We start from the raw sequence: 72,089 nt of genomic DNA, 5'->3' as shown, positions 1-72,089 counted from the left end.
CCCACGGTCGTGTGGTGGTTGGCGGTGCATGGGTGTGCTGATCTGTCTGATCGCCTCCTGAGAATGACCTCCGCTGCTGCGCTGCTCTAGTGAGGAGTGGTGCTGCATTCACCTGCTGCAGGAGTCCCCTGGGGGGGCCTGCCACACCTGGTGCAAGGCCTGACTGTCGCCTTCACCGCTCACTTGGCTCATTCCTCCGCTTCCCTTGGGCCTGCAGGGGCCCTGTTTGTGAAAGCGGGAGCTACGTCCCTGTGGCTCACTTACACAGTGTGCATTATCGGCTGCATGGCAGAGGATGAGAGGGTCTGCTTGTACCAGCCAGGTGCGGGTGCCAGAGCACAGGGGCTGAGAAAGCAAAAAACACACACATGATGGAGGAATGAAGAACAAATCAAACATTCACCACCAGTCAAAAGATCTGTGTTAAATCCATCGTTTTTCTGCTCACCATGCCACCTCAGTTTAAACCCAGCCATATGGAAATCAGTCTTGACCATGCTCTTCATGGGAACAGTCGATCCGAACTACCATGCCAGGTCCTCCCTGGACCAGAAACAAACATTCAGGGACTAGTTTCAAGTTATTACCTCTCATCAGCCAGGCTAGCTTGAATCCAGTTACACAGTGAGCTGGGAGCCACGTCTCGGCATACCTGGCACTCTTAGGGCAAGAAAGCAAAAACCACACAAATGATGCATGGAAAGAAGAAAGAATCAAACATTCACCCTCAGTCAGGAGATCTGGGTTAAATCCATTATTCTTTTGCTTACCTTGCCACCCCAGTTTAAACCCAGCCATATGCAAATCACTCTTGACCCTGCTCCTCATGGGAATAGTTCAGCCCGAACTGCCAAGCCAGGTCAAGCTAGCCTGGCTGATGAGGATTGAAACCCCGAACCTGGTCCCAGGATACTTTTTTCTGGTCCAGGGAGAATCTGACCTGTCTGGACTGCTCCCATGGGGAGCATTCAAGACTGATTTGTATGTGACTTGGTTTAAACTGGAATGGTATGGGGAGCAAAAAACGATGTATTTAGGCCCATATCTATGTACTGGGGTGAATGTTTGACATTGTTCAGCATTCTGTCAATCAATTGTTCTATTTAGATTTGTCCTCCCGAGTGGGATGGGTGTGCCCAAATGTGGGTCCTGTGCTCTCCATGCCTCTGGAGTCAAGCTACCCTGGCTGATGAGGGGTGAAAACCCGAAACCGTTCCCAGGATGCTTGTTTCAGGTCCATGGAGGACCTGGCCTGGCAGTTCAGGCTGGACTGCTCCAATGGGGAGTAGGTTCAAGACTGATTTGCATATGGCTGGGTTTAAACTGGAATAGCATGAGTAGCAAAAAAACAATGGATTTAGGCCCAGATCTCTGTACTGAGGTGAATGTTTGACAGTGTTCAGCATTTGGTCCATCAATTGTTCTTTTTGCAATTTTCACCCAGACTGGAGCGGGTATGCCCAGAAGCGGGTTCCGTGCTCTCCATGCCACTTTTGTCAAGCTAGCCTGGCTGATGATGGCTTGTTTCCAGTCCAGGGAGGACCTGGCCTGGCAGTTCGGGCTGCAGGTTCAAGACTGATTTGCATATGGCTGGGTTTAAACTGGAATTGCATGGGGTGCATAAATACGATGGATTTAGGCCCAGATCTCTGTACTGGGGGAATGTTTGACATTGTTCAACATTCTGTCCATTAATTGTTCTTTTTTTTATATAGCACGGGGTGAGGCAGGATCCACTGAGGCTTGGAGGGTCTAGGGACTTTCATGGACTGTGTGGTGCCCTCTCCGCTTTGTTGTAGGAATTGTTGATTCTCCCTTGGGTCCTAGCCCATTCTGCCCTGCTCCTGTAGTTGACTGCACGTGTGCTGTGAGCGACCATCACCCTGGGGTAAGGTTGAATTTGTTGCCTGGGAGCTGTTGGCCCAACGCATTTAGCCCATCACTAGTGCTGCTCAGCTTGCGCACTGGGATCACTTCAGCATTGCCCCTTACTCCAACCTAGGGCGCTATGGGTAAGGTGGACAGGCAGGCAAAACTATATTTTGAACCCCGCAAGTGGTGAAATTGTCTCCCTAGGCTGGAGGAGGTACAGAGGTGCTTGATATGCACCTGAACATGGTAAGTTTCAGATATCAATGTCAAGTATGTGCTTAAAGCTATGTGGTAAAGCCTGCCATTGTTAAAAATTGGGTCTCTAGTTGGCAGAGGTATGCCCGCTGTCCAAGTAGGGACCACAATCCTAGTCATTGTAATCTAGATACACACTAAAAGATAACGTGTTCTAACCTCTGGTAGCTTGGCACAGACTAGTCAGAGGCAATGTGTAAAGTATTTGTGCAACACACACACACACAATTACACAATGAAAACACCACAAAAATACTCCACAGCGGTTTAGAAAAATAGAGACTACTTTTATGAACAAAACAAGACAAAAATTTCCAAAAATCCAATAATTAGAAACGGAGTTATGATTTTTTAAAGCATAAATCAAAAATAGTGCTTAGAAGTCAATAGTGCTAGGGTGCTACTTGAGGTCACACTAGACAGGGTTAAATCAAAAGTTCAGACCAACGATTGAGGGCAGGTGGCTACAGGACTCAGACAGGTTCCACTGATAAAGTAGACTGGATGGAGAAAGTGTTGACGTTGAATACTCAATGCGAGGAGTAGAGGAGGCACTGCATCGATCCTGTGGATGGAGGCAAAGTGTCAGCGGCGATCCACACTGCCGATGAAAGCGTCACCGTTGAACCCCTTTATGATAGAGGTATTGCATCAATGTCAAGCCGCACTGTCTATAGGGGTCGAGCTGAGCAGTCCGTCGAGGTGATGTCGTCAATCAGCTCCTGCAACGGCATTGAAGGGCAATGTGTAGGTTCCAACCGGCGCAAAGTAGTCACTGCTCTGATTTTGATGCAAAACAGCTACAGAACCCATTTCTGAAGCCCAGGACTGTATTGGCACCTCAGGTAAGGGAGGACTCACAGATGGCAGAGTCCAGCAGCAGCAGAGTTTGTAGGAAATCTTTGATGGCCCTGAGACTTCAGAAACAGGAGGCAAGCCAGGAAGCCCTTCGACTCAAGTTCAAGTGAGATGTATCCAGTCCTTACTTAGCAGGGCAGAAGTCAGCAGGCAGCAGAGCAGCTCAGAAAAGCAGCAAAGCAGTTCCTTCAGAACAGTCAGTCAAGCGGGGTGGCAATTCTTGTAGCACAACAGTATTTACTCCTGGCAGAGTTCTTCACAGGTCCAGTAGTATACTGTCTTGGTAGGTTCAGAGCCCCAGTACTTATACCCAAATGTGCCTTTGAATTGGAGGTGACTTCAAAGCAAGCCGTTGAAGTGCACAGGTCCCCTTTCACACCGTGCCTGTCTGCTAGGTTATCTGTGGGGGGTAATCAGTCCTTTTCTGTGGGACACAGAATACTGCCTATTCAGATGTAAGTGTCAGCTCCCTCTCCACCTTCCTGTCCGGAAAGAGTTATAGGAATGTAGATGAGTTCTCTGACACACCCACCCTTCATGTGCTTGTGGCTGTCTAGAGGAAATGCACAAAGTGTAGCTGTCACCCACCCCAGACATGTATTGGATAAAGGCTGCAGGCGCACAGAGCCTAAGCAGAGAAATGTCCACTTTCTAAGAATGGTATTTCTAAAGTAGTAATGTTACATCCAACTTTACCACTAAAGAGGATTTCTCATTACTTGTCCAAAGATATGAAACATGATGTAGGTACTCCTGTCAAATCAGGAATTACAGCTTAAAAGTGTTTAAGGAATTCCCAATGCCAGCCTATGAGAGGAGTAGGCCTCAAAGTAATGAAAAACACATTTAGCTGTTTGTCACTGGAAGAACATTGTCAAACTTAAAAGTACATGTCCTAACTTTTACTTACACAGCACTCTGCCCTTGGGGCTACATAGGGCCTACCTTAGGGTGACCTGTGTGTAATACAAGTGGAGTTTAAGGCTTGGCAAGTGGTTTTAAATGCCAGTTTGAAGTGACAGTAAACGGCACACAAAGGCCTTGCAATGGCAGACCTGAGACAGGTTTCAAAGGCTACCTGTGTGGGTATAGCCACCAGTGCTGCAGCATACTAGTAGCATTTAGGTTACAGGCCCTGGGTATATGCTATCCCACTTTACAAGGGACTAATGAGTAAACTAAATATGTCAATGAGGTATACACCATTGTCAACATTTGTAGGGGAGAGCACATGCACTTCAGCACTGGTTAGAAGTAGTAAAGTGCTCAGAGTCCTAAGGCCAACAAAAAGATACAGCAACAAGTGGAAGTAAGCAGGCAAAAAGTTGGGGGAAGACAACTCTAAGGATGACAGGTCTAACGTATCCCTCCCATCTGAAAGTGGGGAGATCTAACCAATCTAGGGAGTTCTCATCACAAAGGTAGAAAAACCTGGATAGACCATCAGCATTGGTGCTGTCTACCCCTGGTCTGTGTTTCACCCTGAAGTCCCCACCTTGTAGGAAAATGGACCACCTCAACAATTTTGGATTCTCACCCCCTTATTTGCATGAACCACCTGGGGGGCCTACGGTCAGTCTGAATCAGGAAGTGTGTGGCAAACAGGTATGGCCTCAACTTCTTCAGTGCCCAGACCACAGCAAAAGCTTCTTTCTCTGTAGCACTCTACCTTTGTTCACTGGGGAGTAACCTCCTGGAGATGAAGGCTGTAGTTTGGTCCAGGCCCTCTTCATGGAGTTGTGATAAAACTGCCTCTATGCCTTGTTCTGGGATATCTACTTCTTGTAGATGTCAGGGGCCCTGAACACAGGGGCTGTGCAGATGGCCTGCTTATGGGAGTCAAATGTAGTTCAGCATGCCTCTGTCCAAATCAAATTTCTGTGCTGCTTCTTAGAACTCAGCTCTGTCAAGGGGGCAACAATGGTGCCATATATCTTTAAAAATCTCCTGCAGTACTTAGTGTGGCTCAATAATGCTTTGACCTCAGTTTGGGTTTGGGGGGCTCCCAGGGCATGATAGTCTCTATCTTGGCATGGAGGAGCTGCACCTTACCCTAGCCCGCCAGGTGTCCCAAGTATACCACAGACCTCTGTCCTAGTTAGAACTCACTGGCCTTGATAGTCAGGCCTGCCTGTTCCAGGGCCTGAAGCACATCCTGAAGGAGAACAAGATGGTCCTTACAACTGCTACTAAAGAAAGCCATGTCATCCAGTTTGACAGTTGAGAAGCTCTCCATACCAGCGAATATCTGGTTCACCAACCTCTGGCCACTTTTGAGCTCAAAGGGCATCACAGAAAATGTGTAGTGGCCCTCTGAAGTGGATAATGCTGCCCTCTCCTTGGCACCTTATTTTAGGGTGATCTGCTAGTACCCTGATGTAAGATCAAAGATATTTACGTACTGGGCAGCCCCTAACTGGTAGGGGTAGGCAAGAAACTCCACTCCACTGGTTAAGTTTGCAGAGTTTTGCCACTCCGCGCTCCACTTGGGGCTTGAAGTTCAGTAAAAACTCCTGCAACTGCTGCATGTTGGAGCTTACCAGTGCCCTCCCCGAATAACTAAATCAGACCTGTGCGAAATTGAGTTTACTTGCACAGGGTGGCAGCATTGCACCACTAGAGCCTACCAGCACAGTTTCAAAGAATTGTGCTATCAGAAAAGCGAAAGCTGAGCTGTCAATGCTCTTGCACTGCCTTAAAGAAATTATTTTGACCCTGAGTTGACAGTGCAGAGGTTAACAATTTATATGGTTAAAAATGTTAGCCTTCGGTTGTGATCTGAAGTCTAAATACTGAGGCTTGCTTCAGACGAGTACCGCTATACTCCTACAAGAGACGCTTATCTAACACGTGCGCCTTACAAGGGTGAAATTCACTATTATATTCAGTGAAAAAGGGGGTGTACAAGACTGTTGACAAGCACTGAAGCATGTCCACTATAGCCTTGTCTGGGCTCTCTGCGCTCTTCATTATCAGGTCCAGATGACCAAGTATACCACAAGGTTGTCCATTAATCAGCTCTAGGTCCATCTCATAAGGGAGCGTATTCTCTGCAAGACAAGGACTGTGATAGAAGGGCTATTCGGAATCATCCCGAATGTTCTAGAGCACAGTGTGAGGGTCTTGCAAGCTGGTGCACAAAGACGAAGGGGGCCGTTTGAAAACACACTGCGCAGAAGGACTTACAGGTAAGTCTGGTAGGTATCCTTACAGGGAAGAGGTTGCAAGCGCTTGGGGACCAAGGGAGCACAGCTGCTTGGTCAGAGTCAGGGCTGGTGGGGCCAGGTGCAGAGCGAACAGGTCAGCCAAGTGTTCTCACCGTCAGGAGCAGGCAACTTGGGGAAGCAATCTCGGGACAGCTGGGCCATTCAGGAAGTGGGTCTTAGTTGTCTCGACATCCCTTGAAGGGTGTTTGATTCTTGTGCTTTGGGAGTCACAGTGTGGACTCTTCCTCTTTTCAGGGTGACACAGCACCAGCACTGTGATGAATTCCCCTGCCACCTTTCAGAGGCTGGTGAATAAAGTCCTTGCTGGATTGGAATCCTATAGTGCAGCTTATATGGATAATATTGCTGTCTTTAGCTCTAGCTGGCATGATCACCTGATCCACCTCAAAAAGGACCTGAAGGCTCTACAGAGTGCAGGCCTCACTATCAAGTTAAGCAAGTGCCAGATATAGTAGGGCAAGATGGTATACCTGGGATGTCTTGTGGGTGGAGGGCAAGTTCAGCCACTATAGCCCAAATTCAGACCATTCAGGATTGGGAAGCTCCAACTACCCAGGACAAATTCAGGGCCTTGCTTGGCTTGACTGGGTACTACAGGAGGTCTGTGCAGGGATTTGGATCTATTGTGACCCCACCCTCACAGAATTGACCTCTAAGAAAATTCCCAAAAGGTTTAACTGGACAGTAAGCTATCAAAAGGCTTTTGCCACCTTGAAAGAAGCAATGCGCTCAGTACCCATTCCTAAAGCTCCAGATTGAATCAAGCAGTTCATAGTGCAGACAGATGCCTCTGAACATGGAATGGGAGCAATCCTCTACCAGACTAATGATGATGGCCATGGCCAACCTGTTGATTTTATTAGCAGGAAGCTTCTCCCCAGATAGCAGCATTGGAGTGCCATAGATAGGGAAGCCTTTGCTGTGGTTTGATTCCTACAAACCACAACAAAGGCTTCCCTTTTTGGTTCTCACTTCTCTGTTTGGTTCTCACTTCCTTGTCCAAACTGACCACAGACATCTCAGATGGCTCATGTAGATGAAAGGAGAAAACTCCAAATTGTTAAGGTGGTCCCTATCCCTTCAGTGAATGGATTTTACAGTGGAACACACACCTGGGACTGACCATGACAGTGCAGATGGCATTTTCCAGGTTCTTCCACTTAGGAGATGAAAAATCTAAAGGGAACGGTTAGTCTCATCCTCTTTCATTTCTTGGATGGCCATGTAGGAAAGTGCCTCTTTTTGGAAGGTTAGCCCCCACTTTTTGCCTGATGCCTCATGTAATGTGATTTCAAACTGTAAGTGCACTGGATCCTGCTAACCAAGTTCCCAGTGACAGACCTCTTTCCCAAACACTGCACCACCTTGGTACAATCCAGTTACCCATGTAAGTCCCTAGTAAATGATACCTCAGGTACCTAGGGCATGGGTACTGAAGAGGGACCTCTGGGGCTCCAGCACTGGTTGTGTCACCCCAGGGACCCCTCACCAAGGCTATGCACTCTGCCATTGCAGGCTGCATGGCTTAGAGCAGAGAAATCTGAAGAGGCGACATTGCATACAGCCCTGTGTTAGTGCCATGCCACCCATACACTGCATAAGATATAAGTAATTCACCCCTACTGTAGGCCTTTAGCCCTAAAGCAGGGTGCACCATCTCCTATGTGAGAGCATGTTAGCATGAGCAGATATGCCCCTATAATGTCCAGTTTATTCTGGGATGTTGTAAGTGAACAGGGAAGCCATGAAGAGCACATGGGCTGGATACTTGTCAATACAAATATCCTAGCTACATGATGGCTTCACTGATTTCTATGATGTTTGGTACCAAACATCTTGTCTTAATGCATGCTCACTGATGCCAGTGTTGGATTATTAATAATTTCACACAGGAAACCCTTTCAGAGGGTCTCCCAAAAACGTACCATTCACTGGTGTGCTCCTTACTTGTTTTCACCAGTCTGCCACCACCAGCTATGCTTCTGACCTCATGGGGTGAGAGCCAGCCCTCTCAGAGGACAGAGACAAAGCCTGCTCTGGGTGGCGGTGCTTCACACCTCCTCCAGGACAGAATGTCCTTCCTGAATGGGAAGTTGCAAAGGTGATACTGCCTCTGCAATCCAACCCAGGGACCTCTGGATAGTAGAGAAAGTGAAGCCCTCTTTCCTGCTCCACTTTTGGTGGGAGCCAAGGTGGAAAAATAAGTTATATGCGGAGAAGGGTCCCCACTTAGCCTTTACCACCCCTAGGGTGGGGCAGGCAATGTGAACCCCTCTCCTGAAATTCCACCATCTTGTCAGTAGCTGTGTGCTTAATAAAATTCTTTATTATTATTATTATTATTATTGGGATGGTGGAAAAGCAACCTATCAGGGCTTGGGTAGTGTCCCTTCCCAGAGGAAGTGGTCACTAGAGGGTGTAGACACCCTATAGGTAAGTAGCCCATTGGCTACTACATGTCTCTCATTGTAACACCCCTAAATTCTGTATTTAGGTGCTACCCAGTCTTGAAACCTGAAAGGACTCCAAGAACCCCGTAGCACCTCTAGCCTTCAAGAAATCACCAAGAAGCTCCCTTAGAGTGAAGGTATCACTCTCATGCACCCCGCAGGCACTGATCCTATTAAGTCTGGTTTGTCGACTTGCTGCTCCCAATGACCTTGATGCAGCACTGAAGCAAGAAAAGGTACAACAGCTTGGAAGGTACATATCTGACTCCCCACCAAGGTTGCAGTCACCAGGAAGTATAGGAGTCAGGAAGCACCAATACCCGGGGAATCAGGCCCCCAACAGAAAAAAACAAGAAGATGAGTCCATACCAGATTCCCAAAGCACCAGATGCAAGGAACCATTGAGGGATGTGGAGAAACCCGAGATCCACTTCCTGAGTGGCCCAGCTGTTCCGAGATCACCTCTCCAAGTTGCCTACTCCTGATTGCTAGGACCTGAAGACGCACGAAGCCTGGCTGACCTGTATGTTTTGCACCCACCCCCACCGGCCCTGACACTGACAAATGAGCTGTGCTCCTGTGGTCCCCAACCCCTTGCAACCTCTTACCTTCAAGGACAGTCACCGGACTTACATGTAAGTCCTCCTGTGCAGTGTGTGTTTCAAGTAGGGGTGGGCGGAATTTGCGTAATCGCATTACGCAAATCTCCGCGAAACGGTAAAAAATCTCTGCGAACACGCAGAAATTCCGCGAACACGCGGAATTGCTTGTTCGCGATGCTTTTTTCCTGTTCACAGTTGCTGTTTGCGTGCTCGGGGAGAAATATCTCGCGAACACGCATTTTGAGAACGCAAACAAGAAAAAATTTCGCGAAGTCGCGGAAACCAGAATTTTGGGCAATTTCACGTTCTCCGCGGAACGCAAAATTACCGAAATTCCTCAAATTCCGCGAGCGGAACGGAATTTGCCGCCCAGGCCTAGTTTCAAGTGTCCCCCTTAGTCTTTGCGCACCAGCATCCAAGACCCTCAGCACTCTGCTCCTGGCCAATCCGGTATGCTCCCGAATTTCTCCTGCTGGAGCTTTGGACCTTGTCCTGGCATCGATCTAAAACTAGAAAGTGAACTTTGTGAAAGCATTGCCTGATTTCATATGCAATTTTATACTGTTCCCCCATTGTTTTCAATGGTGCGCAATTGCACACAAAAGTGATATATTTATTTTTTTCTGAAAATTTCAAAATTGTAACTTCGAAAGTACTTACCATAGAACTGTGTTCTTGGTCTTAAAAATTACATAAATATCAACTTTATTTTCATAAATTGGTTTTGTATTTATTCTTAAGTGTGTGTCTCATGTATTGCCTCTGAGAGTACAACAAATGCTTAGCACTACCCTCTGATAAGCCCAACTGCTCATCCACACTACCACAAAATGAGCATTAGAATTATATGCTTTTACCTCTTCTTATCTGTCGGCAATTCACTGGACTCTCTGCAAAGTGTACTTCATTTTAGTCAATTATATCGAGAGCTAGCTTCCTACATAGTCTGAGAAGTCCAGGAGATATTCACTCTCCTCTTCCTGTTCCCCATCAGTCTCCAACAGCATGGTGATCTCAGACCTCTCAAAGTTGGGTTTGAGACAATTGATGTGAAGCACCCTGTGGGGTTGCCAGGGAATCATAAGGTCCACCCTTCTTCTCAGTCAATTCATGGGGCCCAGTCAAATAGTCCTGGAGGGTCCCTGTGTTCCACATGTTCCATAATCCACACTTTCTGCCCTGGCTTTCATTGCAGCGTCACTGGCTTTTAAGTTGTATAAAGATTGCTTACACAACTTAGCTATTTGGCTCCAGAATTCCAGCATGTGGCTCACTACATCATGGGAAATCTTCCTGGGAGCTTGCTTCTACCCTTTCTTGACCAAACTCAGAAGTCCTCTAACAGGGTGCAGGTACAAAAGCTCAAAGGGGATGAAGCCCACTCCCTTCTGTGGTACCTCTCTGTAGGCAAAAAACAGGCATGGCAGAAGGATGTCCCACACATTCCTCAAGGCCTCAGGCAGGCCCCTAATCATGGCTTTTAGGGCCTGGTTGAAGCGCTGAACTAGCCTATTTTTTGAGGGGTGGTAAGGAGTGGAGAACTTGTAATTTACCCCACAGCCCTTCCACATTGACTGCATGTATGCAGTCATGAAGTTTGTGTCCCTGTCAGATACAACTTCCTTTGGAAACCCAGTTTGGGGATCTATAGGCCCAAGAATGTTAATGGCTAAACGCATAAAGGATGTGCCAATGACAGGCAAGGGATTAAAGGGGCTTTTAGCCTCTACCCTGTCTTCCTACTGCTCTGGCAGGTTACACAAGTCCTGCAGAATGCATCTGAGAATGTCTTGATCCTGGGTCAATAACAATGTGGGAGAAGCTATGCAAAGGGCTTGTCTTGCCCCAGATATCCTGCCAGGAGAATCTCATGAGCCATCTCAATTAGGAATGCCCTGTAGAATTGCAAGACTACCTGGGCTATTGTTGTTCCAGGCACAGGAGCCTTAGGCTCACTGTAAAGGAGGTTGTCCTCTTAGTAAATGTGATAACTCCCGGAGACATGACCTACTGCTTGGGCTTCAACCTATTTTCTTTTGCCCGCATGAGTTGGATACTCTCTCTGTGACCTACAGAGCTCCTCTTTGGTGGGTCTTCCTTCTACATGCCATCCAGCAAGTATAGGCAGATCACCAAGGGAAGCAGTGTCCTCCTCAGTGGGATCCAGGGTGACCACTGAAGGTGACCAATTTACCTCACTGGGAATCTGTCTCTAGCAGCTGGCTGGGCTATTGTTCCAGGCTCCAGCCCTTTTTGACTCCCATCCTGGACAGCCATGGACCTTGTTGTTGCACAGATACAATCAGATAACCTCAATATCTCCACATGAGCTTGAAGCTTCAGTGTGCTCAACAAACAGTCCACAGGCATGACAGGGATCACAGCCACCTTCGGAAGAACTCAACCCCACCCCCACTCAAATGGAATAAGGGTCACTGGATAGTGACCCTCTCTGCTGTTAGCCACCACAACTTGGTGGAATGCATTTGGAAATACATGCTCTGGGGATACCAGCTGACTTGTTAACATAGTCATGCTGGCACCTGTATACTTCAGAGTCTCAACACCTTGCCCATTGATGGTGACCCATTGCCTATACTTAAGCAGTATTTGAGGGCACATGGATCTTAGTAACCATCTCACTGTCATCTAGGGACACTAGGGTAACCCCCTCATTAACAAAGACAAACTCCTCGCCTACCACTGCACTAGCCATCCCTGGATTCTTTCCTTGGATGGGAGGTGGAGCTATTTTTGTGCACTTGAGATCTCCTTTGTAGTGTCCATACTTGTAGCACTCATAGCACTTGATGGACTTAGGCTGCTGACATTTATCAAGGTAGTTTTTATTTGGGTGGCCAGATTGGAAATGAGAAACAGACAGTTTCCCCTGTGAGCTGTTTTGGGGGTCTTTAGACAACTCCGTCTCCTCCTTCTGCTGGGAACCCTGGCCATCCTTTTAGGAGCCCACCGCCCAAATGCCATCTTGGACACTTTGGTGCTGACCCAGATGCCCGCCTCCTCAGCAAGTTTCCTGGGGTAAGTTAACTTGCTATCAACCAGGTTTTGGCGTAGCTCTGGAAAACAAATATCAAGCTCCTTTGAAATTAAATTGTATAGTCCTGAATAGTCATTAGAGTGTCCCTCTCCACAGTGGGAATATACCTCCATAAACTGCACAAGGTCCCAGAGATGTAATGGGGTTGTAGCCTCAGAGGCACTTCATGGGCTGCAAACCATGTGTCTATGTCATCCCCCACCACATAACTGGCACCAAATCTTTGGGTATCCTGACTTTGGACTCTTCAGCGGACACTGCAGTTATGCTGCCAGCATTGCAGTTGCTGGACCCCTCTCTCAAGACTCTGATGTCCAGCTCTCTCATGCTGTGCTCATTGGGCATTTTTCTTATTACAACTGCGAGCTTTCTCAACTCAAGAGTCTGCTCCTTCTCTAATTTAGCAAGGGACTGCACTTTGCCTAATTTGGCAAGATTCAAGTTTAGCTTCATCTCCTCCCTCCTGTCTGTCTGCTCCTCTGGGGAAGGTTCCTTGAAGAGACACAACTCCCTGGTCTGCTGCAGACTTCCAGTCCTGGGAGAATGTTACCCCCCGCTACAGCAGGCTGCATGACTAGACCTACTGCAATTCCTCATCAAACTCTGCCCCTCCTCCTCATCTTCTGTCTTGGTCTGGTGGGCTGTTGCCCATGCTCTTAAGGCTTTCTGAGGATCTGCTTTCTTGGCACTCCCCTTAGAGAATACTCTTCTTTCCTGGCAGAACCCCTTAAGCTGAGCATTTCTAGATTAGCCAGCTCGAACTCCATATTGCCAGATAAGGCCATATACATTGCAGAATTGTTTTTGGCAAAAAGACTTTTGGAAAAATCAAAGATGTCAATCACGGAGAATAGAAAAGAGTTCATATTGGTCTTAATATAGAGTTGTATTGAACAATGAGTTACTCTATGATATTGCACAAACACAAGTCCTATCCTCTCCGTTGATCACCCATGTTAGAAATTGGGTCTCTAGTTGGCAGAGGTATGTACGCTGTCCAAGTAGGACCCACAATCCTAGGCAAGGTAAGCTAAATACACACAAAAAGAGAACCTGTGCTCACCCTCCGGTAGCTTAGCACAGAGCAGTCAGGCTTATCTAAAGAGGCAATGTGTAATGTATCTGTGCAGCACACACACAGTAACGCAATGAAAACACCAGAAAAATACCCCACACAGGTTTAGAACAATAGAGAGTAATATAATGAATAAAACAAGACCAGAACAACAAAAATCCAATAAGTAGAACCAGAGTTATGAATTTATAAAGAATAAATGAAAAAATGGTGCTTAGCAGTAACACTAACGGATTACTTGAGGTAGCAACATGCTGGGATAAATCCAAAGTTCAGGCCAACTGCTATGGAGTCCAGGCCTGATACAGGACTCAGAAAGGTCTTGCTGACAAGTACCTTCGATGGAGCAAGCGTCGACATCGAAGAATCGAAGCGAGGAGTCAAGGAGGCGTTGCGTCGTTGTCGATTTCGTGGATGGATGCAAAGCGTTGGCGTCAATCCGTGCAGTCAATGAAAGCTTTGGTGTTGAACCCTTTTACAATGCAGGTGTTGCATCGATGTCGAGCCTCACTGTCCATTGGCGTCGAGCCGCGCAGTCCATCAAGGCATTGTCGTTGATCGTCTCCTTCGTTGACATCGAAGGGCAATGCATCAGTTCGGATCAGCTCAATTTGTCACTGTGTCGATTTGGATGTAAAAACAGATGCCGAGGTAAAGCAACTCCAAGGCACCCTCTTCCAACTCTGGTACAACCCTGCATCTGCCCTGAGGCTTATCACAGCCCCCACAGTCTTCCTCACCACCAGCCCCTCAGGTCAAGCACTGCACCATTGAGAGGTACCGCAACAGTCCAGCAAAAGTCCGGCAACAGCACCACTACAATTCAACACTGGGGAGCAGGCGCTGCAACACTGTCAGAGTAAGCGGGAGAAAGGAGCTGGAGTGAGAACACTAAAAACCAGAGGAGGCAGGAAAAGCTAAAGTGTCCGGATCTAAAAAAGTAGGACTTATAGTGCCCTCTGAAGGTGCAACAACCTCTGTAGTGAAACATGAGGAAACTGTCCCTCTTACTTACCTCTGACTAGGGCAGAGCTAACCCAAGAACCGGAGCACCTGATGCAAGCAGGGATGGGGCAGCCACCAAAAGGGGCTGCTAGGTAGCAAGTCCAATGACTGGACCAAGAGCACACGTGGTGTCAGGGGGCCTCCTTCTTCAATCAGCGGGCTCCAGTGCTGGTCACAGAGGGGAAGCAGTGCACTGCTGTATCCCCTCTGTATTATCCTGGTCGTTTTAATTACTCTAAGGCTGCCACTTTTAAAGGGACGGGCTGACCCTCTGGTGGGTTGGCTACCTGGGTTAAAAATATCCTACCCTGCACTATTGCTGTTGTTGAGGTGGCATTGCCTGACATTTTAGGTGCCAGACTGCAATTCTCTACCAAAGCGACGTACTATGCCTGCAATGTATATCGAAGGCCAGGGGGCAGTGGGTCGGAGTCCACCATCATTGATGTGTTGAACACACCTGGAAGAGCTTCTGAAAGGATAGCGAAGACAATGCCCTAATTCTGTCACTGAGCCCAGTAGGGATTGCCCTGGTCCGTACCAGCATTGAACCCTTTGATAGACTGCTCAGTCTTTCTTAAATGGAGCTTAGTTGTGGGTTTCCCTGTTGTAATCAAAGAGGGTTATGGCATAGTGGCGGCAGGGCTTGAGGCTGAGCAATCTTTGGCCCAATCCCAGACCGATGAGTCCATGGTAGAGTCTATTTGCACTGTTCACAATGCTATTATTACATCACTGAGGCATTTTGTTTTGTTGAGTCGAAATTACAGAAGAAGAAACAGTCTGCAAAATCATGGTTTAATAAGTCATGTAGGGCAGCCAGATGTTTTCTATCTAAAGCCATTCAGTAGCCAATCTATCACCACTGACATCTATGCTCCATGCTCAGGGTCCTCGATACTTACTTAAAATGGAGACAGTGACCTGCACCCCCAGAGCCTGGAACGGTCTGGCCAGGCGCATGGGTAAAAAGCTGCTCTATCCCCTTCTGCTTTCTCTGCACCCTCATTTGTCCTTCCATCACATATGAGCCAAAACAATTTCTCCACTGCATGCACAAGGCTTTGATGCCTGGGAAGACCATATCATAATAAACAATTAAAGTCCATTTTAGACTTCCTGGGGAGTCCCCCACACACACCCTTCAATGTATTTTTTTGTATCATAGATTGAGGGGGTAGCAAGTGCGGTTCTCCCGGACTTACCTCAGGAGCCCCCACTCAGTCACACCCTGGAAAAACCCCGATCGGCCACAAGCACAGCTCAATTAATTTCTAAATTGTATGCAACAGTGTTGGAAGAAACCCCTCTGAATCGCCGTCCGGTAAAACAGGTGTGGGAGGAGGATTTGGGCCTTGATATACCAGATAAGATGTTGCGTAGAAGTGCCCAAAGTATCTCTATCCACAGAGGTATAAACTTCCACTATTATTTTATTTAGGTCCCATTCACGGTCTTGAACTGGAACTGCTTCCAGTCTCTGACGTATAGCCAGAACTGAAGCCTATCCCTTAATGTTTCTCATGATGAAAGAGGAGACTGTAGGGAAGTTCCCTATTAAATTAAATACGTAGGGCCATATGGATCAAGCCAGTTTCCCGTTTGCAAACAGGCCCAAAAGGCCATCGCAAAATAGAGAATTGAAAAATGTACGATTCTCTATTTTGCGAATGCAATTAAGGAATTGCAAATTGTGACACCTTTAATGCAATTCTGGAAGCAGCAGAAATTTGCTATATGGCCTTAAGGAATTGAAAATTACCACCAACTTCAAGTTGGTGGTAATTTGCGATTTTCTTTAAAAAAACACTTGTTTGATTTTTAAAAGTGACATATGTCGCACATACATGCCCTTAGAGCATGTATGTGCGCAAAATATGCACACATGCATATTTCAGGGGTGCAACAGGGTGTCCTTTTGGGCCTCCTAGCCCATAGGAATGAATGGAAAGGTATTCCTTATTTGAGAGTCTCAATTTGCGATTCGCAAATAAGGAATATGTAGGATTCGCAAAATGTTTAGCAAATCCTACATACATTGCATTTTGCGATTCTCTAATTGCGATTCACTAAAATTCGCAATTTGAGAATCGCAAATCTCTTTTTTGATACATATGGCCCCAAGTCCAGAACTAGTGCAGCTCCATGCTCATTCTGTACCTGTCTAAGTACATCAGGGAGGACAGCTAATGAAGGCGTACCTGTGTATTAGTGTAAATGCATGCAAAGATGCTTCCATAGGGGTTTGACTTCTCTACAGTAGGCAAAAGAGGGCGACACACAGTCAGTATTCTATGTTTGTCTTGAGGTGTAGTGTACTAACTGCTTCCAACTGATTGATCCTACACATAATCCAGAAGGTCATTTCATTCGCTTCGTGGGCACTTTTTAGATGATAGCGTTAGTAGTCTGTGGACTAATAGTTTGTACCTGTACCAGTTGGTCTGGACCTCAAAGTGCATTTTACAAACTGTACAAGTCTCCTATATAACACCCCTTCCACCTCAACTTGTGTTAAATTGTTGGGTGAGGAATGGGAGTGTAGCCAGCCAAGACTGACCACGTAGCCCCTTCATTATGCAGGGTCCAAAACAGATATTTCTATGCACATGTGGCAGTCAATCACCAAGCAATTATGGTGTTCCAGGATTTCGAAATCATGGTAAGCCTTACAGTGTGCCAGCAGATCTACCGCTTCAAAGGCACAAAACTGCCCTGAGGCAGCATTGATAGTCACAAACTCCTCCCATGAGTAAAATGTCTCAAAGACATACGCCGCATTTACAACTAATACAAAATTAACTGCCCGGCCTCATCGGGGACACCTGAAGCATTGAAATGCTGAATATCTGCTGCCCTGTAATTGGCCCCTATCACAGAAGGAGTCGCCATTGTGAATGGATTCAACTGAAAGTGTGTTGGGGTTCTTACCGCGTTCGGGTTCTTTGCACGGAACCTGGAATGAAGGTTCCGTGCAGGGAATGTGGAGCGGTCGGGGTTGGCAGTTGCTGCCGGGGAATCAGAGCGTCTGGACCTGAATAAAGAAGCTCTACTTACAACGCCGTATCTTCTTTTCATTGGCGACGGGCTGGTCCGGCTCTCGGTTCCCCCTTCATCGGTCCTGTGGTTCCGTTTCTGCCTGCACTGCTGTTGTAACGGCGGGAATTCGAGAAAATTGAGCGTCGTCGTGCTTTGGATTGCCGGATTTGAAGTCTCCCTCCGCTGCTTTCTCTGCTGCTCTTCCTCCAGATTTGATTTCATCGTCGGCGGTGAGAGTGTTTGTTTCCTTCCCCTTTTGGTGTTGCTCGGCGCGTAGATCGGCGCGCGGCGTAAGCGCGAGCGTCACGCTCTGACGTCCCTCGCCTGGTTGTGTACAGTAACCTTGGCAACTGGATGTTATGAAGCATGCGCTTTAGATAAAGGCTGTGCTTGGAGTTCAGCGTTATTCTTGCACTTTTTTTTGTTGTTGAGATGGCATATGGAGCAATATTTTGCATATGGAGCAATATTATGGAGGAATAGTTTTACCCACAATTCTTTAATCTTGGGGAAATATACAGTCTTGTTCACGGGAAAGCACTTTTGCTTGTGCAGGAATGACTATATACAGTTATATGCACATATAATCATCCTTAAGCTCAAGAGAGCATCTCTGAAGTTTTACTAGTATATTATATATTTTTCCTTTTTCTTTTTTCTCGCTAAAAGACACTTTTTGTAGCAGTTGAAGGATTCCTAAGTGGCATTTGCAGCATAGTGTTAATCTTAGTGGCAGCAACTCACCCACGCAAGATTGACAATGGATAATATTACTGCTCCACCTCCATTTCTACAGTTACCTGGTCCTCCTCCTATGCTATGGCCACAATGGAAGGCCACCTTTGAGGCTTATTTGGAGGCAATCGATGGTGACACTTTCACATCCAAGAAAAAGAAGGCCTTACTAATGTACAATGTAGGTGCTGAGGCAAGGTCAATTTTGCAAACTTTACCTCTGGAGTCGGTGTGGACGTGCACCAGTGGTGGTGAAGATGGGGATGCACTAATTGTCGATGACTATGCTTCCCTGGTAAAAACTCTTGATAAAAGATTTAATCCCAAGCGCAATGTAGTTCTGGAACGGCACAAATTTTTACAGCGTGCGCAGATGCCTGGTGAATCCATTGATGACTTTGTTGCTGCTCTCAGAATTTTGGCTCTCAAATGTAATTATAGAGAATTTCGTGATGAAATAATTCGTGATCAGCTAATTGAGCGTACTTGTGACAAGAAAGTCCAACAGAAGCTTTTATCCTCTGATGATCCTGATCTTGAGACTGCTCTTATCTTAGCAAAGAGTGTTGAGCATTCTCAACTCTGCATGAAAGAGTTAAATACACCTGTATCGTCATCTGAAACCATTTCTGCATCTCAGGTCAAGCTGGTCACCACAAAAGCTTCTGTTAAACCAGCCAAGAGTAGTAACGCCAATGCTTCCCGGACACCATCTGTGTCCAATTTCCCCAAGGCGAGAGTTGAACAACATCCTTCGTGTTATCGTTGTGGTAGCACCTCTCATCTGGGAAACTTCAAGTTTTGTTATGCCATAAATCAGACTTGTTTCAAGTGCGGGAAGAAAGGACACTTAGCACGGATGTGCAAGGCAACTGTACCGCAGAGGGTACCTCCTCGTACTGTGAGGGCCATAGAAGAGGACTGCGTGTATGAGGATGATGAGCGCTACGAATTATTAATGTTGTCTTCATCATCTATACAAGAAGAAGGGGTTGTAGAGATAGCTTCTATCGGAGAGGGTCAAAGAAGGAAAAGTCCTGTGTGTATTATAAATGTGAACGGGAATGGCATGAAGTTTCTTGCTGATTCCGGTTCCCCTTTTACTCTGGTTAATGTCAAGGATTTTAAAGGTTTGGGCAGTATTCCGGTAGTCAACTCCTGTATAAAAATTTTTGCGTATGGTGGCAAAAGAGTGAAGGTACTAGGCAAATTCAAAGGGAAGTTAGAATTACAACTTTGTAATCAAAGAATTAGAAAACCCACAGAATTAGGAATAACTTTTCAAGAGTCAAGCTTGACCAACCTATGGAAATAGATGCTCTCTTATCCCCAGTAGTAGGTAATCATGATTACTGCAGATGTCTCCGTAATGACATAATGAAGGTTCACATGTGTGTGAATAGTAAAAAACTGCTCAAGGTGTAACCATAAGATACGAACCCTACATTGGGCGAAAAGTGTTGCGAAAGTTACAACTCTGGCGTAACTCTGCAAGGTGTGCTTTCCCACCCACGGGTGACACAGGTGAACTTGGTTCAATGCACCAACAATGAATGTGAAAGACAGGTTATTGTAGGCCCACAGAACACCATTCAGTATGTATTTGAAATACAATTTCATTATTCATAGTTTCACACACACTGTAATAAGTTGAATGAACACTTTTAAGTAAACGTATTTATTATCACAGAACAATCTGTTTTTCAGTACATCTACTACAGCTACACAGAATATTAGAAAAACAGCAGTTATAAATAACAAGAATAAAATGAATATTTCTAATACGGTTAAAATGTCAGTGGAAACCTAACACCCTAACATCTACTAAGAGAGTATGGAAGGCAACTTGCTGTTTACAGTTTCTTAGGGAGCAGAGACACACTTCATACCTTTTTGACAGAAAAGACGTGAAGACAGTATTCACTGCAAACAAACGCTGCAGTAGCAGCCTTTCTCCTGAAGCAGATTTATCTGCTTCAGGAGAGATGTAGCCTCATCGAAGCAAGAAGTGTGCTGGCAGTAGGTGAAACCGACTCTGGCAGAATCTTGGGTGATAATCTGGGTAAAGGGCCTCTCCAAACAAGTAGTCAAGTGGCAGTCCTTATACAATAAATCTCATCGGAAATTGGATTTTGTGACATAAGTTTAGGACTGTCTGACATAGATTATGAGTATCAAGGTTGTGGCCAAGTCACTTCCTTATGAACATATATGATAAAAGGATGTCAATTCAGACTACATTATTTCAACCATATGTCTGTATTTGTTCTTATTTAACCTTGACATGGTGAAGAGTAGACATTTGAACCAGACGAATTTCGCATCAGACTTTGTATGTTTGTCATTTACCAAACGTCTTGACACTTTCACAGTTCCTAGAAAGATAAGGTCAGGCGACATCAGCATTTAAGGGCAGACATGACTATGATTCTGCATAAATTAGGGAATATAGTGACTCCCATTGTCTAATACAGGGAGGATGGCAACCTCCATAATCTAAGCTAGAGTCAGGGCCTACTTAAGATGAAATCAGACCTTAGAGACTTTACACCAGGTGAAGTTCAAAATAGATTACTTGAAATGAAACCATGTTTTTACATCTTTAAGATCTACCTATCTTTAACAAAAGTCAAAATAATGATAAGATGGTACAAATTGCATCTGATGATGGTTGACATCTTAGAATGGTACATAGTGTATAATTGTTTTACCAGTATAAATGTCCACCTCTTTTGGAAGTAATTTAGGGCCACATGTACCAGCATTAGGAATTGTGATTTCCAAATAGCGATTCTCACCAAATTGCAATTTGGAATTCACAATTGCTAATGCAAAAAAACGTATTTTTAAAATAGTGATTCCAAGTCAAGTCACAAACCGACCCACTTCATAAAAATTAATGAAGTAGGTCGCAATTTGTGACTCACTAAGAATCACAACAATCAAAGGAATGGTGGCCTGATGGGGTAAGCAATAAAGCAAATATTTTTTTTAATGCAGTCCATTTTCCTTAAAGGAAAATGGAATGCATTTAAAAAAAAAATAGAAATGAAACTTTGTAGTTTCACTTTTTAAGTGTAGGCAGTGGTCAATGGTAACCACTGTCTCCTCTTAAAAAAATATATTTTTTAGAGTTTCAAAGGAGAAGGGGTTCTTTAGGGACTTCTTCTTATTTGCGAATGGGTTGACACCTCCTTTGAGATGTCAGTAAAATATTAATGTTTTGTGACCGAAATTCATCGCAAAACATTAATACCTACCAATGTGAATCAGTATTTGGAAGCAATGCCCTAAACATGCCAGTTTCAAATACCAAATCGCAATTCCCAAATTACGATTTAGTAATAAATTACTGATTCGCTATTTGGCTATTTTACTTTAAAAAACAACCAGAAGGAATAATCAAGCCATTTGCGACCTCAAAGAAATGTGCCTACATGTGACCAATGGTGACCATCTTGGAACTGGAAAACAATGATACAGTATTACGAATAGTATTGTAAACCTCAACTGGCTTGCATCCTACTTCACAAACAGTTGTTCAGTAGTAAGGTTCAGAAATGTCATCTTCAAAATATGGAGATTACACATGGAGTTCCCCATGGTTCAATGGTTCAGTCCCAGCAGCCACCCTCTTCAGTCTTTACTAAGAGCCACTGGACAAGATCCTCAGTCAGTCAACTATACATACATACAAAATACATACATACATACATATAATTCTTTCCACAAATATGTCATGTAATTATACAAACAAATCTCAACTATCAAGGACATCAGACTACTACTGACCTGCTGGATGATGATACAATACATAGGTGTCGATTCCGATCCGGTAAAACCCGGGTACGAACCGTCGGACGGAGCGTTTTCTCCGTCCGACTCATACTCGGGAAAACCACCTTACAAACCCGCAAGTACGATTCGTACAGAAACACCATTTCCATACGAATCGTAAAAAACACCGACCGGCTAAAATATACCCACAATTCCGATCCGGGACACCACGTACGCGACATTCACACGGAGTCAGGCAGCGTTTTACGGACCAGCAAGTACGATTCGTACCCACAGCACTTCGCACGGCAATATTTTTACGGGACCCGAAAAGTGCTGGAAAAGCTAAGTACGCCATGATGCACGGCAAAAAGGGGGCCTGGTACACACCGTACCCCCATCCCTACACGTCTGCACTGTACCCCCAGCCCCCCCATGTCCACACCGTACCGCCAGCCCCCCCATGTCCGTGCCATACCCCAGCACCCCCCCCATGTACGCACCGTACCCCAGCACCCATACCTGTATGCACCGTACCCCCACCCCCTGTATGTACGGTGCGTACCCCCACCCCCGTATGTACAGTGCGTACCCCCACCCCCTTATGTACGGTGTGTACCCCCACCCCCGTATGTACGGTGCATACCCCCACACCCCGTATGTACGGTGCGTACCCCCCGTATGTACAGTGTGTACCCCCACCCCCCCGTATGTACGGTGCGTACCCCCACCCCCGTATGTATGGTGCGTACTCCCACCCCCTGTATGCACAGTGCGTACCCCCAGCGCTACGGGGGGTGGGGGTACGCACCGTACATACAGGGGGTACGCACCGTACATACGGGGGGTGGGGGTACGCACCGTACATATGGGGGTACGCACCGTACATACGGGGGGTACGCACCATACATACGGGGGGTGGGGGTACGCACCGTACATACAGGGGGTACGCACCGTACATACGGGGGGTGGGGGTACGCACCGTACATATGGGGGGTATGCACCGTACATACAGGGGTGGGGGTACGCACCGTACATACGGGGGGTGGGGGTACGGTGCGTAGAGGTATGGGTGCTGGGGTACGGTGCGTACATGGGGGGGCTGGGGGTACGGTGCGGACATGGGGGGGGTGCTGGGGTACGGTGCAGATGTACGCGGGAGGGGTGGGAGGCTGGGGGGGCCGTACGACTCATACCCGTGCTCAGGTGTGCCCGTGGTAGGGGTGGTACACAGTTCACTCCATACGGGACGTTTTACATGCAGTTGTATATTCAAACGGAGCGTTTTACATGCGTTTGTATATTCGGACGGACGGTACGGATCGTACTTGTGCGCTCGGACTTCAGTTTTACGAATCATACGTTAAACTGTCCGGGGACGTGTCGTAGACTTTTCCCGATGTCATTCGTATGTATTTTCCACGTACGAATCGTACTTGCCCGTTTGTACGGGACTTGTACGATTCGTACGTAAAAAAAATACAGATACGATTCGTACGGGAATTTTTTTTACCGGATCGGAATCGGCACCACAATGTCTGCAACTTTACTATTACTAAATCCAAACAAAACTGAATTCATACACTTATACCCTCAGAGAAAAGCAAACTAACCTCCAGTCTTCTGGATAACCTAAAACACAAAGTTTTCAAACTAATCTTGCATATGCATGAAATCCTAAATCTGTCCCTGACTAAAATAAATCCTGGACTTATCCAGTGAACTAGAGGGCCACAGCAAGCATGCACTCATCTGTTGACAGCAGAATATAATGAAGAAGGAAGAGATATAGGGGCATATTTTCAAGGACACATCGCCGATTTAGGGGCACTTTTCCACCACGAAAGTGGCAATAGATTTATCGCCCTATTCACAAGCCTGCACTAACAGCCAACATCGCCAGTTTACCTGCGATAGCTGCCTCTAAAAACATCGCTAAGGCTGACAGCGACAACTAACGCTAATCATATGCAGATTAGGCATTCTCGTCCAAAAACTCACGATAACACCACTTCGCGATATTCTCAACAACCAGCTTGATCGGCGATGCAGGCCAAAAACAGGCGATAAGGCACGATAATAGCATTGACTTAAGACCTGCTTTTTTCTGGTCTAGAGTAGGACGAATGCCTGCAGTGGAAACGGAGCCCAGCCCAGAGCCACATCTGAAGACCAACAGATGCCATGGAGCTACTAATCATGCAGCTTGGAGACCCAAGAGGGCCACACCCACCATCACCACCCCCAAAACCAACCCCACCCCCAGGACCACCACCCTCCGGACTGTCACCAAGGCAGCACAGAACAAGACAGCGGACCTTCTGCGTGTGTTTCTGTGTCCCCGCCATATCCTGACCATAGGCCTATACACACGTGGCATACTACTTCCAACAGCCAAATTTACACCGGCGACAAGGTGGCTATGTCACATGCCACCCAGTGCACATCTCGTCATCGCCTGCAGGGGTGTGTCTGCCAGGGCGGCACCCCTTACCCTGCCACGAGGCCGCTGCTGTGACCGGTGGTGCCTGCACAATCCTGTGAGCCTGCTGCACCCCAGCCCGCTGGTCCCCAGACCCGTCCAGTGCCCAGCAGTAATTGTATGCCCCTGCCCACCCTGGCCTCACTGCTCACCTGTCACCACCAGCGTGTCTCCAAGACGCCCAACACGTGCAGGTGCAATCTCCATGCCCGAGACCCACGAGCTTGGCAACCTCCTCAGCCGATTGCTGGCTTCTGCGCAACAGGCTTCCAGCGCACCCAGAGGCACCGCTCCACGGAGTTCTGTGTGTGCTGATTGCTCCCTTCGGCCCACACTGCGGTCCAGCAGGTCTCAGACAAATCCATTCCAGTTCGGCCCAACAAGCCTACTGTCTCATCGCAGGCTGCACACCCGCTTAGCGCAACCGACTATAAATAGTGTCTAATTCGGTCTCCTACAAATATCAAGAAGCTACGAATGTTTAGAGAACCCAGAACACGAACACTCCTGACTCACCTCAGAGTCGCAGGAACAAGACAATCTTTCGCTCTCTCGTACTTGTCCACAATAAGAATAATCAGTCACTAAAATAGTTGAAAATGTTTATTCTGACTATAGGGATTCATGAAACAGTATGCGAACCACGACCAGCAGTAAAATGCATGAAGCATCAGCATTGTTACAATATCATAGAATACAAAAGGAGTCGTCATTTTATAAAGACTATGAAAAAGGCAAAATAACTAGGCCTAATCACCCTCCCCTTGGCAGTGAGAAGTTATTTTATATAACAGAAGATCTCTAGGCGTTATTAGCAGACCCCCTACCTGAAAGCCTAAACACAAAGAGGTTTACATCATAGGAACAGCAGAGCTCAGCTCCATGGTACGGCTTTCTTCGAGTGTGTTTCACAAACATGCAACCCGTTATATCAAAGGACGAGTCTTCCATATTGCAGCTGTTGCTAACATGTTCTGTCTAGGTAATAGGGACTCACCAGAAGAGAATAACAAGAGACATTGATGATCGACCTTGCACATTATGTTCAGACAGAATTTGAAGGGAAAGCTGAGAACGTGAAAAACAATCTGTTATCATGTACAGGGCAGAGGCAAAGTGTCGCGAAAACAAACTCTAGCAGAGGCGTGCGCAAAAGCAGCAGCTTACGGCAAGCAAACTCATGCTAACTTAGCTATGTCGACAATGTATCCAAAGGGCCTCATAACCCCATATAACACCCTCCCACTGGTTAGCCAGTAGGACATAGACAGAAGAACAAAAAGAGAGTTCAGAAGTCATGCAGTGTTCAAAATATCGTTGAGGGACTTCCCCAAAAAAAGAAAAAGTCAAAATCGGAGTAAAAATGGAAAGTTCATAGAAAAAGCTAAAGGCACACTGAGCTTTGAAAAAAAAGAGTCATTAATGCAGACAGCGGAGTTCTGATGACCTAAGCAGTTAAACCATGAAGGTACATGTGCAAAGAAATGCAATTCCCTTTAACAGTTCATCCTTGTTATCGGTAGAAAAATGCGATGACATCCAATTAAGTAAGTCGAAGGAACAATCATGTTCCTCATAAGCAGGAGCATCCAAAACCAGAAATGGGAAACTTGCGTAATATCCAATGAAACTACATTGCAGGAAAGTCTGTGCAGCCATACAGATATCCCATTGAGCCAGGATTCCAAGTAAAGCTGCACACGTCATTTGGCCATCCACAGAACAAGCCTCATCATGCTTCTCTAAGGGACCCATCAACCGTCTGAAATCAATGATTGGACACCACATGTTCGATAAGCAAAATTCCATCGCCCAGGAGAAATTACATCTTTTGCAATGTAGCACAGGTTGCACACAAGTATAGTAGGCAAAGCGAAAGGTGGGAACTGAGGCCAATCGTTGCTAAGGGCAGGCATATAAAAGCCTCATACAGGCGATTGCGGTACAGTTGTAGCTGGGCCAGCCTGTGCAGAGCCACAAAGTGAGCAGCCATTACAAAGCACAAAGAGGAGAAGCAGGACACCAGCTACTAGCGCCAATAATAAGGGAAACCCTCCGAAAACGCTGGAAAATATAGAATGAACAAAAGCTGGTATTACCCCGAATATAGTTTGAAAAGAAGAGACCAGGCCAGATCCCACTCATTTAAAAAAATTTGCAAGGCATGTCGTCTCAGATGCATTAAATAGTTGGTGACTGAGATCCCCAAAATGAAGTGGGAGGTCAGTGTTAAGAAGCTACTGTATCGCACTCGAGGTCTGAGCCACCTGCAATCTGAATGTTTCTCTGGTGGGAGTGAGTGCCACCTCGTGTTGGAATAAAGGGCTTTGTGTCTGCTCAACTTGTTGAACTCTGCTTTCAAAGTCGGAATGGAAGGCCAAAGTGAAGAATCTAAACTCCCTTGCAGGGGCGGGAAAAGGACATTGTTACAGCAAGTTAAGCACTGGGAAACTGTTACCAAGTATGGGACTCACGCCTGCAAGCCGCAGCAGTCCTGATTGTCTAAAATAAGATAGCTGCCATTAGTAAGCAATGTAAAGACAGGCGTGATGGATGATCTTGGGGTCTTCTTTAAAAAGCATGCTAGATTCGGCTCTGACACGTTACATTCGCCGTGCAATTTAACGTGTTTGCACACAAGATAGTGACCCACTGTCGAATCACTCTCCTCCCCTGTAAGAAAAACTTTGTTATCCTCCCTCAGACACCGATAAGCAAAGGGCAGCTCCTATAATTCATGCAGAAAAGCGCTACCAAGTGGTTCAAAGCGGCCAACAGGAAAGTGTAGCATACATGATGTCAATTGAAAAAGAAAAAAGGGCAGAGTGATAACTCCATGAAATAACCAAACAGCAGAGTCTGTTTCCCCCACTGAGAACGGCAAAGGCTCCAATTGTTCAATATGTAACAGTGTGTATACAGCATCCTTCATTAACATAAACCTCTGTTTATCAGTCAGGTTAAAAGGCAAAAATAAAGCAGTGGCACTCTGCCCGTGGATGATGACGCCCCTCTGAGCCCCGAACAGCCTGGCCCAGAGGCAGTACAATGTGGCCCACAAACTCACCAGGGGCATTGTTGGGCGCACCTTTGCATGTTAAAGTCACGTTTCAGGTGCCTGGACATCACAGGTGGAAGACTCCTGTACAGCCCAGAAATAGTGTGCAAGATGATCATTGCATGTTGTGTATTGCACAACATATGTGTATATACCAATGCCCCATGGATCCAGGTGCCAGATGCACCAGACGATGATGAGGAAGATGAGGCAGGTGGACCACACCCCACTGCAGCTGCAGCAGGAATAGCCCGAAGGGACACAATTATTAACAATTTCTTCGCATGAGCATCTCACATTGTGACTGTCCTTAGCAATCATTGAACAGTACAATATGACCACATGGACTGCATGTGCAAATAAATTCATTGCAACACACATTCCCTGTGTGCATGTCAGTCCTCTGCATTAGCACATCACTCTGACAAGTGTAAGAGCAACATTAAGTGCAAACGGTCTCACAAATAGCAAATATATGGTGGGTATGTCATTTCAGGGTGTCAAATGTAGTACGTAATCTCACTCATCAGCGTATCACATGTGTACAAAAACATGACATGAAGGCTGTCATTGGTGTTCAAAAAAAGACAACAGGGTGTCATTTGGGGTCAATTATGATATTTCGGGTGTCCATTGGGGTCAGATATGAACCACCCTGATGCAGAGATGCACCTTGTGACTCAAGTTCCACAACATGAGCAACATGGACGTAAGGGGGATGATGTCAGGGTTTGTTTGTGCACGTGGATGTGTCAGGGTGTGACCTGCTCCTTTACGGATGCGGTCCACACTCAGTCACCTCAATGTCGTGGCGTGCACCATGTCATGATAATTGGACTGCAGCCATGCTTATTGTCATGCAGTGTCACTTGCATTGTCAGTGTGGCTCATGGACCCCCAACTTGTGCATGGGTTTGTTGTGAGATTAGTGATGTGTGGGGAGGGCCCCCTCTGGGTACATTGTCGACGGGGGACTACTTGCTGTTTCTATGTGTGCTGCAGTATGCCAAGGAGATCAGGGACATGATCCAGAGTCATTGTGGGTGTGTACTGTGCTATACTTAATTGTGCATGTGTGCCATTGCGCCCATCTCCCCCGTTACCCCAGTCCCTGGTTGTTACTCACCCTGTTGCTGTTGGGTCAGGTCATGTTGAGCAGTGTCCGGTCCCCTAACTCCTGCCACCGTCTCTCCACTGATGACTGTGGACACCATTTCCTCCATCTCATCCAGCTCCTGCTGTGGTGCTGGACTCCCACCTCCAGTCTGCATTGCTGCTTTCCGGTTGTTAGCGAGTTTCAGCTTGGTTTACATCATTCCAGCGCCTCTTGGCACTTCACTGCGACTGCATTCTCCTTGGGCAAGATGGACTGCCATGTTGCATTTTTAGTTGCCAATGACACAGTGGAGGTGATGAACAATTGTTGGTGGTGTTCTATCACCTCCGTAATCAGGATCTTGTTTTCCTGCGGACTGAATCGCGGGTTCCTCTTGTTAGAAATGGGATTTCTGGTTGGCTAGGGCTTGCGCCTAAGCCAGGCATAAACCACCACTCTAGTCAGGGCAAGGGAGTTACACGCTGAAGATAACCCCTGCTCACCCCCTTGGTAGATTGGCACGAGCAGTCAGGCTTATCCCAGAGGCAATGTGTAAAGCGTTTCCGCAACACACACACAGCAGCAACACACTAGGCACACCACAAAAGGAACTCCACACAAGGTTATATATAAAAATAGCCTTTGTATTATCCAAAATACATTACAATAGTAATTACATAATATCCACTGTGCCAACTGGCACTAGGCAATATTTACAGGGGATTATATACACACAACAGGGCCAATTGTGCCACTCTCAGAACCATCACAAAGCAAAAATAGTGACTGTATAACACAATCAGTAATTACTGGCAAAACACTGCACCCAGCATTATATCCTGCAACATAAATCATATTATGCAATCCATGTCATCAGGTATAAAAACATTATGCGCCAACCTCGTAAGCCTAAATACATTATGCAAAAATCCTTACCAGCATAATCACAGTATGCAATAACCTCATAAGTAACTCTGGGCATAGTTTGCGTACACTTTGAACTACGTTCAGCTACGCCACCACTCAGTGCATAGCTGTTAGCACTGTGTGCTTGTCTGCTCTGTGCAATGATTACAAACAGCATCTTGCACAGTGCAAGTTATGATAGTAAAATATCTCTGTCTTTATATGCTAAAATGCAATTAGTCATTTCTAAAAAGTGAAAATGATAAATTAGCAAGCAGTGAGAGAGGTGATGATTTTGGGATCCTCCCTAACCTAGAGAGAGAACCAAGCAGATGCCTTGAAAACGAAAAGCACATCTTCTTGAACAATTCTGTGGTGGTCCCATCCTCTTAGGACCCCCCCAAGCACAGTTATTGGCAAAAATACAATCCCAACCAAAGGCCCTGCAAAGCATTATGGGATGCGATTAGCAGTGGGCAGTGAATATCATAGTATCCAATATCAAAATAATTCTACAAAGAGCTGCAGTTCAACTAGTCGTTACTAGATGTCCCTCATGAGTCAAATGCAAAAACATTGAAATTATTATTACATCAAGCTGCAGTTCCACTAGTCGTTACTAGATGTCCATCACGAGTCAAATGCAAAAGCTTCATGAAAGGGTTTCAATGCTTTTGCATTTGACTCATGAGGGACATCTAGTAACGACTAGTTGAACTGCAGCTCTTTGTAGAATTATTTTGATATTGGATACTATAATATTCACTGCCCACTGCTAATCTCATCGAATAATGCTTTGCAGGGCCTTTGGTTGGGATTGTATTTTTGCCCATAACTGTGCTTGGGGTGGTCCTAGGAGGAAGGGACCACCACTGAATCGTTCACCAGCATGATATGATCTTTGTGTTCAAATCATCTGCTTGGTCCTCCCCATAGGCTAGGGGGGACCCTAAAATCATCACCTCTCTCATTGCCTAATATTTCCATTCACAGTTCACTTTTGTGAATTGGGTATATGCTTTTTAGCATGTAAAATTGCTTTATCTATGAATTTGTGGGTGTTGTTGGTATTGCTGCTATGTGTGTTTTAGCACAGTTTTTGCTATTTGTATAGTGCATAATAGTACAAACAATGCATGTTCCATGAGGTAATACTACGCCCAGGGTTACTCATAAGCATGAAGCTCAGATTAGGGAATAACCTCTTAAACTTAAACACAGTATGCAATATCCGCATAATCATAAATCACATTAGAGGCATAAATCAGGGTGCATAAATCACATTTATCATAGGCACCACATGATTCACCTTAGGGCCTGGCGCCCTATCAACCTAACATTGTCCCCCAGCCAACTGGCCTTCTCTGAGGGCTCCAATGCCCTATATCCAAAATGTCAGGGCGGCTGCCACTGCAGCAGAATCCAAAGTGCGCAATTGCGCTGGCCTAAACATGGCAGCAGCCGCTAATTGAGGTCCAGCTTTGCAGCAAAATGTGGGCACTGGCACTCAGTGTGCCCTCTGGGCCCCTCTGGGTCCCCACTGGGGCTCTCTAAACAAATATGGCCAAAACATTGCAGTTGCCCGCTACGGCAGTGCAACTGAGGAAATAAAGAGACCTGGCACCTGCAATGACTTTGGGGCCCCACTCCGGGTCTCCTATCACGTAAATTGTCTCAAAACACGAATTGAGCACTGGCACTAATAGTGCCTGGGGGAGCCCCGATCACCGGGCCCCTCCGGGTTCCATGAATAAGAAAATGCCCCCTTCGTTGGAGCGGCCCGCTCTCTGGCGGGTCCACTCAGAAACTAGGCACTGGCAATGTGCCAACATGAAGCCCCACTCACCGGGCTGTTGTGGGCCTCTCTGGTCTCCTCCGGTGCAGGCACTGGCAGTGAAAGGGCAAAAGAACTGAGCAGCAGGGCACAGAGAGAAGCCTCCTGACTCCCGATGCCTCCGCTTTGCTCCCCGTGTGACGGGGGCTCGATCCTGGGCGAAGTCTCTGACGGCGTTGTTCCCCAGAGGTGAACTTCACGGGAACAGCCTCAGGCGGCATGCGGGGCTCTCCTCCTCATCGGGGAGTGCCAACCACAGTCAGGCACGGCCACCTGGCTTCCGGGTCGCATTCCCGGTGCGGCGCTCCTCTCCTCTGGCAACAATGCGGGGTGGGCTCCCCCTTTAGAGAATCACTGATGCGGGGTGGGCACCAGCTCAAAAATAAATCACAGAAGCAGGGTGGGCCCCCCCTCTAATTAGCACAAAAAGCGGGGTGGGCACCCGCTGTAAATAGTAGCAAAAAGCAGGGTGGGCACCAGCTCGAAAGGCACCATAATGTGGGGTGGGCACCCGCTGATAAAATATTCATAAAGCATGGTAGACTCCCACTCAGCACCATAATGTGGGGTGGGCTCCCACCAAAGAAAGCAGCGAATGTGGGGGAATCCCCACGTCGGGATTCCCTCTAAAAGGGCTGCAGCTCCGCGCTGCGAAGCCCAAGCTCTCCTCTTTCTGGGCAAGTAAAATACAGCGCTCACGAGGTGCTAGATGCCCAAAAAGTCCTTAGAGGTCCATGGGGCATGGCTGGGCCCAGGGAGGCCAGCACAGAGGGCCCTCCAGCAGGGAGGCAAGCCCTTGTGGTGGTTCCTCATGGGCCTCCAGGAGCAGCAAGCCCCCAGCATGTCCAGGAACAGCACAACCGCATGGGGTCACACCCTCTATATTTATATGTCACATTCCCTTGTCTGCAGTACAGGGCTTGGGGGAACCAGCAAAAACTGTTTCAGGGGGGAATTGGAGCACTTTGTTTACCAGACTCCTATTCCCCGTTGTCAGGTGGAGGCTAGGTGATCAGATACACCACAGGGGGCGGAGCCAGCATTGTACAGGTCAGGCACAATCCTATTCAGGGTCAGGGGACTAATCCTCCCACTACTCCAAATGTAGATGTCCTATTCAGCCTAGTGCTGACTCACCCTGCCCCTCCTGGAGCCGCACACACCTCCCAGCCCCTGTTGCTCAAAAGCCAGACATGCAATTCACATCAGGCAGGCAGACACCTAGCACACACAAATGCCAACTTCTAAAAGTAGCATTTCTAAAATAGTTATAATAAATCTGCGCACACCATTGCACAGCATTTATTATTACCATTCCAAATACACTAAACTTGACCATGCTGCTCCTCTCATATCAGGAAATACCACTGAAACACTTATCAGGGAATCCCCAATGCATTCCTATGGGAGGGCAGCCCCATAGTAGTGAGCAACCAAAATGGCTGTATGTCACTACCAGGACATGTCACCCACTGAAGCTACATATCCTATCTTTTACCTACAAGGCACCCTGCCCTTAGGGCTAGCTAGGGCCTACCTTAAGGGCGACTGACATGCAATAAAAGGGGGTCACAGACTTGGCACACACTTTAAGTGCCATGTCACAGTGGCAGTAACACTGCGCGTACAGGCCTCCGCAATGGCAGAGGCTTGAGATAGGTTTGCAAGGCTACTTTGGTGGGTGGCGCAATCAGCGCTGCAAGCCCACCAGTAGCATTTAATTTACCAGCCCTGGGTATATGAGATACCACCTTACAAGGGACTGACAGGTAAGTTAAATATGCCAATCAGGTGTAGACCAATCTTACCATATGTAACACAGAGAGCACACACACTTTACATTGGACAGCAGTGCTAAAGTGCCCAGAGTCCTAAAACCACCAACACCATGTCAGAAAAAAGGCTAGGAGAAAGGCAAAAAGTTTAGGGAAGACCCTGCAAAAAGGGCCAAGTCCAACACTCTTCTTCTTCTCCTTGCCCTTCTCCTTCCCCGAGGGCCCTGGCTGGTCTTCCGGGGGGGCGGGGTTGTGGAGTTCTGGTTGGCCTCTGTAGTTGCTCCACCTTCCATGGTGCTTCTCAGTTGTTTGGGTTTTTTAATTTATTTTTTAGGCTGCTTTTATGGTCAATTTTCTCGCCTGATGTGGAAATTGCAAGCCTGGCGCTGATAATCGCTGATATTTCTATTGCTGTTGGGCCCATCGCAACTTTTTTTCATGTTCGGGTTTCCTTTTTCATCGGCGTCACTGTAAGTTTAGCGAGAACATTAGACGCGGTATCGGGATACTATCGCCTGTTGCTGACGTGTTGAGAATACGCCGTTAACACTGCGTTAGTTTCCCATGATAGACGGCGTTATGTGAAAGTGCGTTAACTTAGGTTGGCGATAATTATCGCCTGTTCTTTAGAATATCCTCCTCTGAACGGTGTTTTCTCTCGTTCCATTCCTAGTCTGACATCAACTCCTGCCCTTAACAACAGTAAACAACCATCTAACTGCATGCAGGGTGGGAATGTCCATTCCAAAGTTCCTGAAAATATACAAAAATCCATGTTTGTGAGAGTTTAATAACTGTCTGTGGCTTCCCTGCCACAGAAAACTCACTATCTAACTCGCAAATACAATTACTCCATGTTCTGTGTAATATTACAGGTAAGGAAACAGCAGCCCAAGGGTGAATACAACATGTAAATTTACCCTCGTACCACAGTAAATTCACACACCCAGGTACTCAAGATGCTATGTGAATTGGGCCATTATTATTTAACTTTTTACAGGACAAAAAGACACAGAAGATTGTGATTTCCTGATGTCGCACAATATAGTCCAGAGTGTAAGCTAGGGAAATAAAGCAAGTTTCCATAGCCCACAGCCAAAATCTTGGTCACTAGAAATGTTTCCAGTTTTCAAGCTTTGCCTGAATACTGACAAGCCTCGTCACCCTGCATTGAACGCTGATGATTTACTAGTTAGTGGTGCTTTTTTAGATCGGGCCTATGAGTCATCTTTAGCTGTCTGGCCAGACTACTGTTAAAAAAAAAAGAAATCATAGATAATATACAAACATAGAGGGGCTTATGAGCAGCTGGCTTCATCCATTGGTCTGTTGAATTGTCATTCACATTTTGCTTCATCCAACACCTGGCAGAGCATGAGGAGCAGTGTCTGAGCCAACTTAACCTATTGGTTTCTTAAGTGACTGCACAAAGCATGTGCAGATTGTTCACCTCCGCTTGACAACACTTCCTTTATCTTCAGGTACAAAGCTCTTTAATTTATTTTGTTTATTATCTTCAAAAACACCTATTGTTTTTGCCAGCACTTCAGGTGCCCAGTTTGCGCATTATTTCCTGTCTTTATTTCAAAGTTACTGTAATTAAGTTGCAGTTAAAATGTGTGAGAAATTGGGATTAGGTTGGCAGAGGTTGGCACGCTGTCTAAGCAGGAACCCCAATCCTAGGCAGGGTAAGTCACAGTGCCTGTGCTGTGGTTTGTGAGTGGTGGGGCTGGGCTTGTTTCTGGAAATACGATGCACTAACCAAATGGGCCAGGCCCAGCTGGCATTTTCTTACCTCACCTGGCTGCTGAACTGGAGGGAAGATGCCTTCAAGCCAGGCGACGCAAACTCCTCTGTTTTTTTAAGTAGTGATTCAAGTATTAAGTGGTTCAAGCACCAGTGATTTCCAGGTTGCACTATGGAACCTCAACCCTCTGTTGCCTACCTAGGTCAAAGCTGTCCCCTTTAAGGGTGTCGTTTAGCTATGCTACAGAGGCTCATCACAGGATCTAAAACATACAACCACATCCCTCCTGATCTACTGACTCTAAACTGGCTCCCATTTAAAGCAAGGACCGAGTAAAAATTGCATGCATGACCCAAAAAGCTCTACATCTTATCACCCTGTTGTACCTAGCACAAAAACTGGAACTTTCTCGTGGCTGTAGATCTTCTAGAAGCTCCAACACGTTATTTGCTCAAACCACAGAGATTCTATCAAAAGAAATCTTACAATCGAGCTTTCTCGGATACTGCACCAAGAATCTGGAACTCCCTGCCCCTGAAATCAGACAGAACCCCTCACCTGTAAAAAGGTCAAATTCCTACTAATGAAAAAGTTCTTGCTCTAAGGTTCTTGCACCTTAGCAGCCACACTTGCCTACATTTGCTACACCCATGTAGAGCTCTGGACTCCTATAAACTTTGATATTCTGTGGTGACTTGGTCCCATTGGTGGCCGCATGCCTTTTTTTCGGACCCATCACATCTTGTTTATCTTATGATTTTGTTGTTTTACTGTTTCTTCCTTCCTGGCATCTTGTAAAGATGGACTCTTGGGCCATATGTGCGCTATATAAAACTTTACAAATAAAATAAAATTAATAAAAGTGAACAAACCATCATTCACAGGCCCAGATCCCAGTTACGGTCTATGTAATCCAATTGAATATATGACGTTACAACGCATACATTTACGAAGCATGCCTTTACAATGCAGTTTTTACATTGCAACATCCTTTACAACGCATCATTTTACATCGCATGCCAATACAACGCATTTTTTAAAACTACATTTACAACGCATACCATTACATTGCATTTAAGGTAAGTTTTGGATAGTGTAGGGGTAAAAATTACTATTCTGACTCCAGTGGGTGCAACAGTAGGGTAAGTGTTGGATAGTGTAGGGGTAAAAATTACTATTCAAACTCCAGTGGGTGCAACAGTAGGGTAAGTGTTGGATAGTGTAGGGGTAAAAATTACTATTCTAACTCTAGTGGGTGCAACAGTAGGGTAAGTGTTGGCTAGTGTAGGGATACTATGAGTTGTAATGGTATGTGTTGTAATGAAATGCGATGTAATGCCTGCATTATAGTGACATGCGTTGTAATGACATGCGTTGTAGTGACATGCAATGTAATGGCTGCGTTGTAGTGACATGCGTTGTAAAGGATGTTGCAATGTAATGACTGCGTTGTAAATGTAGTGCGATGTAATGACTGCGTTGTAAAGGTTTTTTCCCATTCCAATCTCTTTCTTTATCTAACCTTCGACTCACCCATACTACTGTAGTGTTTGTGGCACAAACCTCTTTCTTTGTACAACGCTCTCTGCAAATAGAAGTTAGGTTTCTGCTACATAAACATCCCTAACAGCACTAAATGAAGGGTGGCATTGTTACTTTTCTATATCAGCTCCAAGATACTGTGAGTGAGATTTAGAGAGGCTTTCACCCACTGAGCCATGCATGCTGTGAGTTCCTGAGGGTGCAATGCCTGTCTTTTAACCATGCACTTCTCCGCTTCTAGCTGTTGCTGCTCTTTCACACCAGCTTGCTTTCAACCAGGAAGTACCACAGGTAGAAGAACAATTCTTCAACCGGCCCAACCAAACTAGTGTATCAGACTTTGTTAGCAAGAATATATAGGCTTCTTCTTGTTTTAGTTTCTGGAACAGAGATCCAAAACAGGTACTCAATGAGCAATTTGAAATATTCCATCTCTGTTTCCTTGGTAATTATATTTCAGGGCTCAGGGCCTTTCTTAGACAACTCTAATTGAATGGCTTGGAGCATTTTCTCTGTTTGTTTCTCTCAAACATTGCTTAAAAGTGTGTTGAACAGACCAGTTCAGTGTCAACAACAGGAAATAAAATTACCCACTATTGTGTATTTGTACACCTCACCCATGCTCTCTGCCCCCCTTTCGTCCCCCACTCACGACAAACACCCATGGGGTCTAGTACAAACACATGCTCTTTTTTCCCCAAGAGCCCTGAAATTCTGACAGGATGCCAGGCTGCATGATCGAGCACTTACCTACACACGCTTTTTCGATCAGCCCATGCTAGCAGCTTACCCCATATTACTAACAGCACATCTGGAAGGCTTCCTTTAGACACATGACACAAATTTGGCCTGCAGTGCACACACAACACCTCATCCTTTGCTCCCTCACCATTGTCACCACCTTGAGTCTAGATAGCCTGGCACTGGCAGTAAATCATGTGTCACTCTGAGCAGATGCTTCACAAAAAAACGGTTATAGGGGGGTCCAAGGGAAATTTTAAGACCCACAAGGATTAAATCCCCAAAGAGTTACTCAAAAAACAACAACTAAATACTTGGGTCTGTGATACCTGGGCAAACAGACAGAGGCACTAAAGGTTATCTCGAGGAGCCTATGAAGGAATCCCTTTAAGGTCGAAATCCCTCACCCACTGAAGGTGGCATGCTTCATCATATGGGATTCTCCCCTAGGCGGGATCGCCTGAGAGGAAACAGCTCAGGGATGTTTTATTCCTACTCTGTTTACAATATACAAAATCCTGCAGGTGACAGGAGCAAGGACGGGTTGTGGCAAAGGCGCAGCGCAACAACAAAAAATATTTCAAACTGTGTGGGTAGTGATGTTAAAACTAGCTAACAAGAGTGATGAAGTTGCCTTTATTAGCTCGTTCTTGCTGCCAGGATTAAAAACAGTGCACCTACAGTATGGATTTATAACTGCACGTGTTGGACGAAAACAGGTCGTCATGTTTCAGTCTAGAAGACCCAAATGGTGTCACGGCTTTCATCAGGGTTTCAAAAAAATGCTACTGCGAAAAAGTGCGTGAGTAGTGATGAAAAATAACATTAATAAGAATTAAATACAAAACCAGTAATCCTGCTATTTTGATGGCTGAATTACTGGTCGTACCCATAGTGTATGGATAAGAGGCCTCACCTCAGCCTGGCAACAGCTCAGGGAAGGGGGAACCGGAGGTTGCAGCTTAAGTACCGCCTGGGGTACCGACGGAGAGAGGGGTACCCCCTTCCCTGAGCTGTTGCCAGGTTGAGGTGAGGCTTCACCACCTCTGATATGTATCTGGGCTGTCCCCGTGAGGAAATCACAGCACTCCCTTTGACGCAGGCCAACTTGCATCAGGGACGGGCAGAAATTTAGATATGCAGGAGGTTTAGACCTCCAGGAAGGCTGGCCACACCTCCAGAATGAGCAGCCTGATCCATACACCTGAAAAATAATGTTGCCATCTTTAAGAGGCCAGAAATAGTGTGCTCTGCATAGGAAAGGTGACGTATACCCCGGATGTGGTCACCTCAGGGGCAGATTAGCTGCAGGGACTTGCTGTCCATTGGCTACTAGCTCCCACACCCTAACTCCCCTAAATCTTGGATGTAAGGGACCCCCCGTGACACCAGAAGTTCAGATCTGAACAACTTGCATCAAGGAAGGACCAAGAGGAGGTCAGTGTCGCTGACAACAAGACTTTGCCCACTGCACCAAAGCAAAAGAGGGATACTTTGTTCCTGAGGTAGCAGACCTGGCACTAAGTGAACACACATTGTCCTTGGCTGCACTCCCTGCCAGAGGGACCCATGTTGAACCCAGAAGCACCCTCAGACTCCCTCAGACTAGCGGGAGTAGTTCCCTGCAAATTCAGGTAAAAGGATGCTCAGGAACAAAAGAATTGCTGGCCATCGGACCCTCAGAGGGATCACTCAAACCCAGATGGTTTAGTGCATTGTGGGAGTTGTAGACTGGCCTTCCCCAAAGTTTCAAGTAGGGGTGGGCAGAGCTCTCAGAGTTTCACTCTGCGTAATTTTGCGGAGTTCATTAAAAACACTGTGAAATTCCGCGGAGTTCGGCACATCCTGAGGATTGGGTAATAAATAGGATGTTTCCATGTCCTGCACCTCACTTTTTGTATTAGTGAGTAATTAGGCAGTATCGCTTGCCCTCTGTAATTTAAGACCTGCTACTGCAGTATTGCCTAACGTGGCATCACTCCATTTTGTGACTCTAGGTTTCTACAAGGCTGAGCTTGGCCACACCGTATCCTGCAGATACTGCAGATACTGCATTTCTGGGAGAAGTGGAAGAACAAATAAAAGCAAAAGGAAAAGGAAAACAACTTCAATCGGCACAAGGCTGAAATTAATATATCTCAGGTTTCAAACTACCTAGCCTAACCACAACATACATCATGCATTCCTTTGCAATCCGCCCACCTCTCGGCGATGTACAGTCAGTGTGCCAGTTCCGGGCCCTTTGCTCCTGAGGTTGTCCTCTGTATCAGATTGCTGCTCTCGGATTTGGACACCTTCTCCTGGCAGACCGGAAGTGCAGAGGAGACTCATCATGCCTTTCGCAGCCAGTAAATTGCAAGCTCTGCATTTCTCAGCTTCCACTCATTTCACTTAGGGCACTGAACACAAACATCTAGCGGGTCAACTCAAAAGATGTTTCCTCTTTGCATCTGATAGTTATACCTGCTGTGTGTTATGGACCTTTGGACTGGCTTGTCTGCCTGGCTCTGAGTGGTGTGATTAGACAATAATTCTTCCTGGATCAACATTGATTATACATGTTGCGGAATACACAATTGATTTTCACAACTGGATCTTTTTTGCTATGCAGGTATAACACTTTAGGTTTTTAATATTTTTTTTGTTACTTTTATATAGGACTGTATGCTGTGCACTTCGCTGATGGTTCGCGCCTAAGGAACAGAAAGATATGCACAAATATTAGGTGGCACCCTTCATTCTTGTGAAGTTGGTCAGTGCGAGCTTTGGGGCTCATGCTTGCAGCCTTTCCCTCCTCCGCAAAGCAGTCAGGATGTTACATTATTTCGTGTCCAGATGCTAGCTGGAGGCAAGCAAAGGCATAGGATCAATAGGAGCTACTTGGAGAAGCTGCGACCTAGCACGTGGAGATGCCCATGACACTAAGGCTACAACAACCCCAGAGGGTGATGTGGCTGAGGCGAGAATGGCAGCTGCTGGGCGGGAAACTCAGCTACGAGACGGAGTGGAGGCTTTTGCCGAACTACGTGCTTCAAGCGGAGCGCGGAGTAAGAAAACTCCATGAAATCTCCTGGCAGAGTGGAGTTTACTGCACTCCACTAGTTTCAAGTCTCTACTACACTCATGTGGGCCTCCAGATGCTGAAGTTATTTTCCTCTAATTTTACTGCTACTAAGGCTTATGGTCACCAGTCCAGTAACCAACCCCTTAACTCGATTCTGCATTAAAAGGGCTTTCCACTCCTATTAACAAACTTAGAAACAAACCCGCTCTTCGGTTTTTCCATTTTCTTATCATTAGCACCATCTCAGTGGTAAAAGCAGTTTTACCGCGGGTCCTGTTCTGCACCAAGGACAACTGGGACAATGCTGCACCCGGCCTCCACAGGCTGCATAAAATTGAACTAACTGTTGGGGTCAGGTCCTGGTACCTGCACTACATTGACCCTGCAATGGTAAGAGGCAACACTACCCCTAAGTGACCGATTGTCACAAGAATGCTTTAACTTGAGGAAACAAGAGTTCCCCTTGAAGTAAGAAGGGATAAGTTGGGCCTTAGGCCCAAAGATAGTGGCAGTAGCAAAGAAACAAGGGAGAATGATGAATCCTTAGACCCAAAGATACCCAAAGGGATTGTACCCACGTTTAGTGACGGTGATGTCATAGGCAAATGGTTCTCAGCCTTTGAAAGGGACTGACAAATGTGAAGGATAGGTCAATACTGGGGCCGTCTACTTTGAGAGTTGTGCTCAGTAAAGGGCAGAGATAAAGTTCTGGCAATTCAGGGCAATGTCACTGAGTGCTACAAGCTTATGAAGGAAACACTCATATAAGGGTTTGTACTCACCACAGAAGAGTATAGACGGACAATTAGGGGCACCCATAAAGGCCAGATATGGATAGACTTTGTGTACTGTTCAGTCAAAGCACTAGGAGTCTGGATAAAATGCAGTGAGGTAGACACATATGATAGGTTTTAGAATTTGATTATGAAGGAGCACATTTTGACAAAATGTACCTCAGACAAGTTACACCAGCATCTGATAGATTCAAATCTTTCTAGCCCCAGAGAGCTGGGTAAGAAATCTGATGAGTGGGTAAGGACTAGAGTACCCCAACAATCCCAAGGGTGTGACTCTAGGAGTGAGGTGGACTAGTCCCCTGAAAACTTCAGGTAAAACAACGCTCAGGAACCAAAGAATCGCTGGCCAAAGGGCACTCTGAGGGATCGTCCAAACCTATATGGTGTAGGAGTTGTAGTCTGGCTTTCCCAGAGTTTCAAGACACTACTTCACTCTCCTGGACCTCCAGATATCGAAGTTACTTTCTGCTACTTTTAACGCTACCAAGGCTTGTTGGTCGCCGGTCTGGTAACCGACCCCTTAATTCCACGCTACATTAAGAGGGCATTAATTCCACAACACCTGCGACCAATGTCAGAAATTGTTCTGCTCTTGTGTTTTTGCATTTTCTTTTCAGCAGCACAGTCTCAGTGGTAAAAGCCGCTTTACTGCGGGTCCCATTTAGCACCAACGACAGCCGTGACAGCTCTGCACCAGGCCTTCACGGGCAAAGGCAAAATTGAACTGACTGTTAGGGTCTGGTCTTGGGATGTGCACCACATTTAGCCTGCAAGGGTACAAGGCAACTCGACCCTTTAAGTGACCGATTGTCACTAGTTGCTTTTGCCGTTGACCACAATGATAATGTCTCAATGTAATTACTGCTTTGAGTTTACATTACTTTGAAAATGCGTAACTTTGGTTATATGTATGCTATTCCACTTGTTTTGTTATCTAAATTCAGATAAAAATATAACCATTTTTATAAATTACTGTCAGATTTCTCTCAAGTCGTGTATTAATTACTTATTGTCCATGTTGGTACTCTTAAATGCTTAACACTTTTCCTCTAGTAAAGCATGACTGCTCTTTGACACTCTACTAGGACTGAGCTAAGGATTTATTAGTGTAAATCCAAGGAACATCTTTGTGGTATTGTGCTAATATTTACTGGTAAGGCTATATAGCCATACCACAAAATATTCCACTTTCCTACATTGTTCAGGTGTAAGTGTCAGCTCCTCCCTCCCAACCTGCCCAGGATGACCCATCAGGATATGGATGCCCAGGCAGTCACTCCTAAGCTCCCTTTGTGTGTGACTGTCTGGAGGTAATATAAAAAGTCCAGCTGTCACCAACCCAGACATGTATTGGAGTAAGCTGCAAGCACACAGGGTTAAGAGCAGAACAATGGCATCTTTTTAAAAGCGGCATTTTTAAAAGGGTAATGATCAATTTGACTTTATCACCAAAGAGGATTTATCATTACCATTTCAGTGATATGGAAAATGATAGCTATACTCCTTGTCAGTCACGTATTACAGCTTAAAACTGTAATAAGGAATTCTGAATGTTACCCTATGAGAGGGGTAGGCCTCACTGTAGTGAAAACGAATTTGGGTGTTTTTCACTACCCGGACATGCAAAACTCAAAAGTACATGTCCTGCCTTTGATTACCACTTGTCATTTACAATGATTACTTCTCCTTGCAATTTTAAGTACATATTTATGACATGCCGAAAAGCAAAAAAGAGAATATGTGAACACCGAAGCAACATCAGGTGTGAAAAACCCACTACCCGAATGAGCAACCACTTTCTCAACATGAAACACACCATTGAAGACATCAACTGAGCCATTCTAGAAACCTTACCCATGAAGAATAACAATGCAGAGCATATCCTTTTTGAGAAGGAACAGCAGTGGGTATATCGTTTGAAAACCTATGACCGAGGTTTGAATGACAATATACCATGGCTCTCTGTCATCCACTGAATGCCATTAACAATACTAAGACGATTATTAATTCACCCACTATATCCATGGACACAGTCCACACTAAGAACAATACCCATTAACCACCGATTCCGCAGATCAAAAGAAATCATCAGAGGAATATAACCTTTCATTTTATGTTTCTAGCACATAGTCTTTCAAAAGAAAAAATGCTTTTTTAATCAAACTACCGGTGACCGTAGTGTTGCTACAGCCCATTAAGCTGTCATAGTATAAACAAACGCTTCACAGCTACCAAACTTACTGGTCCACTTTTGTCATCAATTACAATTAATTATTCTTTCCCCCTTATTTTATAATAATTTTTAACGTACATTATGACGGTATTGGTAAATTCCATTCACGATATCTGCCCTAAGTCTTTCTTCCGTTTCTGAGTAAGGGAGCCTGCAATTGCTTTGAAAGCACACATTTGCTGCCGGCGGTAACAATTCCGGGGCAGAAAGGGAAGATTCAGCACAAGCGTGAAAACAGGACCTCGATAAGGTATCCTCCATGTCAAGAGTGACTTTTTGCTTTGCATAACCTTTTCAAACTGACCCTGTGATATTTATGATTTTCCGTTTTTCAGGAGGAGTACGTCCCCCTTCCCCACCCTGCCAGAGTCACAATAGCCTCCCTAATAAGGTATCATCATTTTTTACTTCCTACTTCCTTTATATTTTATCTCACTGTCAACATTGCATTGAAATCAGTAGTACCCACATACAAACAGACACACTATTCTATAAGGAACGACCGCATTTGGCAGTCCTCTGGTGCAAGCAGCTGTAAATATCAAACTAAAGTTTACTTAAATCTCAGCATTAAGTACTTATGAAAATGACTAAATTCTACTGCTCTTTAGCTGCTAACAACAAATACAATCTATCATACATGAACAAGCACGCCGTCACGGTGCTTGTGAAAAAGCCCTACTCCATCCTGAGCACCGTATCATCACAAACACCTCCTACATAACCTCATATGGACAATGATGATATGCATGGCCTTAGTACTCAAGGCTGACCCTAATTGAGTGCATGCCTAATTGACATCGGGCACATATAGCAACACAAAGATGTCAGAATGCTGCCCTCCATGAACCTGTGTACATAACATTGAGATTTTTTAAGATACTATCTATCTCAATTTACTCCATAATTCCTTATCTCTATCATACCTAAACACAATACTATATGTTCTCAATGTAAAACTGTACAACAAGAGTGCCTAACTTAATTCACAGAGTTGAAGATGACTAAACAAATACTGAATAGTTTCACAATCACATTGTTGATTTTGAAATGTATCCAGGATTGTTTTATGTTCTTGTCCACACTGCCTTTTATCTCTTTCAGTTGTAGAGAGTAATATCACCTATAACTTTGATACGAAGATGAGAGAATGGGCTCTCTAAAAGTAGAAGGGTATATCAATTACTCGCCCCCAACCAGCTACCATAAGGTAGCCAACACCACCCTGGTCCTGAAGAAGGCCCATGGACCCGTAGGGGCTACAATGGGCCGAAACATGTCGACCTAACGAGACCAACAACCAGGTGCAATGGAACATTAGCCGTTCCACCACAGCACCGCCTCTTCACCTGTTAGTCTTGCCACAGCCTTGGTAAATAAAAGAATTCAACTGAGGACAAGTGGCAATTTTATCTCACTCTTCACTGTTCACTGTACACCACCGCACTCCTGATCATCACTGTTAATAACCAGTTAGTCTACCTCCAGGTGAAGGAAAGGAGATCACTTGGAGAACCATCAACTCAAGTGATAAAAAGAACAGATGGCGATGCTATTCATATAAATAACAGAGCGGAGAATCAAGATATACCACACCATATTTGACGTGAATGAGGGCTTCACAACGTTTGAACCCCAGACCCCGGTATAGACAGAATGTGTGATCCTGCCTTATGGACTACCTAGAGCTTACCTTAGGGATATAATAAAAGGGGAGTTTAAGGCATGTCAAGTGGTTTTAAATGCCAAGTCGACATGGTAGTGTAAACTGCTCACAAGGGCTCTGCTGTGGCAGGCCAGAGACATGTTTAAAATTCTACTTGTATGGGTGGCACAATCAGTGCTTCAGGCCAACTAGAATCATTTAATTTACAGACCCTGAGCACATGTAGTGCAAGGACTTATAGGTAAATTAAATATGCCAATTAGTCAATCAAATAATGTTTAGGGGCAGGAGCACATGCACTTTAGTACTGGTTAGCAGTGGTAGAGTGCTCAGAGTCCCAAAGCCTACAAACATTAGGTCAGAAATAAAGGAGGAGGAAGGCAAAAGCTTTGGGGCTGACCCTTCAGAGAGGGTCATTTTCCAACAAAGTGTCATTGTGGCACTGTAGTTGTCTGGAAGTTTGAGTGCTGTTTTTTTCTGTTCATCTTCACAAAAAAAGAATAATACCAAAATGCATTACACAAATTAAAAGCTTTTTTTTTCAAGCAAGACCAATAGTAAAACAGCCACATCATTTAATTGTTTTAAACATTATAAGTTTTCATTACAAGCATATGGTAGCCACGTTTAACTGCAACCTTTTCTCTTTTTTTCTTTTTAGGGCATGTGCTTGAGATAACAGATGGAAAACAAAATGTAACCATTGCTGCAGCATGCCAAGTCCAGACCTACTGACTTTGCCAACGCTTGTTAACATTAAGTACAGGCAACATTTCAAATTGACTAAGCAGACAGCACTAATTGGTAGGGAACATCGTTCAGTAGTTTTGGTTGCCATGGCGCTCATTTCTGATGGAGGCACAATTAAGGAAATCATTATGGCTAATAGAAGCCAAATGGAAGGTCATGAGAGGACTCTACAACAATGAGAATGGCTGGTTTCAGTGCAGATTTACTGACATCATGACAAGATTCCTCCCAAAACGTAAAAGCATAAATGGCTCATTTCAAAACAGTTGGATTTTGTAAGAAATGTTAAAGCCAGATTTACTAACCTTTTACGCAAAGCTTTGTAGCAAGACAACTTGCTGTAGTATGTGCGAGAAAGGAAGAGAGCAGAAATGCAGCATATCTACTAGGATATGGCGCACTTCTCATAGCACTGGCGCACTTCAGGCAGACTAGTGGCAAATGCAGGCACCCTTGCATCCAGTAGCGGCCCGTGGAGGGAGTGCTGCTGGGTGGTGGGGCGGGATGGGGGAGCAGCAGGGTGGGGGTACTAAACTATGGATTACAACCCAACGGAGGTAAGTAAACATATAATTAAATAAAACAAATTTCATTGCACGCGCTGCATTGCCAAATGTGATGCAGCGCGCGCAACAAAATTTGTTTTATTTATTTATTTGTTTACTTACCTCCGTTGGGCCTTATTCTGTAGTTTACTACCCCCACCCTGCTCCTCCCCGCCCCGCAGAACTCCCTCCACTGGCTGCTACTGCTTGCATCACGGTGCAAGGGTGTCTGTGTTACAAGGAGAATTGTTTTTGTACAGGAAGGAATACATTCCTGCACAAAAAAATCTCTTGAGGATTCTTTTTTTTTCTTGGCGTGATGCAAATTGCAGCACATATAGAAAAAGGAAATAAAGAGGAGGAGGAAAAAAAGATTCTTCTCCCCGTTACGCCATCCTCTGGGAGGTATATCAATTTCAAGCAATTCAAGGTTTACAAAACTTTGTAAGTCTGGGATTGCATGAAATCTATGGGTGGATGCATGGGAATGCCCATATTCCACCCATAGACGCCTCTTAGAATGAAATGTAATGCAATGCAGCACAAGCCGCTGTTTTGTGTTGCATTTTCTTGTTTTTTTACAAACCAACGCAAAATGGTGCAAATCACCCCTGCATGGCTTTGTAAATATCTACTGCCATTTTGCGTCATGGATGCGCCACAAAAGTGCTGCAACCATGATGCAAAATGTTAGTAACTCTACAATTAGATATGCACATTTTGGTGAATTTTAATAGATTAGTGATTTAAACATACGCGTCTTGTACTACAGAGACATGCAAGTATCCATACTGGTTTGATTTTGATTTTAATGTCTGCTTAAAAACTTTGGGGCATTTTTTTATTTCATGTGCTTCGAAGGTGTGATGGATAATTTATTAATACGATGTTCCGCTTCATGCTGTACCTTTTGAACACATTCAATAATTCACAAGTGATGGTTCCCAATTTGCAAGAAGGATTAATTTGACTGTTTATTGAAAGACGGTGGTGATCGGAATAGCGGGAAATGGCAACTGAAGATATTGTATCAAATATTGAAATTCAATCAAATCACAACACAACAAACAAGGGAGTTTATTTGGGAGCTAGCATACCTGAAAAGACTTTCAAAAGCCAGGGAACACATGTGATGCATGACCAACCTAATGGCCTTTAGGAAGGCCTTAAAAACATGGCTTTTTATAAACTAGGTTGTTCAATACACATATTGCTTGATCCCCCAGCAGGTCTTCACATAGCTCCAGGACACATTCGAGTTACAGTTTGTGCTCTGCAAATGCAACTAACATAACATAACATAACATAACATAACATAACATAACATAACATAACATAACAATAGTATGGAGAAGACAGGGCTGGACTGGGAACTAAAAGTAGTCCTGGCAAAAATCTTTAAACCAGCCTTGGTCCCTTCCTTCTCGCTTGCTTAGCTTTCTCTCCTTCTCCTTCTCTCTTTCCTCTCACCACGAACATCAATTCATCAAAATACCTGAGGTAGCAGAAGTGACATCACATGCCCTTTGAACTTCGATTTCACTAACACACACACACTTAAGCAGATGCACACATTCACACTTACACACACTCTCTCAGTTGAACACACATTCACGTGAAAGCACGCACACAGTAGATATTTAAAAGCGTTTTCTTACTTATCTCAGCTGCTAGGGAAGGTCATAGTCCAGCTAATAGTTCTCCATTTCATTGGACGCAGCTGTCACTAATCCTCAGACACTGCAAGCTGCGTGGCGCCATATTCGTTCTTTCAACTCCAGGTTTTAATCGCTCATTTTTAAATAATGTTGCTGCTAATCTGGTTTTAACCTCATTGTGATAAACGTGTTTTACTCTGTTACTTGCACTATTTGCACTACACGTACCTTTCTCTCCCTGGCCCCGGTCCGACGCGGCAAAGTGCCGTTGTGCGGAGGGCCTCCGGGAGCATATTCCTGTACTACTTCCTGTATTACTGCCAGTTGGTGAGCGCTCTAGCTCCTCAGGCGCCCAGCACCATAAAAGACGCTCTAATGCGCACGCACAGCGGACGCAGCTGCCACTAATCCTCAGACACTGCAAGCTGCGTGGCGCCATATTCGTTCTTTCAATTCCAGGTTTTAATCGCTCATTTTTAAATAATGTTGCTGCTAATCTGGTTTTAACCTCATTGTGATAAACGTGTTTTACTCTGTTACTTGCACTATTTGCACTACACGTACCCTTCTCACCCTGGCCCCGGTCCGACGCGGCAAAGTGCCGTTGTGCGGAGGGCCTCCGGGAGCAGATTCCTGTACTACTTCCTGTATTACTGCCAGTTGGTGAGCGCTCTAGCTCCTCAGGCGCCCAGCACCATAAAAGACGCTCTAATGCGCATGCACAGCGGACGCAGCTGTCACTAATCCTCAGACACTGCAAGCTGCGTGGCGCCATATTCGTTCTTTCAATTCCAGGTTTTAATCGCTCATTTTTAAATAATGTTGCTGCTAATCTGCTTTTAACCTCATTGTGATAAACGTGTTTTACTCTGTTACTTGCACTATTTGCACTACACGTACCCTTCTCACCCTGGCCCCGGTCCGACGCGGCAAAGTGCCGTTGTGCGGAGGGCCTCCGGGAGCAGATTCCTGTACTACTTCCGGTATTACTGCCAGTTGGTGAGCGCTCTAGCTCCTCAGGCGCCCAGCACCATAAAAGACGCTCTAATGCGCACGCGCAGCAGACGCGCGCAGCGGGCGCGCCGGCGGCGCGCCGGCGGCGCGCCAAAGGCAAGCCCGTCTGCGCCCGTCCGCGCCTGGACCGGGCCCAGGGCCACTCCCCCTGGCCCTGAAAACTCCGCGCATACTAATCTTACGTATTCTGTCCGGGATCTATATAAATTACGGCCCCCGACTACAAAGGGCTGTACTCGTATGAGCCTAGATAGCACGGATAAGCCTTTGACGGCATGTCCACTCTGGAAATACACCCCCACCCTTCAAATAAGCCACCTAAGTAGTGCATCATGCCGCACTACTCTACCCAACACGAATATTAGCGCCGCCCTCATCAATGCGCGTTCCCTTGTGAAACATAAATATGAGATAAGAGATCTTATAACTGATCACAAACTCGATATCCTTTTCATTACGGAAACCTGGAAAGACCCTTCTTCAGGACCGGATCTCGCAGAGGCCACTCCAGAGGGCTATACCGCATTAAGGCAGGATAGAGTGAATAAAAAAGGCGGCGGACTAGCTTTGATCTTTCATAACAAACTCTCAGCAAAAGTCACATCTATCCCTTTACCTACTTGCGAGGCTCTATACTTCTCCATTCAGTTAACGGCATCATATACCTTCAAGGGCATCTTACTATATCGCCCACCGGGACCCAGAACAGAATTTCTCGGCACCCTAAATACGCTGTTAGAACCAGTAGCAACTGAATCCTCCTTCACAGTCTTAGGTGACTTCAATTTTCATTTGGAGAACCATCTAGATAGTCAGACTAAAAACTTACTCAATGACATGGAAGCAACAGGTTTACTCCAGCAAGTCCAAATTGTCACGCATCAAGCCGGCCATATCTTGGATGGCCTTTTCTCTAACTCTCAGACCATCCGTATACAAAATATCCTCCCATTAGTATGGTCTGATCACCATGCGATTCTCTTTGAAATTCTGATTAGTGCTAAGCACTCACTTAAAGCCTCTGTCACGAAATTAGGCCCACAGAGAGCTTGGAGGGACACAGACCCACAACTTTAAAAAAAACTATCTATCCTCTACCCAACCTTTACTTTCTTCTGATCCTAATACAGCATCATTAATCTATACTAATTGGCTCAATGACGCGTTTGATCGGCTGGTGCCAATCAAAAACATCTCGAAAAATCGGAATGCCCCATCAGCCCCATGGTTTTCGGAAGCCCTCAGAGAAAAGAAAAAATGATGTAGGAACTACGAAAGAAAATGGCGTAGATCCTACAACCAGCAGGACAAACTAGTTTATAAATGTGAGCTTACTAAATACAAACTACTTATTACTCAGGAAAAAAGCAGATACTATACCACGCAGATTGAGGCTGCACAATACTCGAATAAATGCTTATTCCAAGTAGTTGTTAAACTATCTGGACAAGCAACTGCTAACAGTGTCATCCCCACTCAGCCACTTTGTGATTCCTTAGCAAACTTTTTTGTTGATAAAGTGAATAACATCTACACCAAGTTCGCACCAGCATCCAACACTACGGCTCAATCAACTAAAAAATACCCCCTCGATCACTCCCTTATGGATTTCGAAAATACTACCACTGATCAGATTGCTAATATAATGTTGACAATCAAATCAGGCTCTGCCAATGATCCCTGTCCGCCGGCGGCACTTATGCCTGTACTGGATCAAGTGGCCCCAGTCTTGTCCATCTATAACACTATGTTCACCTCAGGCATATACCCTACAATATGGAAAAAAAACATAATAAAACCTTTATTAAAAAAAGCCAATCTTGATTCCAGTGAAACCAAGAACTACAGACCCATAGCCAGCCTGCCTTTCCCGGCAAAAATTATTGAAAAAGTTATGAATTTCCAAATCTCTAAATACATTGAGGATCACCATCTACTAGATACCACTCAGTTTGGATTTCGGAAAGGTCACGGGACAGAGACCGCACTCATTAAGGCAACCGAGGACATTAGAGTTATTCTGGATCAGGGAGGCACAGCAGTTCTTGTGTTGCTTGATCTCTCAGCAGCCTTCGACACGGTCAATCATAACATACTCATTGACCGTGTCGCAGAACTAGGCATCGGGGGCAAAGCCCGGGACCTGTTAGCCTCCTTTCTTGTTAACCGTACGCAGACGGTTAACCTTGGTACCTTCCAGTCCTCTCAACTGAGCCTTCCCTGTGGTGTTCCGCAGGGCTCGTCTCTGAGCCCTACCCTTTTTAATGTATATGTGGCGAACCTAGCTAGAATCATTAGGAGCCATGGGCTGGATCTCACCTCATACGCTGACGATACGCAGCTGGTGCTGGCCATACACAATGACGGTAAAGAAGTAGCTGAAAAATTCCAATGTGGTCTATTGGCCATCAGTGATTAGATGACCACTAATTGCCTCAAATTGAATTCTGATAAGACGGAAATCATGATCTTTGGCAAACTAGCTTGGTCCTCTACCTGGTGGCCTCTGTCTCTGGGTCCTCCACCCCCCCCCCCCCCCAGTAACCAAGGTAAGAAACCTAGGAGTCCTGTTTGATGATAGACTAACTTTCCTTCCTCATGCCAATTCGGTGGTTTCAGCTGCCTTCTATAAATTATGGATGATAAAGAAAATTCTTCCCTTTCTTCCCTTGACTTCAGGAAAAACTCTCATAAGCACCTAAACCATTGACTACTGTAATGGGCTTTTTTTAAATGCCCAAAATAAGGTCATTCACAATTTGCAAACTATCCAGAATGCAGCTGCCAGAATGCTCTCAGGAACCCCTAAATACAAGTCAATATCCCAGGTGATCCGAAAATACCACTGGTTCCCGGTGAAGAACCGTATTATGTTTAAGGCCTTATGCATTGTGTATAAAACATCACGCAACATAGAACCTCAATTTCTGAGCAATGACCTGGCAGCCTATATTCCTACCCGGGCGCTTCACTCATCTACTTCATCTTTGTTCACAGTGCCTCGCACCAAAACAGCCGCCTGGGGCGACAAACGCTTCATTGTCGCAGCTGCCAGACTTTGGAGCTCTCTTCCCCTTCATATCAGAACCTCTCAGTCATTACTTTCTTTTAGAAGAATGACCAAAACGTGGCTATTCGCACAATAAGTCTTGGTTTAGGTCTTATGCTGCCGTCCTTAGCGCCGAGACACCCACGGGTATTTGAGCGCTCTATAAATCTCATAAACATAAACATAAACATTGCACTAGTAGTGTATAATGAAACATTGTTCACCGTTAGTGTAGTAAAAGAATTTGAGAGTATACAGAGTCGGGCCCCAACCGATGTCCATACAGCCGAGCTGCCACTTTGTTTGTGGCACCCTTTTTTGCCACCTCCGGGGTCAGGGGTCACAAAGGCAGTACCAAGGGTTGCTAGGAGCAACCCAGGGGTAGCAACTGCACCCCCTGGTCACCACTAAATGACATTCATGCCTCTCCTCTCTATCTCTCTCTCTCTCTCTACTGAAGCCCCACCGGTGCCTGTTGTAATTACCTGTGGAAGCTGGACAAACTGGAAGACACATCAGTAGCGCCACCCTACTGTACAAATCCACCTCTAAATTCTCCAGGCCATCAGGGCTATGCCATTGGAACAAAATGGGCAGTCCATGCTTAAAATCAGCATCAACAACCAAGTGATGGATAGAATACTTAAATTAATCTCAACCACTGTCAAGTGCTCTGGGGAACATCACAACCTATCATTTTTCGCCCACCATGCCACCTCAGTTTGGACCCAACCATAGCCAAATCAGGCTTCACCCTGCTCCAATGGAACAGTCCAGCCCGAACAACCAGTTCAGGTCCCCTTTGAACTGGAACACAAGCAGCCTAGGACTGGTTTCACCCTTGCTAGGGTTCCTCAGCCAGGTATAGGTTGGTTCCAGTAGCACAGTGAGCGTGGGAACCATGCCTGGGCATGCCCATCACACGTAGGGCATCAAAAACAAAGTGATGGATGGAATACCTGAATTATTTTCAGCCATTGACAATCTCTCGGGCTGCATCACAGACTATCATTTTTCACCCACTATGCCACCTCATTTGGACACAGCCATATGCAAAAACGTAGACATGAGTTCCTTGCTCACTGCGCTACCAGAACCAAGCTACACTAGACTGAAGAGCACCAATCAGGGCAAAACTGGTCCTGAGTTGCTTGTGTTCTGTTTCTATTGGAGCAGGGTCAAGATTGATTTGCATATGGTTGGATCCAAACAGAGGTGGCATGGTGGGCAAAGAAATGATGGGTTGGAATGCTGCCCTCAGCGGTTGTCAATTGTCGGACTTATTGCAAACATCTTCCAATAACCTTTTGTGTGTTTGATGTACTGCCTTAAGTGTCCAAGGGTATGCCCAGACATGGATCCTTTGCTCACTGTGGTACTGGAACCAAGCTACACCCAACTGAAGAGCCTCAGTCAGGTGGAAACCGGTCATGGGTTTAGGGAAAACCTGGTCTGGAAGTTCAGACTGAACTGTTGCTATTGGAGCAGGGTCAAGACTGAATTGCATATGGCTGGCTCTAAACTGAGGTGGCACGGTGGGCAAAAGAATGAAGGATTGGAATTCTACCAGAGCAATTGCCAGTGGTTAGACTTATTGCAGGAATCTTCCTATCAGCTTTTGTGATTAAATAAGCATTGGATATGAATTTTAGGGGGTACCCAAGGATTAACAGACAAGACTGGCTGAGCCACCTACATACAGCAGGTGATCATATTGATTGTGCACATATATATTTTTTACAAAATAATTTAAACTTTCTATGTAGACTGAATTAAACAATACTATGATTTGTGGAAGGGCCAAGGTCTTCAGAATGTTTCAATCACTCACATTCTCCTCTTCACACTTCTCTCTTCTGCAGTCTCTTTGTTAGACATTAATGAGTGTTTTCCCCATATCTTTCCGAAACACTCAATCTGCATATCTCACACCTCATCCTTTCCCTCTTCAACACCCTCTTTTCACTCTGTCCTACATGTACTTCCTTTCATCTCCTTCCCTTCACCAACCCCCTCACTTACACACACACAATGCACTAAATCAACTCTACGCACTGAATCTTTTTTGGCTTTTGTCCTGTCAATATTTTGACAGCTCTGTATTTTCTTCACACACTTTTACAATAATCACAGATGACACAATTACACTTGGCCATTGCTCTATGTGCTCTGCAGAAAGGCCAGGGATTGAATGAGCATATATTCCAAACCCATTTATGTTCCACCGACAGACACTGTGAGAAATTTGCACTATGTTCAGCCTGAACTCCACAGCTCTCAAATTAGTCCCACCCACAGCTAACTCACACAGCTACATCTAAGTGACAATTGTCACAATATACAATATAAATGAGTAATGTGTTGCATGAAGAAACTACAGAAACATACCGTCCTGGAAAAAGTGAATAGTCTGAAGGAATGCAAGAGTAAGAAAAAAGAGAAGAGTGGAACAACAACATCGCTGCTCCAGGACTGTGAGGGCAGTGTTTGTGTTTTTTCTGGCTATGGATGAGGTTGGTAGTGGTGAACAAGGGGGTCCACTGCCCTACCCCAACTGCCTCCATGCCCTGCAAAACCACTAGAAATCATATAATCTGTCAACTAAAAAGCATTTATGCAGCAGATGGTGTAAAACACAAAATAATGAAAGACTGTAAAAGAAATCACAATACCAAACCTAGTGAAAATGTGATCATCCACGTGCCAGATGACTTACTTTCTTTTTTCACCAACAAAATGAGGAGTACAAAAATGCCTTTCAACTTAAGGCAAAGGCCTTCAAAGCAACATTACAAGCACACAATGCACCAGACGGCCAACAACAACCAAATTGGAAAGGTGACATTAACGTTTAATCAATTCTGACACACACTTTCCGAGTCACTTCCATCAACAACTAGATTACCACATTACCCCAACACTGGCAGACATCATTAAATCACCACATCAGGTGGAGGTGCCTGTCCAGTGAAAAACGTGTTAGTGACTTGCATTAACAAAAGGCCATTGCAAAGGTGAATGATCTCTGAAACAGTAACAGATCTTCCACCTCCCAATTGTGGCAAAGATCATAGAAAGAAACACATCCAGATAGCTAGAATCGCATACAAGTTTCAGTCGGCGGAGAGGGTAGCATAACAACTTTGAAACTGGTTCTCTAGCAAAGGGGAGGAACTACTGAGAAGCCTAAATGAAAATTCACCGGACACATTAATATTGCTAGGCCTCTCAGTGGCCGAAGATCCATTCTGGTGCCTTCAAAAATATAGCAAAAGACACACAGATGATGGACCGAATGCGGAGCAAATCATTGTACCCCGATCAATAGATCTGGGTTAAATCCTTTGTTCTTTTGCTCCCCATGCTACCCCAGTTTAGATCCTCCAGACTCTCTGCCTCATGGAAACAGTCCAGACCGAACTGACAAGCCAGATCCTCCCTGAACAGGAAACAAGCATTTTAGGATCGGTTTCGGGGTATTACTCCTCATCAGCAAGGCTGGCTTGAATCAAGTGGCACAGTGAGCCCGGGGCCCACGTCTGGGCATACCCAGCGCACTTAGGGCAAGAAAGCAAAAGACACACATATGATGGACGGAATGCAGAGTAAATCAAACACTCTCCCCCAGTCAATTGATCTGGGTTAAATCCATTGTTCTTTTGCTCACCATGCCACCCCAGTTTAGACCCAATCATTGACCCTGTGCCTCATGAGAACCAGACTGAAATACCAATCCAGGTCATCCCTGGACTGGAAACAAACATCCTGGGCCCAGTTTTAGGCAACACACCTCATCAGCCAGGCTAGTTAGAATCCAGAGGCACAGTTAGCCCGGGGCCCATGTCTGGGCATACCGGGCGCACTTAAAGCCAGAAAGCAAAAGAAACACTAGGGACACTCCCTCGTGGCCTATCTGTCTATTACAATAAGGACTCAATCACTACTGGGCTCAATAATACATTAAATCACAACAGTGACAGTTAACATTTGAAATTTAATTCTCATTTCTTTTATTATTTCATTTTTTTATATGCTTTATAACATTTCATTGTTTACCTTCTTTTTTCATTCTTTTAAAAAAAAACTTTTTCTGAAAGTGTATACATCACAAAAGTGAAATCAATCCAACGATTACATTAAATACACATAACACATATTTTCCTATATAAATTTACTTAACAAAAAAAAGAGACCCCTGGAGAGATCATATAAATACATCAATTTCACAAAAACCATTCAAACACATTCAAACTCACACAAACTCCATACAAGTTGCATCTGAACAAGGGGGAGATTATGAGTGCCAAAAGAATCCCCACGACCGGATTGAATTTTATGTTCAAAAAACGGGACTGAACATAGGGTCGACGCGCGTTTCAGCAGTATATGAAGAGTAGTTAGACCACCTTCATCAGGACCTTTCCAGATACCCACATAATTCTCACAGCACCCAGGGGACCTAAAACGATATAAAAACATCATTGTTTTGAGTTTCATTTATTGATTGTACCAAGATTCAAAGAAGGAAAATGTTTTTTCCCCTCAAAAAGCACATTACAGAATTAACAGACGATAGAACCCATACCACCAAATTCTCTCACTCTCATTACTCACTAATGGGGGTGTCGAGGTAATAAATTCCAACATTAAATAAATAATGTATTAAAGAAAGAGGAAGGAAAGCACAATATATGCACCAATGTGAAATACAGTGATACCTTAAAGACCCTTCAACATTATGTGAGAGATCACTTACACCCAGAAAAAAGTGCAACAGACCCTGTTACCTAAGTTAGCCAAGTATGCCCTATAAAGTCAGATAATATGTTCATGACCATCTACACATAGGTACTTACAACAAGGAGTTAAGACACTTGTCAGTTTTTTAGAGTGACGACGTTCTATCTGTATAGACAGGGAATTACATAGGCATAAATACAAAGGCAAAAGGAAACTCTAGGTGGATATTATACAGTTGAAACTAGAGCTACCTTACCTAGAAAGATTATTTCTAGGTAAGTTGACTCTAGTTTAAACTGTATATTATCCACCTAGAGTTTCCTTTTGCCTTTGTATTTAAGCCTATGTGAACAGATAGAACATCGTCACTCTAAAAAACAGACAAGTGTCTTAACTCCTAAGTGGAACGGTTGGCTGGTGGCTACTGGCCCCTTATTTGTTTTCTCCCTTTTGTTGTAAGTACCTATGTGTAGATGATCATGAACATATTAGCTTACTTTATGGGGCATACTTGGCTCACTTAGGTAGCAGGGTATGTTACACTTTTTTCTGGGTGTAAGTGATCTCTCACATAGGGGTCGATTCCGATCCGGTATTTTTTTTTTCGTAACGACTCGTATCTGAATTTTTTTCCGTACGAATCGTACAAGTCACGTCCAACCCGTGAAGTACGATTCATACGGGAAAAAGTACATACGGTCGGCCCGATCCGTACGAATCGTAGCGGGAAAAGTTGTACGAGACGGACCCGGACACTTTTCCGTGCGAATTGTAAAAATACAGTCCGAGTGTACAAGTACGATCCGGACCGGCTTTCTGATTTACGAATCGTACGGAAAACGTCCCGTACACGGGGAATGACTTGTACATATGCAATTTCGGTGTACGCACCGTACATACGCAATGTTGTTGTATGCACCAATGTTGTATTACGCACCGTACATACGCAATGGCGGTGTACGCACCGTACATACGCAATGTTGTTGTACGCACCAATGTTGTAGTACGCACCGTACATAGCAATGGAGGTGTACGCACCGTACATATGCAGTGGCAGTGTACGCACCGTACATAGCAATGGCGGTGTACGCACCGTTCATAGCACTGGCAGTGTACGCACCGTACATATGCAATGGCGGTGTACGCACCGTACATAGCAATGACCGTACATAGCAATGGCGGTGTATGCACCGTACATAGCAATGGCGGCGTATGCACCGTACATATGCAATGGCGGTGTACGCACCATACGTACGTCATATGCACCCACCCCTCATATTGCAGGCCACTGCTGGGAGTCATATGCACCCACCCCTCATATTGCAGGCCACTGCTGGGAGTCATATGCACCCACCCCTCATATCTCTGACCACTGCTGGGAGTCATATGCACCCACCCCTCATATTGCAGGCCACTGCTGGGAGTGATATGCACCCACCCCTCATATCTTTGACCACTGCTGGGAGTCATATGCACCCACCCCTCATACGTCTGGACACTGCTGGGAGTCATATGCACCCACCCCTCATATGTCTGGACACTGCTGGTAGTCATATGCACTCACTCTGCATATTGCAGGCCACTGCTGGGAGTCATATGCACCCAGCCCTCATATGTCTGGACACTGCTGGGAGTCATATGCACCCACCCCTCATATCTCTGACCACTGCTGGGAGTTATATGCACCCACCCCTCATATGTCTGGACACTGCTGGGAGTCCTCTGCACCCCCCCATACCTCTGTCCACTGCTGGTAGTCATATGCACCCACCCCTCATATTGCAGGCCACTGCTGGGAGTCATATGCACCCACCCCTCATATGTCTGGACACTGCTGGGAGTCATATGCACCCACCCCTCATATGTCTGGACACTGCTGGAAGTCATATGCACCCACCCCCATCTCTCTGTCCACTGTTGGTAGTCATATGCACCCACCCCTCGTATGTCTGGACACTGCTGGGAGTCATATGCACCCACCCCTCATATGTCTGGACACTGCTGGGAGTCATATGCACCCACCCCTCATATCTCTGACCACTGCTGGGAGTCATATGCACCCACCCCTCATATTGCAGGCCACTGCTGGGAGTCATATGCACCCACCCCTCATTTGTCTGGACACTGCTGGGAGTCATATGCACCCACCCCTCATATCTCTGACCACTGCTGGGAGTCATATGCACCCACCCCTCATATGTCTGGACACTGCTGGGAGTCATATGCACCCAACCCTCATATGTCTGGACACCGCTGGGAGTCATATGCACCCACCCCTCATTTGTCTGGACACTGCTGGGAGTCCTCTGCACCCACCCCCATATCTCTGTCCACTGCTGGTAGTCATATGCACCCACCCCTCATATGTCTGGACACTGCTGGGAGTCCTCTGCACCCACCCACACACCCCCTTGGAGCAGTACACTGCTTGCCTGGACCTACACACACACCAATATGAAGGTAACATGCTGGGCCAGTCCTCTAAGCCCGCATTCCTGGCGTGTGTACACCTCGTATCCCAAATGTACTGGTGCCGTAACGGGGTAGGTGTGACACGCACCGTACCCACGCATTAATTGCGTGTGTACGGTCCGTATCACAGTTGTACTGTGCCGTAGGGGTACGTGTGGTACACACCGTACCCACGCATTCATTGCGTGTTTACTGTCCGTATCACTGTTCTAATGGTGCCCTAGGGGTACGTGTGCTATGCACCGTACCCACGCATTCATTGCGTGTGTACGGTCCGTATCACTGTTCTAATGGTGCCATAGGGGTACGTGTGCAACACACCATACACGTCCACTTCCGTTGTTGCGGTACGCAGGGGTTGCTGGCCACGCCCCCCCAAGTGACCAGACCCTGGTGGTAATGTATGGCCTCCATATTATAGGTTTGGCTTTGAGTATGGGGTTTGTTTCCTGCCCCTCACCCCCCACCCTGGCCCCTGGGTGTTGTTCTCACCTTCTGCGGCGTGTGCGTCGGGTGCGGTGCACCAGGTCGTAGGCCAAGAGGATTGGGATGACACGTACGACGGGGTTCATGGCGTGTACGTCACGTACCGGGGCTCCGTTGCGTAGCGGTTTGCGTCGGACTCTGCTTTTCCAGCTGTGTTTGGCTCCCGTAAAAAAAGAGCCGTACGGAGTGACGTAGGGACGAATCGTACTTGCGGGGCCGGAAACCGCTGCCTGAATACGTCCGGACGTCGGCTACAAGCTGTTCCGGATCAGAATCGTAGGTTTTTTTGACCCTTACGGGCTTTTTTACGAAACGTATGGAAATAGGCTTTCGGTACGAATCGTACTTCCTAGGTTGTACGGAAAGTTTACCGGGTACGAGTCGTATGGGGTAAACGCTCCGTACAACGATTCGTACAGCCTTTTTACAGGATCGGAATCAGCCCCATAATGTTGAAGGTTCTTTAAGGTATCAATGTATTTCCCATTGGCGCTTATACTATGCTTTCCTTCCTCTTTCTTTAATACATTATTTATTTAATGTTGTAATTTATGACCTTGACACCCCCATTAGTGAGTAATGGGAGTGAGAGAATTTGGTGGTATGGGTTCTATCGTCTGTTAGTTCTTTAATGTGCTTTTTGAGGAAAAAAACCTTTTTCTTTCTTTGAATCTTGATCCAATCAATAAATGATAAGATAAGTTATGGGCTCATAACAATGACGTTTTTATATCGTTTTAGGTCCCCTGGGTGCTGTGAGAATTATGTGGGTATCTGGAAAGGTCCTGATGAAGGTGGTCTAACTACTCTTCATATACCGCCGAAACGCACGTCGACCCTATGTTCAGTTCCGTTTTTTTAACATAAGATTCAATCTGATCGTGGACATTCTTTTGTCACTCATAATGTCCCCCTTGTTCAGATGCAACTTGTATGGAGTTTGTGTGAGTTTAAATGTGTTTGAATGTTTTTTGTGAAATTGATGTATTTATATGATCTCTCCAGGGGTCCCTCTTTTTTGTTAAGTACATTTATATATGAAAATATGTGTTATGTGTATTTAATGTAATCGTAGGATTGATTTCACTTTTGTGATGTATACACTTTCAGAAAAAGTTTTTTTTAAAGAACGAAAAAAGTAGGTAAAAAATGACATTTTATAAAGTATATAAAGAAATTAAATAATAAAAGAAATAAGAATTAAATTTCAAATGTTAAGTGTCACTGTTGTGATGTAATGTATTATTGAGCCCAGTAGTGATTGATTCCTTAGTGTAATAGAAATATAGGCCACAAGGGAGTTTCTTGGTTTTTTCCCCTCTTCTCCCTGGCCTGAAAGTGCAATTTCTAGAGGGGGTCTCCAATTGTGCAACAGAAAGCAAAAGAAACACAGATGATGGATGGAACGCTGAGCAAATCAAACATTCTTCCCCAGTCAAAATATCTGGGTTAAATCCATCATTCTTTTGCTCACCATGCCACTCCAGTTTAGACACAGCCATATGCAAATCACTCTTGACCCTGTGCCTCATAGAACAGTCCAGACCAAACTGCCAAGCCAGGTCCCTCCTAGACCGAAAACAAGCATCCTGGGACAGGTTTCAGGGCATCACCAGTGAGGTGCAGACTCCAATTATTGCTTCCATGATGTCCTTTAAGGTAGGGTTTCCACCCTCTGAGCCCAACGTGGTCATGGCAGCCCCTTTGAGCGATGTTTCAACATCTGGAATTTTTTGCAGTGCATACTTATCAAGTTTAGTTTGGTGGGTTCCTTTTTGTCTCTTGACACCAGCCATCGTATCCAACACCAAGATGGGAAGGGGCCATCTTCTTTGTGTCTCTAGTGCCCCTGGGTGGTAGCCGCCACCTGACCGTGAAGTTAATCACTTCACTCGGCCTGTCGGGTTTCCCCTGGTGGGCTTTTGTGTTTATTTTCTGGTGCTGCTTAGCTGCTCCTTATGAATAATTATTTGGTGACCAGAGGGATGCTCATAGAACAGGTTTGCCACATATCCTAATGGCTGGCTCAGTAAATGAGGTCTGTGTGGAACTTTGGATGTGGCTTTGAGTGCTCCAGGTCAGCCAGAAACCATAGGGTGCCCACAACAGACCCCCACAGTCATGTGATTCACCCATGCTCCTCCCACCAAGGAGAGGCGAGGGGGGGCGGTTCTTACTTGGTTGAGTATGTCGATGTTTAGGCCACACTGGGATTCGCCGCCTTAATTGTTACTCTAAGCAGCGCCCACCAGGGTGTGTGGATTTGTTGCAACAGCTGCATATTGGGTTCCCTCAGCACTCTTCAATTGTCTAGTTGATTGCCAGCGTCCTTTATTGTCTGCCAAGCCGCTCCCAGCTGGACTCTTATCTCCTCCGCCACTTAGGTCTACTATGGGGGAGTACCATGGGACCCAGTATTTACTCAGTCCCACTCCCGGGACTTCTGTGTCACCACTCAGCTCTCCACTGCACCGCACCTGGTGCCTCGGTAGAGCTGAAAAGGAGGGTGAAGGGAGAGAGGTAGAGCAGTCGCAGCACCCACGGTTTTGTGCCGGGCTCCAAGTATTATCACTGCACAACCAGGCTCCACATTTTTCGCCGATCTACCTTCTGGCCTAGCACTCAAGACCAGGAATTAGTGCCGCCAATAGGTCCATTTCGTCACCCTCGGTGTTGAAGCGCTATCAGTCAGTCTAGAATTCAGCAGCACTAGTCTCAGGGAGTGTCTAACATTGCTTTTTGTCAAGCATTCGGATCTTTTGGCGTATTATTGGGTGGTGGAATCAGGCGAGTTACTGAGCCTCTCTAACTCGCTGCCATCTTCTTTGGCACCTGGCCACACCCCCTCATATTTATTCTTGAGTGTGTTTGTTCTCATTTATTGCCTCCGTCCGTACAATATTCCACTCAGACCTGCTGCATTGCGTCCGGAACCACTGCTTTGGAACCAATACATCACTGCCACTGCATGGAGAAGGTCGACGCATCACCCTTGCAACATGGATTAACCCAGCGCTTTGCTTGATTGAACAACTTATTGCCACAGATGCTTCGAGAAATCAAGCGTAACACTCCAACTGCATAGTGATCATTGACACATCTCGTACTGCGACAAGGACATAGGAACTTTGCTCAGCGGGCCCTGCGTGGGGCCTGTAGAGATCTTGCACTCCATCACCGGCGGCATGAGCTCTTGACTTTGTTCAATTAAATCTTTGAGTGTTATTTGCTTCTAAGCGCTATTTTTGTATTTAATCTTTAGAAATTCATATCTTAAATTCTACTGATTTGGTTCTGCTGGTTCAGGCTTGTTTGATTTATACAATTATTCTCTATCTTTCTAGTCTTGTGTGGAGTCTTATTGGGGGGATTTCACTGTATTACTATGTGTTACTGTGTGTTATGTTGCACAAATACCTTACACATTGCCTCTTAAATAAAGCTTGACGTCTCTGTGCTAAGTTAACAGAGGGTCAGCACATTTTGATGTATGGTGTATATCTGACATACCCTGACTAGGATTGTGGATCCTGCTTGGCCAGGGTGCATACCTCTGCCAGCCAGAAACCCAATTTTTAACATTGGGTTTGAGTCACACAGCATGGGTGGATGCAAGGGAACACCCATTCTTCACCCTATGAAATGCCTCCATGACAAAAAGAAATGCAAGACAGCGCTATGCATGCTTACATTAGTTTTTTTGTTTTACAAAGTCACACAAAGCCACACAAATCGGTATTTGCGTGGCTTTGTAAATAGGACAATAGATTTTGTATCGGGATCCGCCAAAAAAGTGACGCAACGCTGAGAAAATCTTAATAAATCTGGGGCCAAAAGTACAAATCCCAGGTCACTAACCAGTCAGTGTATTAATAATAATAATATAAGAGACATTATGCAAAACACTGCAAATGCCTACGAAGGTAGGGATAGATTACGTAAATGGACCAGAGTCTCCATCCCTGCCTTTGCATTATTTGAATGGCAATTTTTTTTTAAAGTAGTCTTTTCCCTTTAAAAAAAAAATTGTGACATATTTGGACAATAGTGTCTAAAAGTGGAGAGTTTAGGAGGAGGAAGGGTGAAGGAACCAAAACTATCTGAAGATGCCTGCTCTGCCAGACGAATTAGGGATACGAAAACAAGTTGACTTTAATGCTCTTAAACTGGATTTTATTTTTGCGAAAACTTGTTCACAGTACTTTTTTGAAAACTCTTTCTATAATAATAATTCTCTACCTCAGAATTGTTCCCGTGGGTGGCAGACAACCTCTACATAAACAGAATGGAGACTGCAATAACTACAGCAAATCGTTTTTAGACCCACACATATTAATTCCTGAAATTGTCTGTGACTTTTGTTCTGCCATATCTCAGCTTCAGTCCCAGACCAACTGTATGTATGCTTGCACAGCATACAAATAAAATGTTATGTACTCCGGCCCAGCTTTCATTAGTATCTCATTCATCACGAAAACTAAGCAAGTAGCACACGGCTCCTGCTTCTGATTTATGAATGAACTATACAGAACAGTATGGTGCAGCAAATGAAAAATATAAATCAAATTCTTTTATGTTTTCTGACATCAATTTAGTGCTCACAGTACAGTAGTTACTGTTAAGCAACGAATATGGATTCCTAACTGTCTCTCACTGATTAAATGTGAATGTCTCAGCAAGTCTCACTCGTTTATGGCATTGCATTTCTAAGCAGTATTTATTTGCTGTCTGCAATGCCGAATGTGGGCATGAAGTATAAACCTATGTCCTTGTACTTGCAGTTCTAAAGTTTAATGATATCCACGACGAATTAGGTGGTGGTGAGGACTCTCTTGTTTTCTAATGTTCTATGTCGTTTGGCACTATAGAGAGCGTCATCCACCTTGTATTTCTTGAACCTTGCTTTCTTAAGTTTCCTTCTTTTGTAGTCCTCTTCTATGCCTTCATTTTGATGAAGTTTATATGCTTTCATAGCTAAGGCTGCCACGCTGCAGCTTGCTGTCAGGAGTCATGGAGCATTCAACACGTCCTGGTATTTGTTCTCATAGAGTTTCATACGGTCAAAGTCGCAGTACCGCTCATTCAGAGTTGGGGAATTGCCATGTTTCCACTGGGAAAGCCTCAGCGGACCTGGCTGGCAGAAACCCTTGGTCCGTTGGTCCATCTGTTACTGGATCTCTTGGTCAGAGTGATGGTCAATTGGCCAATTGTGCAGTAATTTGAACTACATAAATAACGAGTTACAAATATCGTGGAATCGAACTATTGAGTGCAAAAATATCGATTTGAAGGTTTGTAATATTGATTAAAAAAAATAAAGAAGCCATTAATGTCATTTGCAAAAATATAGTTTTTATAAATATCGATTTTTTAACTTGTTTTATGTATTTTAGTATATATTTTAAATGTATGTGATGTAATTTGTTTGTATAAGTATTGTTTATGGTTTTTAATATATCTGTTAAATTTCTAGTAGTTATTACATTTCATTCAATTCAATTTTGCGTCTTGTAGTTCCGTAGCAGGCTGTGGGCTTATAGGGAAATAGGTTGAGAAGTAATTTATTTATAATAAATTAATGTTTAGTTTTTAGTTAATTATATTTATTTAATTGATAGTGTGAATTGTGCTTTTAATTTTTTGGGTGCATTTTATATGTAGGTTGTAGGGCTTATAGGGGTAAAGGTGGGAAGTAATTTATTTTGAATGAATTAATAATTATTTGGTACTTAATATTGATTAATTACTTGATAATTAATCATGGCAATTGTGTAATTTTTTATGGTGCTGGTTTTGGTGCTTATAGGTGTAAAGGGTGGGAAGTAATTTATTTTGAATTAATTTTGAACTAGTTGTTAATTAATATCAATTAATTAATAATTGAAAATTAATTATAGTAATTCTTTTTGGTGTAGGTTGTGGGGTTTAAAGGGGTAAAGGGTGGGAAGTAATGTATTTTTAATTAATTATTAATGAGCTGTTCATTAATATTAATGAATTAATAATGACAATTGTGTAGGTTTTTTAGGTGCAGGTTGTGGATTTAATAGGGGTAAAGTGTGGGAAGTAATTTATTTTTAACTAATTAATAATGATTTGTTAATGAATAATAATTAATTAATTGATTATTCATTATGGTAATTGTGTAGGTTTTGTTAGGTGCATGTTGTGGATTTAATAGAGGTAAAGGGTGGGAAGTAATTTATTTTTAATTAATTAATAATTATTTGTTAATGAATAATAATTAATTCATTGTTTACTCATTATGATATTTGTGTAATTAGGTTTTTTGTAGCTGCAGGTTGTGGGGTTAATAGTGGTAAAGGGTGGAAAGTAATTTATTCATTAATAATTAGTTGATAATTTATAATAATTCATTGATTGATTACATTTTTTTGGGTGTGGGTTTTGGGTTTATAGGGATAAAGGGTGGGGAGTGAATTAATTTTACTTAATATATAATCAGTTGTTAAATAGTATTAGTTATTTTATTGAAAATGAATTTTAATTATGCAAATAACGTTTTTAAAGTTCAATTTAGTGTGGGGTTGTGGAGATTATAGCTGTAAAGGGTGGGATTTTTATTGATTTTAATAAATTATAATTTTGTTTCTAATCAATAATATTTGTTTAATTAATTAATAATTAATTATGTTTATTGTACAAAAAAACGTTGTTTTACATTTGAGATGTGGCTTGTGGGTTTTGAAGGGGTAGGAAGTAAATCATTTTAAGCAACTCATATTTTTAATTACTAATAATTATTAATTTAATCATTTAATTGTGTTGTGTGTTTTGTGGGGGTATATTGTCGGAAGTGCATTAATTACAATTACACAATAATGAATATTTAATTGATGAAAATCAATTTGTTGATGATTATTCATATTAATAGTTTACATATTTTTTTAGATGCAGGTTGTGAGTTTTGTGGTGATATAGGGTGGGAGGTAACTAAACTAAATGTATGTACTAATTCATGTTTTTGTTAATAATTTCTAAATACAAATATTTATTTGTATGAAAATTATTTATGTATTGTATTTATAATAATATGTGTAGATATTCATGATATGTATTTAACATTATAATATGTTTTTATTGTTTAACTGTTTTAATATTAAATATCTATCTATATATATATTCACTGAAAAAACCATAGGTTTCAGGCCTAATATATAGTTAGGAATTAGCATTTAAAAAACCTTAGAAATTCACTGAAAAAACATAGGTTTTAGGGGTGTTATAGTTAGCTGGACATTTCACTCGTACAAAACCAGTGAAATTCCTCCGATATAGTTAGTTGTACTAACTACATGGCGCACGCTCGCAATCCACTGCTGATGATGTCACATATTACATAATTCATGACATGGTCAGTGACATCACTGATGACATCTCAAATGACATCACTGATGACATCACTGATGACATCATCCACATGACAATCAGATACACCTCATCATACACTAGTATAACCTTTCATTACTCACTGTAAAATACAGAGTGCCATATTTGAAACCATTGACACACCAATACAAGTTTCTAAACACCCAATCAGGGATTCCTAGATCCATACACACATCTAATCATTTACCTATAGATTCACTCATACATGCTGTCAATGATCAATAGAACACTATCAAATATACTTATACACCTATATCGACATTACACACCAGCACACATCCTAATCACTTATGAAGTCATCCTACTCACTTATGCAAACAATGGATCATACTTACTTTTACTTAGCTACACACTTATACAAACACCACTATATATATTCATAGAGATAGTAACTCATACTTAGTATGTTATAAAATCACTATTACAAGTATACAGTTATCCATACAGTCACTCATACAATCAATGAGTCTTATGTATACTTATTTATATACAACTGGCACATACACTGGCTTTTATTTGTTGGATATGTACCATTGAGACATATATTTGCTCATCACCACACCCATAAAGATATTCACTCACCCAAACAACTGTTATAACATGTAGTTTTAACTTCATATACCTACTGAATCAACTATTCACACATCTTTGGGATGTCACACACCCCCCACCGAACCACACATACATTCACTCTTCCATACAAATACTCAGTTAACTAATCAATAACTAATATAGACTTTCACATAGCTAGTAACCAACTGGTGCTGCAGTTTACACAACAACTGACAAAGTGATACAGATATTCACACAATTTAGTCACTATCCAATATATTTAGTAAGACACTATAAATTAGTCAAGTAAACAGTCAATCACACTGCTACTAAATCCTCCATCCAGATATTCATATTTAAATATCCACTCTTTCTTCATTGCAAATTGCTATATATATATATAATACATATTTAAATAACAAACCAAACCACATTCACTGGATGATGTCATCAGTGATGTCATTTGAGATGTCATCAGTGATGTCACTGACCATGTCATGAATGATGTAATATGTGACATCATCAGCAGTGGATTGCGGGCACGCGAGATGTAGTTAGTACAACTAACTATATCGGAGGAATTTCAATGGTTTTGTTCGAGTGAAATGTCCAGCTAACTATAACAACCCTAAAACCTATTGTTTTTTCAGTGAATTTCTAAGGTATTTTAAATGCTAATTCCTAACAATATCAGGCCTGAAACCTATGGTTTTTTCAGTGAATTTCAAAGGTTTTTTAAATGCTAATTCCTAACTATATCAGGCCTGAAACCTATGTTTTTTTCAGTGAATTTCAAAGGTTTTCTAAATGCTAATTCCTAAAAATATCAGGCCTGAAACCTATGTTTTTTTTCAGTGAATTTCAAAGGTTTTGTAAATGACAATTTTTAATGTAATAATTGTTATACTGATTTTTTTGATACTGATTTACTACATTGTTTAAACTGTTTCTTTTTAGATATTTTATTTTTTTAATTACATTATACACTACAATACAAATATACTTTCTCAGAATGAATTACTTTAGTTTAAATACTTTTCAAATAGGCAATAGACTTTTAAGTACAGTAGTACAGTTGTTGCAATGGGCAACACAATTTCAAACACAAAGCAACATTGAGATCAATGTGAATTTCTAGTCAAATGCAATTAGTTACTTTATGGATTACTTTTCTAACCACAGGACTGGATGCTAGATTCAGTCCTTGGACATATCCTGTAAACAGTTGAGTAAAAGCGTTTTGGTTACAGTAGTGATTTTTAAGGATTATTATTGTATTTTAAAAGTTGACACTTAGAAAATGTTTCACATAGAATCACCAATGTTATCCTATGGCAGAAAATTCACTCAGCAGGTAAGTAGTGTTATCGTTACTTTTTCTTACTCAGTGGTGGATCCTGGATCCAGCACAGGTAAATCTCCTGTAAACAGTTGAAAGAATGTGTTTAAGTCATACAGATTATTTTTTAGGAATATTTTTAGTTTGTGAAAATAGACACTTAGAAACTTTTCTGCTTAAAAGCAGACAATGGATTCCTATGGAAGGAAATACAACTTACTGTTAAGTATGCTTACAATTACTTTTCAGGGTCAGTGCTGGGCTAAAAGATGCAGCCCTGGGTTCTCTCCTGATAACAGCTGAGTAAATCGTAATTCGTAGTTCGGCTGATTTTAAAGGAATATTTGTAAGTTTCAAAAATGGACACAAACTTTTCTGCTGAAAACCACACAATGGATTCCTATGGAAGGAAATACAACTTACTGGTAAGTACGCTCAGAATTACTTTTCAGGGTCAGTGCTGGTCTAAAAGATGCAGCACTGGGTTCTCTACTGAGAACAGGTGAATAAATTTGAATTCGTAGTTCGGCTGATTTTAGAGGAATATTTGTATGTTTCAAAAATGGGCACTTAGAAACTTTTCTGCTGAAAACCACATAATGGATTCCTATGGAAGGAAATACAAGTTACTGGTAAGTACGCTTAGAATTACTTTTCAGGGTCAGTGCTGGTCTAAAAGATGCAGCCCTGGGTTCTCTCCTGATAACAGCTGAGTAAATCGTAATTCGTAGTTCGGCTGATTTTAAAGGAATATTTGTATGTTTCAAAAATGGGCACAGAAACTTTTCTGCTGAAAACCACATAATGGATTCCTATGGAAGGAAATACAAGTTACTGGTAAGTACGCTTAGAATTACTTTTCAGGGTCAGTGCTGGTCTAAAAGAAGCAGCACTGTGTTCTCTCCTGAGAACAGGTGAGTAAATTGGAATTCGTAGTTCGGCTGATTTTAGAGGAATATTTGTACGTTTCAAAAATGGACACAGAAACTTTTCTGCTGAAAACCACACAATGGATTCCTATGGAAGGAAATACAAGTTACTGGTAAGTACGCTTAGAATTACTTTTCAGCGTCATTGCTGGTCTAAAAGATGCAGCCCTGGGTTCTCTTCTGATAACAGGTGAGTAAATCGTAATTCGTAGTTCGGCTGATTTTAGAGGAATATTTGTACATTTCAAAAATGGACACTTAAAAACTTTTCTGCTGAAAACCACACAATGGATTCCTATGGAAAGAAATACAAGTTACTGGTAAGTACGCTTAGAATTACTTTTCAGGGTCAGTGATGGTCTAAAAGATGCAGCCCTGTGTTCTCTCCTGAGAACAGGTGAGTAAATTGGAATTCGTAGTTCGGCTGATTTTAGAGGAATATTTGTACGTTTCAAAAATGGACACAGAAACTTTTCTGCTGAAAACCACACAATGGATTCCTATGGAAGGAAATACAAGTTACTGGTAAGTACGCTTAGAATTACTTTTCAGCGTCATTGCTGGTCTAAAAGATGCAGCCCTGGGTTCTCTTCTGATAACAGGTGAGTAAATCGTAATTCGTAGTTCGGCTGATTTTAGAGGAATATTTGTACATTTCAAAAATGGACACTTAAAAACTTTTCTGCTGAAAACCACACAATGGATTCCTATGGAAAGAAATACAAGTTACTGGTAAGTACGCTTAGAATTACTTTTCAGGGTCAGTGATGGTCTAAAAGATGCAGCCCTGTGTTCTCTCCTGAGAACAGGTGAGTAAATTGGAATTCGTAGTTCGGCTGATTTTAGAGGAATATTTGTACGTTTCAAAAATGGACACAGAAACTTTTCTGCTGAAAACCACACAATGGATTCCTATGGAAGGAAATACAAGTTACTGGTAAGTACGCTTAGAATTACTTTTCAGCGTCATTGCTGGTCTAAAAGATGCAGCCCTGGGTTCTCTTCTGATAACAGGTGAGTAAATCGTAATTCGTAGTTCGGCTGATTTTAGAGGAATATTTGTACATTTCAAAAATGGACACTTAAAAACTTTTCTGCTGAAAACCACACAATGGATTCCTATGGAAAGAAATACAAGTTACTGGTAAGTGCGCTTAGAATTACTTTTCAGGGTCAGTGATGGTCTAAAAGATGCAGCCCTGTGTTCTCTCCTGATAACAGGTAACTAAATTGGAATTCGTAGTTGGGCTGATTTTAGAGGAATATTTGTACGTTTCAAAAATGGACACTTAGAAACTTTTCTGCTGAAAACCACACAATGGATTCCTATTGAAGGAAATACAAGTTACTGGTAAGAACGCTTAAATTATTTTTCAGGGTCATTGCTGGGCTAAAAGATGCAGCCCTGAGTTCTCTCCTGATAACAGGTGAGTAAATCGGAATTCGTAGTTCGGCTGATTTTAGAGGAATATTTGTACAATGGTAAAGAAAGGGGGCGGGGCCTGAGGTGACATGTGCAAACGCGCCCTGTGGCGCGTTTTAAGTTGGGGAATTAATTCCTCTTCAATCCTGCGTTCCCCTGGGGCCAACTAGCCCACCAGGTACCTCCAGTATGCGTCAGTGAGCTGCGTTGCAGAGCGGTGTTCAGAGGCCACGCCCCTTTTTACTACACTCTGCAACGCAGCTCCGTGGCGCTTACTGGAGGTACCTGGTGGGCTAGTTGGACCCGAGGGGACCTCTTGATTGAAGAGGAATGAATTCCCCAACTTAAAACGCGCCACAGGGCGTGTTTGCACAGTATCACCTCAGGCACCGCCCCTTACCTTCACCACTGTGCAAACGCACCCCGTGGCGCGTTTTAAGTTGGGGGATTAAGTCCCCATGAATCCTGAGGTCCCCTAGCGGCCAACTAGGCCACCAGGTACCTCCAGTAAGCTCCACAGAGCTGCATTGCAGAGAGGTGTAAAAAGGGGCGTGGCCTCATTACACCTCTCTGCAACACAGCGCTCTGGTGCATACTGAAGGTTCCTGGTGGGCTAGTTGGTCACCAGGGAACCCCAGTATTCAAGGGGAATTAGTTCCCCCTCTGCAAACGCACCAGGGGGCGCGTTTGCAGAGTGGTGTAAGGAGGGGGCGTGGCCTCGGCCTGATCCCGGTCTTTTGGTTTTTTTTCTTTTTTTTTAGAAGGAGGGCTGTGTAGCCCCCCTTCCTTTTCTAATTTATTGGCCCTGGGGACCCCATCACCCAGGGC

Source organism: Triturus cristatus, chromosome 7, assembly GCF_964204655.1.
Source record: "Triturus cristatus chromosome 7, aTriCri1.1, whole genome shotgun sequence".
In the NCBI taxonomy this organism is placed as follows: domain Eukaryota; kingdom Metazoa; phylum Chordata; class Amphibia; order Caudata; family Salamandridae; genus Triturus; species Triturus cristatus.
Note: the sequence above shows the minus strand (reverse complement) of the source record.